Below are 72,089 nucleotides of genomic sequence, written 5' to 3' on the forward strand. Positions count from 1 at the left end.
GCTGTCAGTCCCAGTCCACAGAGGAAGATCATTCCCCAACTGACCCTGTTCGCTCTCTCACTGTTGGGTCTCTCAGGTGTGTCTGTGTTGGGTCTCTCAGGTTCGGGCCAATCCCTCGCTGCTGTAAAGAGACCAAACAACAGAACAGCTGAAGTTGTGACATATTTCTCAGATACTGTGAGAATGAAGTGAAGGATTGTGGTCGTCCTCAATACTTCTCTTCAGGTTCTTATTGATCAAAAAAAGCTGCTGAATTGAAACTGTTAAAGTTCTGCTGACTTCTCCTCAACCAACTTACCAGAGACGTTGAGCCGACATTCACCTGAGTCCACACCATAGTTTGTCCTCACGTAACACAGGTACCAGCCTGAGTCCTCAGTCCTGAGTCTGGACATATGAAGTCTGAGTCGTCCATCTCTGAGGACGTATTTGTCCAACTGGACTCGTCCTACAAACTGTTGATCCCGAGACTCTGGGACCACAACACCTCCACGTAGTTCAAACAGGACTGAGACTTTGTCATCAGCTACCATCTCACAGATGATAAAAAGGGAGTCAGGCGAAGTGTCAGCTGTGGTTGTGAACGTCCATTCCAGTGTGATGTTGTGGTTCTCCTCTGCCTGATAGGAGGTCTGTGTCACATTCACTACAAATGTTCCTGTTGAGGAGACAGAGAGGGAAAGTGAGGAGCAGACACACTGACAGCTTTAACATGGCAGCCTTTAAACTCCATCTACATGTTTCTGTGGACAGTTTCGTGACGTCTCAGAGCTGCAGAGGCTCATCAACATCAACTGTTTGCTCACATGTGGGCGACTTTAACTGACTGATTGAATCACAGTGTAATAAAGTGAAGCTGTAAACTAACCACAGACACAGTTGAGGCTGATGAGCAGCAGGATCCTGCAGATCATCTTCTCCCTGTGAGAGGAGACAGAGGTGAAGAGTCATGTGATCACAGTTCAGTCCTCACATGTACCACAACCAACATCTACAGTCTGTCTTTAGTCTTTACAATACTCCTTTGTCTTTATTATCCTGCTTATTACGCACATGGACTTCTTTACTGAAGGCAGTCTTGATACTATTCTAAGCTGCTGTATTGCACCTCTGACACAAGATGGGGCACATGATCAAACTGTGAAGATGAAGAGTTCAGTCCAAGAGCTTTGACGGTGTAAAAAACAAACAAAAAAAAACATCAGCAGCTCTGTGGCTCAACAAAGTAAATAAAGAAAACAGAAAATCATTTAACTTCACCATAAAAACACTTTTTTGTTTCTTCTGTTTTTCACAATGAAAACACTTGAAATGCCCCGAAAAAATGTGGACCACTCCAGAAGCAACAATGGCGCCATCTAGAGGTGAAGAACAGAAAATACAGCACAGTGTGCTGCACATGTGTGCGACGGTGCCCACACACATTTCCCATTTATATTTCACTTCTTCAGTGATTCAAACAGATGTATAAAACTTATACTATGTTGTAAACATATGACACTGATACATCATTCACATCACTGTCACACAGGACATCAGGAGCTCACAACTGACTGTTTGACTGAATACTGATGAATGAATGTGTAGATCTTACACAATATGTTCCACTTACCTCAGCATTTTATTTGATTTACCTCAGTATTTTAACTTATTTTATAACTGCTTAAGCATTTTATTGTATACAGTACTTTATTGCTTTCTGCATATGGTATATAGTACTTTATTGTTGGTCATTGTTTCTATGTTGGCATTTGTATTGTGATTGTACTTGTATTTACTTTTTTTTCCAATTAAAGTTTTTATTTAACATTTGCAAAAAGTAGAGACATTCAGACAGAACAGGCACTGAGTGATAGACATATAAAAAGGATTTTAAAAAACTTAAGATAGAAATAATAGTTGCAATTGAAATAAAATAAGTGTATGTAAGGCATTTCTTATTTGCGGGTAAGTGAAAAAGACTTCAGGTAATTGATTGCACTTGTAATTGAATGTATCTGCTGCTATGATGACATCACAGGAATTGATCGAAGCAGATAAAATAAGGTCGAGGTAAAACTCAACAATGGTTGGTTTCACCAGTTTAATCTAGACAAACACAGGACTTAATCAACTAAAGTTTCATGTAGAATGCCCTAAACACAACGTATAGAACTAGCTGGATGAGACATTGAAAGGTACTTACTTGGATGGCTTGTTCACCTACTGGTTACCTTATTCTTAAGAGTCTGCCTGGTCTGTAGAGTAAGATTCAACACATGAAAGCCAAACATCGTGTTTGCGAAGGAGCCGTCCAAACAAATAGTGTTTGCGAACTTCCTCTTTAAATTGGTCACCATCTGACTGTATCATGGTTTTCCACTAGCTAGTCAAACCACAGGCATTTAAGTTGTTGAACAAATATTTAACATTTATTCTCTTCTATATCCAGGTGTGTTTGAAACATGACAATGAAACCATAAAGTCAGCTGCAAATTATTCTCTGCTCTCCACAGAACACAGTGCATGATGGGAAACACTCAACTTTTCCCCTGATGGAAAGAGAAGCTGCTTATATTAGATACTGTAAAATATTGTAAAATTGCACATGTTTATGGTAAAAATGCGATATATCGGTAAAAGACTGACAACACAAAAAACTTCACACAGGCTTCGACAGCTATGAGGCCACAAACTGACTCTTTTTACTCTTACTCTTTTCAACTTACCAGAAACGTTGAGCCCACATTCACCAAAGTCCACACCAAAGTTTGTCCTCACATCACACAGGTGCTGGTCTGAGTCCTCAGTCCTGAGTCTGGACACATGAAGTCTGAGTCGTCCGTCTCTTGTTCTACAAACTGTTGATTTCAAGACACCGGGACCTCAACACCTTCAAGTGGACATAACAGGACTGAGATTTTGCGATCAGTTTTCATCTCACAGAAGATAAAAAGGGAGTCGGGTGAAGTGTCAGCTGTGGTTGTGAACGTCCATTCCAGTATGTTTTTCTTATATTTTTGTTGAAATTGTGATTTTATTGTTTGTTACTTATTTTCCTCTGTACTGCTGTGTTACCTGTGAATTTCTCCCAAGGTGGATCAATAAAGAAACATCTTGTATTACCTATATGAGATTGTATGGATATAATATGATATTAAATACATTTTAATAGGAAATGATATTTATATCAAAGAAATTCATTAGAAAACATTCTCAAATATACTTATTTGTCTGGTCTGGAAGTTTCGGAGGGAAAACCATCTGAAATGTCTTTTATTCCAGCTGAGGTGGTTTAATGTGTCGATTACGATGTCCTAGAGGCTTTTTGTTTGCAGTAAGATGCGGTTTTATCAATATGGTATCATTTAATAGGTCAATAAAAAGCATGTAGTTAGACTGAAACATAAAGAAAACTTCAAACCATCCTCTTACTGTCAGGGGAAAAGCCAAGTGTTTCCCATCATGCATTGTGTTCTGTGGAGAGAAGAGAAAAGTCTGCAGCTGTCTGTATGATTTAATTCTGATGCTTCAATCACATGTCGATATTAACGAGAGGACACTGGGAAGAGGAAAACTTAAAATGTCATTTGACAAATGCACACTAACACTAAATGCGCATCAGAAACTTAGACCACAACACACTGAAGTGTCTGCTCAGGATAAACAGGGAAGTCATATGAAGCACTATAATGTCCAGAGTGACAGTGAAGTATGAAAAGAAAAAGTGACAATTATCTTGTAATATTGAACTGGGAAGTCTTACATTGGAACATTAAGGTTAAATAAGGAAGTAAAGTGTTGGACACTGAGGACACTTTTAGGCAATGTAATTACAGAAGAGGTTAGTAGAAGTTGTGTAAGTCAACTCTGTGAGAGCTATCCTGCAAAAAACATAATTGCCCTTTGTGGAAGTCCTGCATGTGAGAAGATTTTAATAATAAACATTAAGTAGTCTGTCTTGATAATTATGTATTCAAGATTGTTTGTATTTATTATCAGTTGTTTTCTCATGACTTTATATGGATGTTTATATGTATTTCTAATGTATCAGTGTTACAACATTGACAACACGTCACCATGTCCCAGATTCACAGCTTCCATCTGTCTGCAGGAGCAGCACCAGTTCTGCAGTGTTTCCATGTGGCAGCTAGATGCTATTAGCAGCTGGCAGTCAGGTCAACTACCAGCACAATCTTGTGACAGAAGTACAATACAGCAGTCTGCTGTGATGTTTATTAGTTACATATGATCCACAAAGTTAATTCACTTCACATAATCACATTGTATTCAGCCTAGTTTTTTGTTTATCGGATTCCTACAGCTGAGGAAATCAAATATTCAGTTCAGAGTGTTAATTAGTCATGAACAAAATTAAATCAGATCAACTCAAAGTTTACGTTGTCATTTTTTTTTACTTCAGAGTTCATTATATTTCATTATTTGGCAGTTTGTCTGGAAGATATTTTGAAGTGAACTGGGTGCATCTTTATGATTTTGTCATCTCTTCCAGCAGTTTTTGGGCGTGTCATTATTTTAAGATATTATCAAAATCAACCACTCCTGTTGGCTGTCAAAAGAAGTGTGTTTGACCCTGGACACTCCTCACATGAACCATCTCTGTACAGAATCTGTGTGTTTGAGGCCTGAAGGACACAAAGAGGCGATGCTGCCTGCTGACCTGCTGGACTTTATTAGAGATCATGTACAACAAATACTGAGAAATGATTAACTTCATAAGAAATACAGTCAACTCCTGGATTACACACGTTCACAAAGTGCATTATTACACATGAGTAAAACATGCAGATGTCAAATCTTAAAATACCTCGACAAAAGGTTCAAATGTGAAATTTCACAGTTCTGTGTTTTTATACCCACACAATATATCTGTGATTTTACACAAATGATTGCCAAACCAAGTGAATCATGAGTTTTAAACAGTGTTGAATGTGTTCTTGCTGGTGAACTGCTTCTGTTGTTAATGTTCCAGTTATGTTGAGTCATAATGCAGTGGATCCTTTTCACATCAATCTGCACTTTGACCTGACAGCTGCAGTACAACATGATGAGACCTGATGTTCACTGACTCCAGTTTCAAGAGGCTGCCTGCTGTCAGACACATTCACATTGATCCTGTCTGAATTGTGTCATGAATCACACATATGATGTTTGTCAGTTCGCCATCAAACTAATGAATATCAGACTGTAAAGATAAGTCGTTATAAAGACGACACAGCCAACAGACTGGTTAGTGACGTCTTCTAATCACTTAAACATTGTAGATCTGTTCCTGTATATCAGCAGCTCACAGAACTCAGAACCAACTCTCCTTTCACAGAACTGCAGCTGTCAATATGAGCAGATTTGTTGCGATTTTCTTCTTTTTTTTTTTTTTTACTATTATTACATCGACGAACAACAGCTGCCAGAAATCTCTGAGCTGTGAATCAGATTAGCGAATGAAAAAGCTCTGAGAACCATTTCAGCTTTGCCCCAATCGTGTGATGTCACTTCCTTCTTCGGCCCTCCTGTTGTGTGTTCTGCATCTGCATGAAGACAGAAACCCAGTGTTAGTATCTGATATCAGGAGCATCAACTCATCAGAGTCAAAGCACCATATTTATAACATTTATACCTCAGCAACTCAGCAAACTGTGCTTGTACTGTAGCAAATGTATTGACTTATTTACCAGAACCTGCTGGACAGAAACAAACTTTGTTCTTCTGGATTGAATTATCCAACATTTTGCGCTTCATGTAACGTTCCTGCTTTTCACTTTGTGATTCCAAAAATGTCAAACTCTTTCATCAAACATTCCTTGATTGAGTTCAGTTCATGTTGATACGCTGTTCAATTCAGTGTTCAGAGATGTGAAAATAGATTCAAATATTAAGTTCATAGTAACCATATGGTACGGTGGTTCATGTGATATATTTAACATTCCAAATAGTGACAATGAAGCAGCAAACTGTAACTTCCAGGAGAAAGATAGTTGATTATGAAGTCTCGTCTACAGGTCATCAGATTCTGATGTTTTGTTTTTGACATCTGACCTGAGCTGCCAATCAAAGGTGTCATTATTAGATGACGATGAAACTCAACAGTCAACAGCTTCAAACACTGCACAGCTACCTGAGTGGAGGAGTCAACAACAGCTACATTTAGCAGCAGTTAGCAGTGTTTCTGGTTCCCCATATAGGTTTTTTCTAGTAAAAGTAGAGGGTGTTTGTATAAATAACTCTTCAGTTTAACTTCTTGTATGAACTGTTTCTCATGCATGACGTGCTTTCAATTTGAATGACAGGACTGAAAATGGAGACAGGTCATCGGTCTCAGTTACGTTCAGAATCACCACTGTGATGTTACCAGTTATTAATGTGTCCTGTAAAGCAGTTTGTAACTGTCTTCAGTTTATGTTTTCTCAAGAAGACTCTGGAAACCACTGGCGCCACCTGCTGACATTAACACATGACTGCAGCTGAGAAGGTTTTATTTTACTGTTACGTTGTATGTCCTCAGGAATAAGAGATGCAGGAATCCTTTCATCAAAGTGTTATTTATTATATAACACCTTTATTATATAGACCTTTGTCCTTCACACCAGCGTTAACAAAAAATACCAGTTTTTCATTCAAGCACACATACACAGACACAATGACAATCAATGACAATAAATAAAAAAACACAAATGAAAAAGCAGCACTTCATTTTAATTTAAATTGCACATTACAACAAGTAAGCTTTAAAGTGCTTTATAAAGCACTTTAAGCAGCCATAGCTGGGGCAAAGTGCTGTGCATAAATAGGAAATACAACATAAAACATAAAATACAATATAAAAAACAATAAAACAATAACAATAAAAACAATAAGACACTAAAACAAGAGCAGGATCTCATGCTGGGTTGAAAGCCGAAGAATAAAGATGGGTTTTAAGATTAGTTTCAAGAATGGACAGTGAGGGGGCTCGTCTGATGTGTAGTAGTCAAAATAATGGACAACAAAGGTGAAGAACAAGGTTTCCTTGATCAACTCCATTATTGTTTATCTCCTCTGACTCTTTTATTACAGACACTTACTGAACAAAAGGCAGGATGTGTTTCAACCGTTTCCACTGATCCTGCTGAGCTGTAACCTTTCTATAATCCTCCACAGGACTTTGTTTCTTAGACAGTGAATAAATAAAAGGCGACAAAGAAACCACACAACGACCACTGCTGCTGTCAGTCCCAGTTCACAGTAGAGGGTAATCCATATCCAACTGACCCTGTTCAGCTATCACTGTTGTTAAAAATCATTAAGTTGTGGATCAAACTCTTTCCTTGATCCTGCTTAGCTGTAAAATTGTCTCCACTGGACTCTGTTTCTTAGACAAGACATATGAATAAACACATGAACAAAGGCGAAGAAGACACCACACAATGCCACTGCTGCTGTCAGTCCCAGTCCACAGAGGAAGATCATTCCCCAACTGACCCTGTTCGCTCTCTCACTGTTGGGTCTCTCAGGTGTGTCTGTGTTGGGTCTCTCAGGTTCGGGCCAATCCCTCGCTGCTGTGAAGAGACCAAACACCAGAACAGCTGAAGTTGTGACATATTTCTCAGATACTGTGAGAATGAAGTAAAGGATTGTGGTCGTCCTCAATACTTCTTTTCAGGTTGATAGTGATAAAAAAAGTTGCTGAATTGAACCTGTTAATAAAGTTCTACTGACTTCTACTCAACCAACTTACCAGAGACGTTGAGCCAACATTCACCAAAGTCCACACCATAGTTTGTCCTCACATCACACAGGTACCAGCCTGAGTCCTCAGTCCTGAGTCTGGACACATGAAGTCTGAGTCGTCCATCTCTGAGGACGTCTTTGTCCCACTGGACTCGTCCTACAAACTGTTGATCCTGAGACTCAGTGACCACAGTGCCTCCATGTAGTTCAAACAGGACTGAGGCTTTGTGATCAGTTCTCAGATCACAGAAGATAAAAAGAGAGTCGGGGGAAGTGTCAGCTGTGGTTGTGAACGTCCATTCCAGTGTGATGTTGTGGTTCTCCTCTGCCTGATAGGAGGTCTGTGTCACATTCACTACAAATGTTCCTGTTGAGGAGACAGAGAGGGAAAGTGAGGAGCAGACACACTGACAGCTTTAACATGGCAGCCTTTAAACTCCATCTACATGTTTCTGTGGACAGTTTAGTGACGTCACAGAGCTGCAGAGGCTCATCAACATCAACTGTTTGCTCACATGTGGGCGACTTTAACTGATTGATTGAATCACAGTGTAATAAAGTGAAGCTGTAAACTAACCACAGACACAGTTGAGGCTGATGAGCAGCAGGATCCTGCAGATCATCTTCTCCCTGTGAGAGGAGACAGAGGTGAAGAGTCATGTGATCACAGTTCAGTCTTCACATGTACCACAACCAACATCTACAGTCTGTCTTTAGTCTTTACAATACTCCTTTGTCTTTATTATCCTGCTTATTACACTCAAGGACTTCCTGACTGGACGCAGTCTTGATGCCAACATCAAGTTGCTGTATTGTACTTCAGACACAAGATGGCGCCAGTGGTTAAACTGTGAAGATGAAGAGTTCAGTCTAACAGTTTTGATGGTAACTCAGTAAAACACATCAGCAGCTGTTTGGTTCAACAGATTAAAATGTAGTAATGGGAATTCTGGCTCTTTGAAGAGAACTGGTTCTTATGGCTCCCAATTGTCTCCTCAGATTTTTTTGTTGCTTAAATTAATTTATTACCAAAAAATGAATTACTAATGTACAAAACATACATTATATCAAATGTTTATTATTTGTATGGCTTATTATACTCAACATGGCCCGGAGTGCTACAAAAATACATTTTAAAGTATATAGTCTTTTGCACAAACTGTGTCATAGACCTCTGGGTCGTAGGTCCAGGTGGTTGTGGTGGTGTACTGTAGACACTGTAGACACTGTAGACAGCAACAGTTGCAGTGGACAAACTGGCACCTTCATTAGCAGCAGGTTCACTTGCTTGTCTTTTTACCTCCAGCTACACTGATGGATGTACAGTTCTAATGTGCCTGTGCAGGTTATTTATAGAGCCTGCTGCACATGAGATTTTAAGCTTGCATCCTGTACACTGCGTTTCCCGCGCTCATTTTCTCACCTTTCCAGCGTGTATGTGTAGTGTAGTGTATGTTCTGTCTCTCTCTCTCTTTCATTAATTCACATTTACATTAATTATGTATACCGTATATTCCGTGTGTGTGTGTGTGTGTGTGTGTGTGTGTGTGTGTGTGTGTGTGTGTGTGTGTGTGTGTGCCTTGCCTCCTTCTCCTAGGAGCATTTTCAGTTTTGAGTGGTCATTCAGCTCTTTGAAATCTGAGATTATAGAGTTGAATTTGTTGGAATAAATGTTCCTTGTTTTCTTTTTCTTTCTTTTTTTTTTTTTACATTGTATTACTCTCTCTCTCTCTCTCTCTCTCTCTCTCTCTCTCTCTCTCTCTCTCTCTCGCCCCCCCCCCCTCTCTAAACCCAGCCGCTCCTGCTTCGTGCCAACACACACACGCCACCTACACACTGTGTAGTTGACCAGTCACGTGCAGCTTGAACAGGGAAAAAAAAAACGGCTTGGGAGCCTCGTTCACTTTAAAATCCGTCTCAAAGAGCCGTTTCGTTCGCGACCGACTCATCACTATTAAATCGAACGAACAAAAAAAACATTTAACTTCATAATGAAAACAATAAAGTTCCCTTTGGTGTAAAGCTGCGGTGACATCATTTCAGTCTTGTCAACAGCGTCTACATGTAAACCAACACGAACTCATAGTTTAACTTGCTTCGCTATGAACTAATGTTGAGAGTCAAGTACAACATTTACAACTACGTTTCTGGCAGAATCTAACTCCCCAGCTGACAAATAGAACTTAATCTAACACTTACACATGTCAGGTTGAGAGTGTCTTGTTGATGATCATGATGAGAGGAAAGACTGCAGTATGAGGAGTGATTCAACACTCTCACGCCCAAACCACCAGGCGCTGGTGTCTTATGAACGTGGGCACGCCCCTTGCCTCAGGTTCCACAATAAACCTCATGATTTTAAAAAAAAAGGGGGGAGTCACCACAGGTTATTTGTTGGTCTGCATGTCAAAATTAGAAACAGATGGTATGAATGATCTTTATCCTCCAATCAGATGGGGCTGTACACTCGTGTATTGCTATTCAAGGGACGGTTAATACAGTTTTTCCTCACTATGATATTACTTTATATTCACTGTACACAAAACAACACAGTTTGACTTTCATACTTTAAATGCTGTAAAACATCTCAAATCAGGATTTCATGAGGTTCTTAGATGTGGCCGGTGACGTCAGACTTCCATGAGGCGGAAGATAAACTACATAAAAAACTGTAACTGTACGTTGAGCCTGTGCAGGAAACACAATCATACAATCCAATATGACCAGTTTTAAAGTAAAATCAAGCAGCATGATCTAGGCACGTGGTTCCCTGCCAGTCTTCTCATGTTATGTTATGTTGAAGCATCAGAGTTCAATCATAAAGACAGCTGCAGATGTTTCTATTCTCCTCACAGAACGCAGTGCACGATTGGAAACACTCGACTTTTCTTTGTGTTCAAATGTAACTAGATGATTTTATTTGACCATGTTCATTTTTACTGTTGTTTTTCCGTGAGCCTGAGTAGGAAACACCACAACACAGGACATCGGTAAAGTGTGTTTCAAACAAGTTGTTCCATGCCTGTGTACCCACCATATGTTTAGCACATAACTGATCTAATCACCCTGATCAACACTGATGCAGAAAGCTGCAGGGCACCCAATCCCCTACGCCTTTGTATTCCTTATCGGCTTAAAGCAATCTCAAACGGGAACCGCCTGAATGAAGACAGTGAGTCCTGCATGTATTTTCACACTCATCGACCGTGCGAATTCACCATAATAGATGTTTGTTCTCTCTCTTTATTCATTCGATGATAATCTTTGTCTTCTGATGAACATTGTCGCAATGCACTGCCTATAGCTGATGTTCTGTTTTTAACATGGACACACTGTAAACAAATCCATTAATATGAGAGAAGCTGTGAAACATGGTAATCATTGAATACGTAAATTAAAACCATCGCGGTACATCTAAACATAAAACTTCTTTCCATCAGTGGAAAAGTCAAGTATTTCCCTTCATGCACTGTGTTCTGTGGGGAGAAGAGAAACATTTGAAGCTGTCTTTATTATTTAATTCTGATGCTTCAAACACATATCCATATATATCGATGTGTTTTTATGTTTTTCTCGTATATACTTGAGAAAGGCGGAAGATAACAATATAAAAAAACTGTAACTGTACTCTGAACCTGAGCAGGAAACACAATCATACAATCTAATCAGACCATGGAGTTCGCTGCCAGTCTTCTCATATTTTCTAGATTCCATCTGCTGTCAATGTTTGTCAGTCCTTGAGAATGTGACACACCTGATGACTGAGTATGTGAGAAAAATGCCTCAGTCAGAATGTTCTGACCAATTGACTGTGTTCTGGTGTGAAGTTTCCTGCACAGGTTCAGAGTGAAATAACAGTGTATTTATATATAATATATATATATAAACTGTGTGACAGGCTGTCAGCAACACATCACTAACTATTTGGGCCCGTTTGATAATTCCCCAGATCTTATAGTGGTAAAATATGTCTGGTAATCATTTCACTGGTCAAATAAAATCATCCAGTTACATTTAAACATTAAGAAAACTTTGGATCAAACTTCTTTCCTTCAGGAGAAAAGTTGATTGTGTGTGCTGCAAAATGTATGTCTTTGCATTGCATTACGTATGTTTTCTTTCTTTTACCTTTCACATGCCTCTCTTTCCATCAGGCGAAAAGTCGAGTGTTTCCCATGATGCACTGTGTTCTGCGGAGAGAAGAGAAACATCTGCAGCTGTCTGTATGATTTAAATCTGAGGCTTCTAACCTAGATCAATACATACAGGAGGAAGCAAGAAAGTAAATAACACAACTGTTGTTTTTCACTGAGCCTGACAAGGAAACACCGGAACACAATCAAGCAGTCAGATCTATAAATTCAAGTCATGACTCCTGTCATTCAATAAGTTCGAATACTGTCTCTAGGGTCTCATGGGCGAGGATGAATGATAACATGAAAAGTCAAAGATCTTTACATAACTGGTGCATCCTTATAGATGGCAGTATGATGTCTTCATATGAAAAATGACTAGCTAAAACACTTTGTAGAAAAACTTTGTAGATTATAGCTACAACGTTTGATGGGAGACAGTGAGTATATCGTTAACTGTGTTTTTCTGGCAAGCTTTAAATCATCTTCAGACGAATCAGTCAGGGAGGGTTCATTGATCTTTTATAAGGTGACAACTACACATTTAAGTAGGACAACTCATTTGAACTGCCTGGAAAATTGTTCGCTCAGAATGTTTTGACGACTAGACTGTGTTCGGGTGTAACGTTTTATGCGCAGGTTCAGAGAGAAATCACAGCTGTTTGTGTTGTTTCCTTCCGCCTTCCCCTCATATATGTCGATATATGTTTGAAGCTCTCCACAGAACACAATGCGTGATTATAAACACTCAACTTCTGTCCTGATGGAAAGAAGTTAGATCTGAGGCGAGTGCTGCATCCTTGGTTTTTGTCTATATCTTTTTCAACCATCAGTGTTAACAGTGCAAGACAAAGCTGTTGGGTGACTGAGCGGAAAGCAGAAACCTGTATTACCACTCGGAAATATTTACTTAGAATATTCTGGCTGGCTGCTGGTTTACGATTCCTGTGCAGGCTCTGAGGGATTTAAGAGTTGTTTATGTTGTTTACTTCAAGTTTCTCTCATTTATATCGACATGTGTTTAAAACATCAGAATGAAATCATGAAGATAGTGCAAGTTTTTCTCTTCTCTCTACACAGAACACAGTGCATGATGGAAAGAAGTTTGATCCAAAGTTTCTTTTATGTTTAAATGTAACTAGATGATTTTATTTGACCATGTTCATTTTTACCACTACAACGTTATCAGAATTAACAAGGAGGCCCGATCGTGCTTTGGGGTCACACCGACTTCTTGTGACTGACTCTACAGCAGCTGCAGTGTGCGAGCTGTGAGACGTCAAACATCAGTGCTCAGTAAACTCGGTGGTGAATTTAAATTACAGGACTATGGTCCCCATAGCAGCATGTCAGACTTTTAGAACTGTTATCTCATCTCACTCTGATATCATGGACACTTACTAAACAACAAGAAAGGCAGGATGTGTTTAAAAGGTCTATCTTTGCTCGTTCTGCTGTGTTGGGTCTCTCAGGTTTGGGCCAATCCTTCGCTGCGGTAAAGAGACTAAACAACAGAACAGCTGAAGTTGTGTAATATTTCTCAGATACTGTGAGGATGAAGTGAAGGATTGTGGATTGTGGTCATCCTCAACACTTTTCTTCAGGTTCTTACTGATCCCGGTCGGTGCTCAAGCTGAGAGCCGTACGGTGTGAGCTCCCAGGTGGCTCCGGGTTGTGGAATGACTTAAACACACCGCCTTGTCTTGGCTCGACGTGCAGTGTTGTACAGTGTTTTTTTTTGTTTTGTTTTTTCCCCCCTTCATCTCTTTCCATTTAATGCTATACATGCTGTAGAAAACATTGTATATCAGATTTATATTAAATTAATAAATGTCTCCAAGAACTCAAAGATGCCATTTGAAAATATGTTACGATTTGTATTTTTTTTTATGTGATTTGTGTCACACTGAAGCAATAAAAGCACATTGATTCATCACTTGTCTGTCTTTTTATATTCTATTCATTGATAATATAGAAAAAATAGTTATAATTGAAATAAGATAAATTAAGTGTATATAAGGCATTTCTTATTTGGGGGTAAGTCAAAATGACTTTAGGTATGAGGTTTACTGTGAAGCAAATTGATTTGTCATTATATTCGAATTTTGTAATAATATCTTTGGGTCTGATTGTTACGTTCTGTTTAGTTTTATTGTAGATAAACTTTTCAATGTCCCTCCAAAATATAGATGACAATGGGCAAATACAAAACAAATACAAAATTGTCTCTGGCTCATCTCCACAAAGAAAACACATCACAGTGTGCTGCAGATGTATTGTAGGGTGACGTCAGTGTTTGATTCAGTATTTCACTTCTTCAATGATTCAAACTGATGTATAAAACTTATACTATGTTGTAAACATGTGACACTGATACATCATTCACATCACTGTCTCACAGGACATCAGGAGCTCACAACTGACTGTTTGACTGAATACTGATGGATGAATGTGTTTAACTGAGTAGATCTTACACATTATGTTCCACTTACCTCAGCATTTTATTTTATTTACCTCAGTATTTTAACTGACTTTATAACTGCTTCAGCATTTTATGGTATACAGTACTTTATTGCTTTTTGCATATGGTATATAATACGTATTTTATTTTATTTTGTTCTACGTTGACCCTGGTATTTTGATTGTACTTGCATTTGAATGTATCTGCTGCTATGATAACGTCACAGGAATTAATCGAGGTAGATATAATAAAATCGAGGTAAAAGTCAACGCTCAGCTTTGCTAGTTTCACCAGTTCAATCCAGACAGTCACTGTACCAACGCAATTGGAAGTGTAGTTTAACATAGTCACATACAATTTACAGTACTAGCTGGTTTAGACATTAAAAAGTACATACATTTAAAGATTCTTCCTAAGTTGATTGTCTTTTGTAGTGTTACTAAGCAATTATAAGGGGGTATGTCAATCGAAAAACACATGAAAGTTTGCGTGCACATGAAAACAACGTCATTTCTCAGACATGCGCCAACTTCCTCTTTTAATTGGTCACCATCTGACTGTGTCATGGTTTTCCACTAGCCAGTCAAACCACAGGCAGTTAAGTTGTTGAACAAATATTTAACATTTATTTCTTCTATATCCCAGTGTGTTTGAAACATCACAATGAAACCCTGAAGTCAGCTGCAAATTATTCTCTGCTCTCCACAGAACACAGTGCATGATGGGAAACACTCAACTTTTCCCCTGATGGAAAGAGAAGCTGCTTATATTAGATACTGCTAAATGTATTGGTAAAATTGCACATGTTTTTGGTAAGAATGTGATATATCGGTAAAAGATTTGACAACAGAAGAAACTTCACACAGGCTTCGACAGCAATGAGGCCACAAACTGACTCTTTTTATTCTTACTCTTTTCAACTTACCAGAAGTCCACGCCAAAGTTTGTCCTCACATCACACAGGTACTGGTCTGAGTCCTCAGTCCTGAGTCTGGACACATGAAGTCTGAGTCGTCCGTCTCTGTAGACGTCTTTGTCCCACTGGACTCGTCCTACAAACTGTTGATCCTAAGACACCGGGACCTCAACACCTTCAAGTGGACATAACAGGACTGAGATTTTGTGATCAGTCTTCATCTCACAGAAGATAAAAAGGGAGTCGGGTGAAGTGTCAGCTGTGGTTGTGAACGTCCATTCCAGTATGTTTTTCTTATATTTTTGTTGAAATTGTGATTTTATTCTTTGTTACTTATTTCCCTCTGTACTGCTGTGTTACCTGTGAATTTCCCCCAAGGCGGATCAGTAAAGAAACATCTTGTATTACCTATGTGAGATTGTATAAATATAATATAATGTAAATGTTAAATACATTTTAATAGGAAATGATATTTATATCAAAGAAATTCATCAGAAAAACCTTTTCAAATACACTAATTTGTCTGGTCTGGAAGTTTAGGAGGGAAAACCATCTAAATAGTCTTTTATTCCAGCTGAGGTGGTTTAATGTGTCGATTACGATGTCCTAGAGGCTTTTTGTTTGCAGTAAGAAGCGGTTTTATGTTTATGTAGTTACACTGAAACATAAAGAAAACTTCAAACCATCCTCTTACCGTCAGAGGAAAAGCCGAGTGTTTCCCATCATGCACTGTGTTTTGTGGATAGAAGGGAAAAGTCTGCAGCTGTCTGTATGATTTAATTCTGATGCTTCAATCACATTTCAGTATTAACGAGAGGACGCTGGGAAGGGGACAACTTAAGATGTTATTTGACAAATGCACACTAATACTAAATGTGCGTCAGAAACTTAGACCACGACACACTGAGGTGTCTGCTCAGGATAAATAAGGAAGTTACTTCTTTAAAGAATGCATTTGTCAGTTGTGCAAACTAAGAAAACCCAAAGAAGTGTCAATTGTAAGTTTATATCCTGGTATTTGTCAACAGATACTTTTACTAAAAGAGGAAGAGAGAAGTTTGCCACCCTTAACACCAGACACTTAAAAGCTCACAGTTGAAGTTAATAGAAGTCATGTGATTAAGTCAACTCTGTGAGGGACATCCTGCAAAAAATGTCATTCCCTTTGTGGAAGTCCTGCATGTGAGAAAACTTCAATAATAAACTCTTCAAAGTCTGTATTGATAATCAGGTATTCAAGCTTGTTTGTATTTATCATCAGTTGTTTTCTCATGACTTTATATGGATGTTTCTATGTATTCCTAATGTATCAGTATTACAACACTGACAACATGTCACCATGTCCCAGATTCACAGCTTCCATCTGTCTGCAGGAGCAGCACCAGTTCTGCAGTGTTTCCATGTGGCAGCTAGATGCTATTAGCAGCTGGTTGGACAGTTCAACTACCAGCATAATCTTGTGACAGAAATACAACACAGCAGCTGTATTAGCTGCTGTTGACTGTTTAATGACTTTGCCCCTGTTTATTGTTTATTATTAAGCACAGGAAAGTGTGAAATACATATGAAAACAAGAGTAGTATACATTCTGAAAACTAGCATTTAATTACTGAAAGAGATAGCATCTCTTGATTTGTAAATACAATGTCTATTTTATAATTGTGAATGTTATGTGTAACAAGAAAGGTGAATTGTCAACTTCTTCTTAAGATTGGTGAGCATCTACCTGGGCCATGGTTTTCTAGTTGGAATTGAACCTACAGTTGTTTGAGTTATTTAATATCCACCTTCCTCTCGTGTATATCAATGTGTTTGAAGCATCAGAACTGTATCATAGCTGCACATTTTTCTCTTCTCTCCACAGAACACAGTGCATGATGGGAAACACTCGACTTTTCCCCTGATGGAAAGAGAAGCTGCTTATGCTAGAAACTGTTAATTGTATTTGTAAAATTGTGCATGTTAACGGTAGGAATGTGAAAAATAGCTAAAAGGAAATAAATATTGTAGCTTCACACAGGCTTCGACAGCGATGAGGCCACAAACTGACTGTTTTTATGAGGAAAGAAACATCTTAATGAAAAAGCATCAATGATATACAATTGTCGCTGTCTAAGTTTCTCCTCATGCACCAACTCTTAAAACCACATGATATGTTAAGGGAGTCTGATATACTGTTGTTCCTGGTGACTTCATCACATGGTCCATGTTCATGACTGTCACCCACAAATTAAAAGAATCAGATACTGCAGGTGAATTAGGTCTCCTCTCCTCTGCTGTGATGTTTATTAGTTACATATGATCCACAAAGTTAATTCACTTCAGACAATCACATTGTATTCAGCCTAGTTTTTGGTTTATCGGACTCCTACAGCTGAGGAAATCCAATATTCAGTTCAGAGTGTTAATTAGTCATAAACAAAGTTAAATCAGATCAAGTCAAAGTTTACGTTGTCATTTTTCTTGACTTCAGAGTTCATTATATTTCATTATTTGGTGGTTTGTCTGGAAGCTATTTTGAAGTGAACTGGGTGCATCTTTATGATTTTGTCTTCTCTTCCAGCAGTTTTTGGGCAGGTCATTATTTTAAGATATTATTACAATCAAATACTCCTGTTTGCTGTCAAAAGTGTGTTTGACCCTGGACACTCCTCACATGAACCATCTCTGTACAGAATGTGTGTGTTTGAGGTCTGAAGGACACAAAGAGGCGATGCTGCCTGCTGACCTGCTGGACTTTATTAGAGATCATGTACAACAAATACTGAGAAATGATTATCTTCATAAGAAATGCTGTCAACTCCTGGATTACACACGTTCACCAAGTGCATTATTACACATGAGTAAAACATGCAGATGTCAAATCTTAAAATACCTCGACAAAAGGTTCAAATGTGAAATTTCAGAGTTCTGTGGTTTTATACCCACACAATATATCTGTGATTTTACACAAATGTTGCCAAACTAAATGAATCATGAGTTTTAAACAGTGTTGAATGTGTTCATGCTGGTGAACTGCTTCTGTTGTTAATGTTCCAGTTATGTTGAGTCATAATGCAGTGGATCCTTTTCACATCAATCTGCACTTTGACCTGACAGCTGCAGTACAACATGATGAGACCTGATGTTCACTGACTCCAGTTTCAAGAGGCTGCCTGCTGTCAGACACATTCACATTGATCCTGTCTGAATTGTGTCATGAATCACACATATGTTTGTCAGTTCGTCATCAAACCAATGAAATATCAGACCATAGATCTGTTCCTGTACATCAGCAGCTCACAGAACTCAGAAACAAATCTCTTTTAACATGATTGCAGTTGTCAGTATGAGCAGATTTGTTGTGATTTTCATCTTTTTTACTATTATTACCTTGATGAATGACAGCTGCCAAAAATCTTTCAGCTGCAATGAAGAGAACTATTAGATTAGCGAATAAAAAAGCTCCAATGGGAACGGCTCTGAGAACCATTTCAACTTTGCTCCAATCGTGTGATGTCACTTCCCTCTTCTGCCCTCCTGCTGTGTGTTCTGCATCTGCATGAAGACAGAAACCCAGTGTTAGTATCTGATATCAGCAGCGTCAACTTGTTAGAGTCAAACCACCACATCATAAACATTTATACCTCAGCAATTCAGAAAACGAAGAAAGGAGAGAATAAGTGACTTAACAGACAACAACTAGTAAATATTCTTCTCACAACCAGCTGCTAGTCACCTAACAGAAGTTACACCACATGGCCATGCAGTGGCACTGTAGCAAATGTACTGACATATTTACCAAAACCTGCTGAACAGAAACAAACTTTGTTCTTCAGAATTTTAGTTGAGTTTAGATTTAGTTTAGAATTATTTCCGTGTGTTCATAGTGAATTATCCAACATTGTGTGCTTCATGTAATGTTGCTGCTTGGTCAGGTTTTCACTTTGTATCTCCAAAATGTCAAACTCATTCATCAAACATTCCTAGTGTACAGAGATCTGAAAATATATTAAAATATTAAGTTCATAGTAACCAAACTGTACAGTGGATTATGTGATATATTTAAAATTCCAAATGGTGACACTGAAGAAACAAACTGTAACTTCCTGGAGAAAGTTTGTTGATTGTGACGTCTCATCTACAGGTCATCAGTTTCTGATATTTTATTTTGACGTCTGATCCGAGCTGCCAATCAAAGGTGTCATTGTTAGACGACCCGGAGATGAAACTCAACATCAACCAATCTTTCTCCAGGAAGTTACATTTTGTCACATCGATTTCAAAATCCATTGGCCCATCCCGGTCTATAGCTCCTGTTCTGGCGTTGTTAACACCAACACTCCCCCGGTGCTTCAGACACTGCACAGCTACCTGAGTGGATGAGCCAACAACAGCTACAGTTAGCAGCAGTTCGCAGTTTGGGTATGAATCTGACAGGTGGTCAAATTCAGCCATATTGCACCTTTAAATACATTTCAGACATTTTATTCATTATAAATACTTGCTGCCTGGTGATTTCCGTTCAGCCAGCTGGCTCCTCATTTAGGTTTTTTCTAGTAAAAGTAGAGGGTGTTTGTATAAATAACTCTTCAGTTTAACTTCTTGTATGAACTGTTTCTCATGCATGACGTGCTTTCAATTTGAATGACAGGACTGAAAATGGAGACAGGTCATCGGGCTCAGTTCCGTTCAGAATCACCACTGTGATGTTACCAGTTATTAATGTGTCCTGTAAAGCAGTTTGTAACTGCCTTCAGTTTATGTTTTCTCAAGAAGACTCAGAGAGACTTTGTGTCAAACTGCACAGACTGTGAGTAAATCAAACTGGAGCTCACAGCTGATGATGTATCTGATCTTCTCTGCAGCAGCAGCTGATCCACATGTTGTCACAGTTGCTGCTGTGACATTAACACATGACTGCAGCTGAAAATATGACAAATGTGTCTTTACAAATGTTTCTAATGTTTTCAGTGGTTCACTTTTCTTCAGTTCATTTCATGTTTTAAATTTAACTGAATGTTCTCTGTTCTATAGTTCACCTGATTCTTCTTTACATCCTACAGGAGGCCAGTACAGGATATACTCAACTCAGCTCAACTCAACTCAACTCAACTCAACTCAACTCAACTCAACTCAACTTGATTTATAACGCACTTTAAAGCAGCCATAGCTGGGACAAAGTGCAGTACATAAATAGGAAATACAACATAAAACATAAAAACATAAAAGACAATATAAAAAACAATAACAATAAAAACATTAAGACACTAAAACAAGAGCAGGGTCTCATGCTGGGTTGAAAGCTGAAGAATAAAGATGGGTTTTAAGATTAGTTTTAAAAATGGACAGTGAGGGGGCTCATCTGTAAAAAACAAATAAAAGAATCTTAAGATGAACTCTAAAGTGCACAGGCAGCCAGTGGAGGGAGGCCAGAATGGGAGTAATGTGCTCCCTCTTACCTGCTCCAGTTAAGAGGTGAGCAATACATATACAAGATATAGTGTCAATGTTAATGTCATATCTTATTAATCATATAGGCAACAACATAAAATGCAAAGAGTTACACGTGTTGTATGAGGTCGACATGTTTCTCAGTATTATGTCAGTAAAATGAACACAGAGCAGATTTCAGATCTGTCTTATAAGTGACTGAGTTTGATGAGACATCTTGTCAAAATAATGGACAAAAAAGGTGAAGAACAAGATTTCCTTCATCAACTCCATTAATGTTTATCTTCTCTGACTCTTTTATTACAGACACTTACTGAACAACAGGCAGGATGTGTTTCAGCCGTTTCCACCAATCCTGCTGAACTGTAACCTTTTTATAATCCTCCACTGGACTTTGTTTCTTAGACAGTGAATAAATAAAAGGTGACAAAGAAACCACACAACGACCACTGCTGCTGTCAGTCCCAGTTCACAGTAGAGGGTAATCCATATCCATTTCTTTGGGTTCGTGTTGATCCAAAAAAGCTGCTGAATTGAACCTGTTAATAAAGTTCTCAACCAACTTACCAGAGACGTTGAGCCGACATTCACCAGAGTCCACACCATAGTTTGTCCTCACATCACACAGGTACCAGCCTGAGTCCTCAGTCCTGAGTCTGGACATATGAAGTCTGAGTCGTCCGTCACTGAGGGCATCTTTGTCCAACTGGACTCGTCCTACAAACTGTTGATCCTGAGACTCTGGGACCACAACACCTCCATGTAGTAAAAACAGGACTAAGACTGTGTGATCAGTTCTCATCTCACAGAATATTACAAGGGAGTCGGGGGAAGTGTCAGCTGTGGGTGTGAACGTCCATTCCAGTGTGATGTTGTGGTTCTCCTCTGCCTGATAGGAGGTCTGTGTCACATTCACTACAAATGTTCCTGTTGAGGAGACAGAGAGGGAAAGTGAGGAGCAGACACACTGACAGCTTTAACATGGCAGCCTTTAAACTCCATCTACATGTTTCTGTGGACAGTTTAGTGACGTCTCAGAGCTGCAGAGGCTCATCAACATCAACTGTTTGCTCACATGTGGGCGACTTTAACTGATTCACTGAATCACAGTGTAATAAAGTGAAGCTGTAAACTAACCACAGACACAGTTGAGGCTGATGAGCAGCAGGATCCTGCAGATCATCTTCTCCCTGTGAGAGGAGACAGAGGTGAAGAGTCATGTGATCACAGTTCAGTCCTCACATGTACCACAACCAACATCTACAGTCTGTCTTTAGTCTTTACAATACTCCTTTGTCTTTATTATCCTGCTCATTACACACAAGGACTTCTTTACTGGACGCAGTCTTGATACTAATGCTAAGCTGCTGTATTGCACTTCTGACACAAGATGGCGCACGTGATCAAACTGTGAAGATGAAGAGTTCCGTCCAAGAGCTTTGACGGTGTAAAACATCAGCAGCTCTGTGACTCAACAAAGGAAATAAAGAAAACTGAAAATCATTTAACTTCACTATAAAAACACTTTTTTTTTGCTTCCTCAGTTTTTCACAATGAAAACACTTGAAATGCCCCGAAAATATGTGGACCACTCCAGAAGCAACAACGGCGACATCTAGTGGTGAAGAACTGAAACTACAGCACAGTGTGCTGCATATGTGTGCGATGGTGACCACATAAGTTTCCCATTTATATTTCACTTATTCAGTGATTCAAACTGATGTATAAAACTTATACAATGTTGTAAACATATGACACTGATACATCATTCACATCACTGTCACACAGGACATCAGGAACTGACTGTTTGACTGAATACTGATGAATGAATGTGTTTAACTGAGTAGATCTCACACATTATGTTCCACTTACCTCAGCATTTTATTTGATTTACCTCAGTAGTTTAAGTTACTTCATAAGTGCTTAAGCATTTTAGTGTATACAGTACTTTATTGCTTTTTACATATGGTATATAATAAGTTTTTTCTTTTTCTATATTGACCCTGGTATTTTGATTGTACTTGTATTTGAATGTATCTGCTGCTATGACAACGTCACAGGAGTTAATCGAGGTAAAAGTCAACGCTCAGCTTTGCTAGTTTCTCCAGTTTATCCAGACAGTCACAGTACCAACGCAATTGGAAGCATATTTTAGCTCAGTCAAATACAATTAACAGTAGTAGCTGGTTTAGAAATGAAAAGACACTTACATTCAGAGATACTTCTTTCAGCAACTGCTTCATGTCATGTTACTAAGCAATTACAAAGCGGCAGGTCTTCCGAAGTACTCTCCACAGTTTACAGAATTCTCCCGTTCAGCCTAGTTTTAGGGCGCCAGCTTCCTCTTTTCATTGGTCACCATCTGACTGTGTCATGGTTTTCCACTAACTAGTCAAACCACAGGCAGTGAAGTTGTTAAACAAATATTTAACATTTCTTCTCTTCTATATCCAGATTTGTGTTTGAAACATCACAATGAAACCATAAAGTCAGCTGCAAATTATTCTCTTCTCTCCACAGAACACAGTGCATGATGGGAAACACTCAACTTTTCCCCTGATGGAACGAGACGCTGCTTATATTAGATGCTGCTAAATGTATTTGTAAAATTGCACATGTTTATGGTAAAGAATGCCATATATCGGTAAAAGACTGACAACACAAAAAACTTCAGACAGGCTTCGACAGCGATGAGGCCACAAACTGACTCTTTTTACTCTTACTCTTTTCAACTTACCAGAAACGTTGAGCCAACATTCACCAAAGTTCACACCAAAGTTTGTCCACACATCTCACAGGTACTGGTCTGAGTCCTCAGTCCTGAGTCTGGACACATGAAGTCTGAGTCGTCCGTCTCTGTAGACGTCTTTGTCCCACTGGACTCGTCCTACAAACTGTTGATCCCAAAACACCGGGACCTCAACACCTTCATGTGGACATAACAGGACTGAGATTTTGTGATCAGTCTTCATCTCACAGAAGATAAAAAGGGAGTTGGGTGAAGTGTCAGCTGTGGTTGTGAATGTCCATTCCAGTATGTTTTTCTCACATTTTTGTTGAAATTGTGATTTTATTCTTTGTTACTTATTTCCCTCTGTACTGCTGTGTTACCTGTGAATTTCTCCCAAGGTGGATCAATAAAGAAACATCTTGTCTTTCCTATATGAGATTGTATAAATATAATATAATATAAATATCAACTACATTTAAATAGGAAATGATATTTATATCAAGAAATTCATTAGAAAAACATTCTCAAATACACTTATTTGTCTGGTCTGGAAGTTTCGGAGGTAAAACCATCTGAAATGTCTTTAATTCCAGCTGAGGTGGTTTAATGTGTCGATTACAATGTCCTAGAGGCTTTTTGTATGCAATAAGAAGCGGTTTTATCAATATGGTATCATTTAAGAGGTCAATTAAAACCATGTAGTTACATTTAAACATAAAGAAAACTTCAAACCATCTTCTTACTGTCAGAGGAAAAGCCGAGTGTTTCCCATCATGCACTGTGTTCTGTGGAGAGAAGGAAAAATATGCAGCGGTGTGTATGATTTAATTCTGATGCTTCAATCACATGTCGATATTAACGAGAGGAAGCTGGGAAGAGGACAACTTAAAATGTCATCTGACAAATGCACAATAATACTAAATGTGCATCAGAAACTTAGACCACAAGACATTGAGGTGTCTGCTCAGCATAAATAGGGAAGTCCCACATGCATGCTTCGCCTTGGCAAGTGATTGGAGTTGCAGCTGAAAAGAAGAAACAGCATTTCTTTGGTAATATGTAAATAATGAAGGCAGTTGTTAAAAGAGGAAGTGTGGTGTTCTTCCGTCCTAATAGCACTGATGGTAACTGCAGTTCTTTTTACTGTACGGAGTCTCTAGGATCTGTTCATTAAAATGATTTGTTCAAAAGATTTGTTCACCGAATCGTTCACTGCTCTCCAACTCCCTGAACTGATAAGCAGCCAAATGATCCGTCATTCAGTTAATAATTGAGCCCTGAGGTTCACGTTCACTTACTGAGGGACGGTGCGCTGCTCAGAGTGGTATACATGCACTAAAATTATTACACGGTGAAGGTGTCCTCTGCGCACAGTAAAATCACTTAACATGATGCTACTCGGATGTTAGCAACACAGCGCTAATTTTCGCAGTAAGGTTACTGAACGTGAGGTTCGTAAATCATGAACGAATCATAGTTCAAATGAGAATCACGTCCTCACAGTTCTCTGAGTGAGTCGCGGCAGTTCCACTCCCGGCTGGCATGATCGCGGCTGAGCTCAACTGAACTGAGAAAGGAACAAATCAGTCCATGAAGTGATCCCGTTCACTTCGTTCACTGAAAAGATGTGTTCGTTCGAACGACACGTTCACAACTGACACGTTCACAACTGACACGTTCACAACCGACACAACACTAGCGTACTCACAGTAGAGTTTTGTAGAAGTCATGTGAGTAAGTCGACTCTGTGAGAGCTATCCTGCAAAAAACATCATTGCCCTTTGTGGAAGTCCTGTATGTGAGAAGATTTTAATAATAAACGCTAAATAGTCTTTATTGATAATTGTGTATTCAAGCTTGTTTGTATTTATTATCAGTTGTCATGACTTTATATGGATGTTTCTATGTATTTCTAATGTATCAGTGTTACAACATTAACAACATGTCACCATGTCCCAGATTCACAGCTTCCATCTGTCTGCAGGAGCAGCACCAGTTCTGCAGTGTTTCCATGTGGCAGCTAGATGCTATTAGCAGCTGGCAGACAGGTCAACGACCAGCACAATCTTGAGACATAAGTACAATACAGCAGCTATATTAGTTGCTATTCACTGTTGAATAAGTTTGCACTTGTTAATTGTGAAGATGTGAAGTATATGAAAAATCAAAAAGACTAGAATAAATTCTGGAAACTAGTACTTCAAGATCTAATGTAACAGTTACTCTTGATTTATATACAAAATTCACAATTCACAAATATTCAGATATTGTGTGTTAAAATATGTTTATTTTGTCAACTTTACCTTAAGATTGGTAAGCATCTTACTGGACCATGGTTTTCTAGTTGGAAGTGAACCTACAGTTGTTTGAGTTATTCAATATCCACCTTCCTCTTGTGTATATCGATATGTGTTTGAAGCAGAATTGTATCATACAGACAGCTGCACATTTATCTCTTCTCTCCACAGAACACAGTGCATGATGGGAAACACTCGACTTTTCCCCTGATGGAAAGAGAAGCAGCTTATGCCAGAAACTGTTAACTGTATTTATAAAATTGTGTGTGTTAACAGCAGGAATGTGATATATAGCTAAAAGAAAATAAACATTCTAACTTCACACAGGCAAGGAAAGAAACATCTTAATGTTTTGTATTTAATGCTGATTTTTTAAATTTTTTTTATAAAAAGCATCAGTGACATACAATTTGTTGTCGCTGTTTAAGTTTCTCCTCCTGCACCAACTCTTAAAATCACATGATATGTTAAGGGAGTCTGATATACTGTTGTTCCTGGTGACTTCATCACATGGTCCATGTTCATGACTGTCACCCACAAATAAAAAGAATGAGATACGGCAGGTGAATTAGGTCTCCTCTCCTCTGCTGTGATGTTTATTAGTTACATATGATCCACAAAGTTAATTCACTTCACATAATCACATTGTATTCAGCCTAGTTTTTGGTTTATCGGACTCCTACAGCTGAGGAAATCCAATATTCAGTTCAGAGTGTTAATTAGTCATAAACAAAGTTAAATCAGATCAACTCAAAGTTTACGTTGTCATTTTTCTTGACTTCAGAGTTCATTATATTTCATTATTTGGCGGTTTGTCTGGAAGCTATTTTGAAGTCAACTGGGTGCATCTTTATGATTTTGTCTTCTCCTCTAGCAGTTTTTGGCAGGTCATTATTATGAGATATCATTGCGATCAAACACTCCTGTTGGCTGTCAAAAGAAGTGTGTTTGACCCTGGACACTCCTCACATGAACCATCTCTGTACAGAATCTGTGTGTTTGAGGTCTGAAGGACACAAAGAGGCGATGCTGCCTGCTGACCTGCTGGACTTTATTAGAGATCATGTACAACAAATACTGAGAAATGATTATCTTCATAAGAAATGCTGTCAACTCCAGGATTACACGCGTGCATTATTGTGCATTATTACACATGATTAAAACTTTTGGATGTCAAACATAAAAATGAGATGAAAAATACATTTACAAAAGTTTCAAATGTGAAAATTCAGATTTCTGTTGTTTTATACCCACAAAATATAACTCTGGATTTACACAAATGATTGCAAAACTAAGTTATTCATAAGTTTTAAACAGTGTTGAATGTGTTCTTGCTGGTGAACTGCTTCTGTTGTTAATGTTCCAGTTATGTTGAGTCATAATGCAGTGGATCCTTTTCACATCAATCTGCACTTTGACCTGACAGCTGCAGTACAACATGATGAGACCTGATGTTCACTGACTCCAGTTTCAAGAGGCTGCCTGCTGTCAGACACATTCACATGTACATGTATGATTACCAAGTTAAATATGAAATATATACAGACACCGACCACTACAGTGTACTTTGAATAATATGCAATAAAGTCCACGTCAGCAGATAAAAGTGCTGGTGGAGCGCAAGCTTGTTTCAGTGCCGTTTGAGAAATCAGGTTTCAGGTTGTGCTGATCTGCTTGATGTCATTTCTTATGTGATGTTACAGGACACACAGGAAGTCTGTTTATAATGTGAACATACTGTTAATAGATCCATTAATATGACAAAAGTTGTTTTTTATCGAATATGGTATCATTTAATAGGTCGATGAGAATCATGTTTGCATTTAAACATAAAGAAAACTTCAAACCATCTTCTGTCCTTCAAGGGGAGAAGTCGAGTGTTTCCCATCATGCATTGTGCTTTATGTAAAGAAGAGACAAATCTACAGTTGTCTGTTTGATTTAATTCTGAGGCTCGACTCACATATCGATACATAAGAGAGAAAGCTGGGAAGGAAGCATCTGAAAATGTCATTTGACAGATACATACTAATAGTTAATGCGCACAAGAAACCCAAACCATAACACAGTGAGGTGTCTGATCAGGCTAAATTCAAAAGTGGACTATAAGGCATTCTTACATCTTCATGTTCTCAAAGAGTTGTTCTCAATTAGATGAAATAGGAAAAAGAAAGAAATGCAAACCAGAAACCTCAAAAACAAGAAGTGATAGGCAGGAGCAGACATGACGTACACTCTTAAACTGAAGTTGTGTTAAAAAAAAAAAAATGCATGATTGCACAACAGTAGACTTGTCATGTGACTCCAATCCTGTAATTCTGAAGTCCACTTTGGCATGGTTGTATGAGAAAATAAACTGATACAGGCAATCTCATGACAAACACAATGTCCCCTTAAAATCTTGTGTGTGTGTGTGTGTGATAGAGAGAAGATTTTAAAATTGCAAACTATACAGAGTCAGTGTTCTTAAGTATGTATTCATTTGTGTTTATCATCTCTTTTTTCTAATGACATTATATGGACACACTGTTTCTATGTATTTCTAATGTATCAGTGTTACAACACTGACAACATGTCACCATGTCCCAGATTCACAGCTTCCATCTGTCTGCAGGAGCAGCACCAGTTCTGCAGTGTTTCCATGTGGCAGCTGGAGGCTATTAGCAGCTGGTTGGACAGCTCAACTACCAGAGCCATGTTGTGACAGAAGTACAATACAGCAGCTATATTAGTTACTGTTAACTGTATTTGTTAGACTCTACATCAGCGGTCCTCAATGGGTGGCCCCCGACCCGTCGGCCTCCTGTTTGTGGCCCCTGAACTGTTATTCCTTCACTATGTATTTTGGTTGGTTCAGCTTGTGTACACCAGTACTTGTCTCCATGCAAACGATACACAGACAGCTGGATCACTCACTGCTGCGAGTGCAACCTTTAACTTTCACTTTCAAGTTCCTGTATTCTCATTTTGCCTGTTGTAAACAATTAAAAATGGGAGTGTTGCAATCAAACGGCTTGAAGAAAGTGGACAGTGAATATCTGCAACTTACTGAAGTTTAACTCTACTAAATTCATTAAAAACTGCCTCAATATAGGCACAAATTCAAAGAAAGAGTAAGATGACACAAAGATGCACTTATTGTTAACACATTTGAATGGCATACATAATGTGTTGTCACATTAATGTATCCTGTAACAGACGGGGAGTTTCTCCCAGCAAACACCCTCTCACTGACGGTGCCAAAATTTTTATCATCCTTGTTAAAACTCAACACCATTAATCACAGAACAAAAGACGTGAATTAACCCGCAACTGCTTATTTTAGTTTGTATTTTTCTTGTTGTTTTGAATGAAAAGGACATTTTGTTTTGAACATTACAGTGTTATTGCATGTGGACTGACCAACCTCAATACATGAGTCACTGAAAAAAATCTTTGTGGCCCTTTGGGAGTCTGGTATACTGCCCTCACTGGTGACTTCCATCACATCGTCCATGTTCATGACTGTCACCCACAAATTGAAGGAATCAGGTACTGCAGGTGGATTGGGTGTCATCTCCTCTTCTGTGATATTTATTGGCTACATATGAACCAAGAACTTCATTAATATAAAATAATCACATTATATTCAGCCTAGTTTTTGGTTTATTGGACTCCTACAACTGAACTGTCTGTGGTCTGTTTATGAGGAAATCCAGTATTCAGTTCAGAGTGTTGATTAGTCATAAACAAAGTTAAATTACATCAACTCAAAGTTTACGGTGTCATTTTTCTTGACTTCAGAGTTCATTATGTTTTTTTATTTGGCAGTTTGTCTGGAAGATATTTTGACCTGCTGGACTTTATTAGAGATCAAGTACAACAAATACTGAGAAATGACTATCTTCATAAGAAATGCAGTCAACTCCTGGATTACACACGTTCGCCAAGTGCATTATTACACATAATTAAGACTTTTGGATGTCAAACGTTAAAATGAGTAGAAAAATACATGAACAAAAGGTTCAAATGTGAAAATTCAGAGCTCTGTGGTTTTATACCTACAAAATATAACTGAATTTACATAAATGATTGCAAAACTAAATTGATCTTGTCCTGGTGATTTCCTTTCAGCCAGCTGGCTCCTCATTTAGGTTTTTCTAGTAAAAGTAGAGGGTGTTTGTGTAAATAACTCTTCAGTTTAACTTCTTGTATGAACTGTTTCTCATGCATGACGTGCTTTCAGTTTGAATGACAGGACTGAAAATGGAGACAGGTCATCGGGCTCAGTTACGTTCAGAATCACCACTGTGATGTTACCAGTTATTAATGTGTCTTGTAAAGCAGTTTGTAACTGCCTTCAGTTTATGTTTTCTCAAGAAGACTCAGAGAGACTTTGTGTCAAACTGGAAACACAAAGTAATGTGTTGGAAAATCGACGGCAGGCCTACAACCCATAGGTCATGTTTTACAAGACTATTTAATAAAAAACAAAATGTTGTCAGCTATCATCAAGGTAAAGAAAACAAGACCAACACACTCTTTATGTTTCAGTTATCCTCCTTCCTGCACAGACTGTGAGTAAATCAAACTGGAGCTCACAGCTGATGATGTATCTGATCTTCTCTGCAGCAGCAGCTGATCCACATGTTGTTACAGGTTGGAAACCACTGGCGTCACCTGCTGACATTTGATTTTATTGGCTGGATGCTATTGGTTCTATTCTATTGGTCTATTCTGTTGCTTTGATCTCAAACACACACACATGCACACACACACACACACACACACAACTGATTCCTTGTCTAACAGCACACAGTGGAGAACCAACAAAGCTCTTATAGATGTTTCAGTAACCAAATAAAAAATGGCTGAGCAAAGAATTGTTCGGTCTCAAATCCACTTTATTTTTATATTTTTATTGTATTTATTTATGTTTTTGCTGTCCCTGCTCGCAGCTTGTCTGGTGCTAACAGAACGAAGTATGTACAGTATGAGTACAGTATGAAATATAAAGTACCTGTCAAACACATCTCTTACGCTCTGATCAATAATAAATATGACACCTGTTTCATCGGCTCCTGTGGTTTTTGAGTTTTTGTGAGCCTTGGCTTCCTCGTCAAGCTCCTGCTGGAGAGTTCCAGCTCGTGCTTGTCCTTCTCCACCTCGAGATCAGTTTGAAACTTCTGCTTCTCCACCTGGAGCTCAGCTCTAAGAAGCTCATTTTCCACCTCGAGGTCAGTTTGAAACTTCTGCCCGGTGTTAGCTCTCAGCTGAGTAGCTATCTTTGGATTGCTAACAGTTTCATCACCGCTGCTTTTTAACCGCTTCTCTATCTCTGTGATTATTTCTTTTACCCCGTTGGGAGGGATTTCATACACATGTATCGGCCTTTTCTGCCTCGACTTTGTGTCTTCGTCCTCTTGATGAAGACCTTGCCAAGACATTTCTCTGTGGTGCTCCTTAGAGTCCATTTTATTCGCCTGATATAATCTGACTCAGAAAAATGCTGTTGTCTCTGAAAAGAATCGTCCGTATCAGACGTCTTTCTCTTTGCGCTCCTCGTTGTGTTAGTGCTCTCACGTTTTCACAGCTGTGTCAGTGGTAGACTAAGAGCTGGACTGAAGAGATGTTGTCCTGTTGACCTACTGTTAAATCAGAATGGAATGTTGCTTTGATGGAACGGAGGTTCTGTTTGGCTTTGATTCTATTGGCTGGATGCTATTGGTTTTATTCTATTGGTCTGATTCTGTTGCTTTGATCTCAAACACACACACATGCACACACACACAACTGATTCCTTGTCTAACAGCACACAGTGGAGAACCAGCAAAGCTCTTTTAGATGTTTCAGTAACCAAATAAAAAATGGCTGAGCAAAGAATTGTTCGGTCTCAAATCCACTTTATTTTTATATTTTTATTGTATTTATTTATGTTTTTGCTGTCCCTGCTCGCAGCTTGTCTGGTGCTAACAGAACAAGTATGAAATATAAAGTACCTGTCAAACACATCTCTTACGCTCTGATCAATGATAAATATGACACCTGTTTCATCGGCTCCTGTGGTTTTTACATACAAGAAATAAAAAATAAATAAGAATGCCAATCCATCTGAACATCTGTTACGATGTGACGGAACATGTCGGATCCCTGGAGGCGACACTGTGGAGTGAACTTGGCTCTGACCTGTCGGGTCATGGACACGGAACCTCTGAGGGTATCCAGAGGTGTCTGGGTCCTTTGAGTCCTCTGGGATGCGAGGTGGGACCCTCATGGATCAGACTTGTTCCAGCACGTTCGATGGATGCTCAGTCGAATTGGGTGCGCAACAATTTGGAGGCCAGGTCGACACCCTAAGCTCTCTGTCACATTCTGATGGTTGAGCAGCGTTTGGGTCAGATATACAAGTCAAGTTACATCCACATAAATACCAGGACAGCAGTGCAGTTTGAGAGGAACGACCGCAGCAGAAACCAGACCGCTCTGACTGGATAGTTGGATTATTTTGAAAGCGGAAGTCTGAGACTGAGATGAAACTAATACGGTGGATATGAAGTGCAGTTGTGCGACTGTCCAGCAGTTTTCAACCTGAGATCGACTTTGGGATTTTTCACCAACAGGGTCTATAAAATTTGCTGAAACGTTGTGGAAATGAGCGTACACTGGGATGATGAGCGAGGCAGCTGGTCTCTGCTGTTATCTGTTGTTGTGTTTGTCGCGTACACGTGCTAACAGGTTTACACAGGTGACATCACGCAGGAATTGGATTGAAAAGGATTGTGTTAATTTTAGGATAAATATGGCCCTTTTTTCTGCTCTTTCATTTCTCGTCTGGCAGCGTATTCATTTTCTTTCCCGTGCTTATCTGTGATGATGCCATGATCTGTGCTTCGCCTGAGGTACAGTATCAAAGATTTAGCTGAGAGAAGTCTGCCGTGTGATACGTCCTGTGTTGCACGGAGCAGCAGTTTGTTTCTCAACCCAATCAGTGAACAGCTGAGTTTGAAAAGTGTTTCCAGAGATGACGAGCGAGTCGGTGTCGGCGTCTGTGGACTCAAAGTTGTCTACGTGACTTGGCAGATTTCATGTGTCTGCCAAGTCCTGGGATATTAACAGACTTAGAGAGGAGTCAAAGCAACATCTCTCATATAAATAGAGATTTATTTACAGTATGTACACATTATAAACAGAACATTAGGAGAGGCAGTGTACTGTAACGTTCAGAAGGCACAGAGTGAAAACTCTCCATACAGTGATTTACAGCCTCATCCAGGATGTCTGTGGGCACCCAACAGTCCCCGATTTAAAGTTGTTTAACCAGCCTGAGCCCCATTTGTTTATTTCCCTTCCCTGCGACGGGACATTAGCCAGGACCTTAAAACAGAGTTTGATTAGCACGGATCCATCCTGGAACTCTCCCCTCTCCTCCCTGGTTCCCTGATTGTATCAAAGTCTGCTGCTCTCTTCAGATCTGTCCATCGTATACAATTGTTTCATTAAGTTTTGTTGATCAAACTATTTCCTCAGATCCTCCATCGGAGCCTGAGGAGAAATGTTGTTCATCAGACAGATAGTGAATAAATAAAATGTAACGAACAACCAACACAACTACCACTGCTGCTGTCAGTCCCAGTACACAGTAGAGGCCGATCCTTCCACCACCTGCTGTGTTGTGTCTCTCAGGTGTGTCTGTGTTGGGTCTCTCAGGTGTGTCTGTGTTGGGTCTCTCAGGTTTGGGCCAATTCCTCGCTGCTGTAAAGAGACCAAACAACAGAACAGCTGAAGTTGTGACACATTTCTCAGAAATTGTGAGAATGAAGTGAACGATTGTGGTCATCCTAATACTTTTCTTCAGGTACTTATTGATTAAAAAAAAAAAGCTGCTGAATTTAACCTGTTAATAAAGTTCTACTGACTTCTACTCAACCAACTTACCAGAGACATTGAGGCAACATTCACCAAAGTCCACACCACAGTTTGTCCTCACATCACACAGGTACCAGCCTGAGTCCTCAGTCCTGAGTCTGGACATATGAAGCCTGAGTCGTCCATCTCTGAGGACGTCTTTGTCCCAATGAACTCGTCCTACAAACTGTTGATCTCGAGACTCTGGGACCACAACACCTCCACGTAGTTCAAACAGGACTGAGACTTTGTGATCAATTTTCATCTCACAAAAGATAAAAAGGGAGTCAGAGGAAGTGTCAGCTGTGGTTGTGAACGTCCATTCCAGTGTGATGTTGTGGTTCTCCTCTGCCTGATAGGAGGTCTGTGTCACATTCACTACAAATGTTCCTGTTGAGGAGACAGAGAGGGAAAGTGAGGAGCAGACACACTGACAGCTTTAACATGGCAGCCTTTAAACTCCATCTACATGTTTCTGTGGACAGTTTAGTGACGTCTCAGAGCTGCAGAGACTCATCAACATCAACTGTTTGCTCACATGTGGGCGACTTTAACTGATTGATTGAATCACAGTGTAATAAAGTGAAGCTGTAAACTAACCACAGACACAGTTGAGGCTGATGAGCAGCAGGATCCTGCAGATCATCTTCTCCCTGTGAGAGGAGACAGAGGTGAAGAGTCATGTGATCACAGTTCAGTCCTCACATGTACCACAACCAACATCTACAGTCTGTCTTTAGTCTTTACAATACTCCTTTGTCTTTATTATCCTGTTCATTACACACAAGGACTTCTTTACTGGACTCAGTCTTGATACACAAGATGGCGCATGTGATCAAACTGTGGAGATGAAGAGTTCAGTCCAAGAGCTTTGACGGTGTAAAAAAAACATCAGCAGCTCTGTGGCTCAACAAAGTAAATACGTGGACAACTCCAAAAGCAACAATGGCGCCATCTAGTGGTGAAGAACAGAAACTACAGCACAGTGTGCTACATACAGTATGTCTGCGATGGTGACCACATACATTTCCCATTTATATTTCACTTCTTCAGTGATCCAAGATGTATAAAACTTATATTATGTTGTAAACATATGACACTGATACATCATTCACGTCACTGTCACACAGAACATCAGGAGCTCACAACTGACTGTTACACATTATGTTCCACTTACTTCAGCATTTTATTTGATTTACCTCAGTATTTTAACTTATTTTATAAGTGCTTAAGCATTTTATTGTATACAGTACTTTATTGCTTTTTTGCATATGGTATATAATACGTATATAATACTTAATTGTTGGTCATTGTTTCTTTTGGCCCTTGTGTTTTGATTGTACTTGTATTTGAATGTATCTGCTGCTATGATGACGTCACACGAATTAATCGAGGTAGATATAATAAGGTCGAGGCAACGCTCTGCCTGGTAAGTTTCACAAGTCTAATCTAGACAAACAACTGACTACTTCAACTAGAAGTAATGTCACACGTATATTGTCGTAAATACATTGGACGGACCAGCTGGTTACATGTTAAGGTACTTACCTTCAGGAGCTCTGCACCAGCTGACTTCTTCGTTACTCATAGATTTGCAATTCTTAGGTTAAAGCTTCTTGGAAGGGAAATTGTATAATACTTGTTTTTCAAAAGAAAAAGGATGGCCTTGCTGGTTATGCAATCACCAGCTTCCTATTTTATTTTTTCAACATCTGATTGTGTCATGGTTGACCTCTAGCAACTCAGACCACATGCATTTAAGTTATTTAACAAATATTTAACATTTATTCTCCTCTATATCCAGATGTGTTTGAAACATCACAATGAAACCATAAAGTCAGCTGCAAATTATTCTCTGCTCTCCACAGAACACAGTGCATGATAGGAAACACTCAACTTTTCCCCTGATGGAAAGAGAAGCTGCTTATATTAGTTGCTGTTCGCTGTAATTTGTAAAATTGCACGTTTATGGTGAAAATGTGATATATCAGTAAAAGACTGACAACACAAACACTTCACACAGGCTTCGACAGCAATGAGGCCACAAACTGACTCTTTTTACTCTTACTCTTTTCAACTTACCAGAGACGTTGAGCCGACATTCACTAAAGTCCACACCATAGTTTGTCCTCACATCACACAGGTACCAGCCTGAGTCCTCAGTCCTGAGTCTGGACACATGAAGTCTGAGTCGTCCGTCTCTGTAGACGTCTTTGTCCCACTGGACTCGTCCTACAAACTGTTGATCCCAAGACACCGGGACCTCAACACCTTCATGTGGACATAACAGGACTGAGATTTTGTGACCAGTTTTCATCTCACAGTGGATAAAAAGGGAGTCGGGTGAAGTGTCAGCTGTGGTTGTGAACGTCCATTCCAGTATGGAAGCGAGGAAGCTGGGAAGGGGACAACTTAAAATGTCATTTGACAAATGTGCAACAGAAACTTCGACCACAACACACTGAAGTGTCTGCTCAGGATAAACAGGGAAGTCCTATGTGGAAACAGAAGCTCAATAGTGACAGTTTAGGATGAAAAGAAGAAGAAACAGTTGTCTTGTAATATTTTAATGGGAAGTCTGCTGTTGGAAAGCTAAGGTTAAACAAGAAGGTAAAGTGTTGTTCAGCCAACTGAGGACACTTTTAAGCAATGTAATCACAGAAGAGGTTAGTAGAAATCATGTAAGTAAAAAACATCATTGCCCTTTGTGGAAGTCCTGCATATGAGAAGATTTTAATAATAAACACTAAGTAGTCTGTCTTGATAAGTTTGCATTCAAGATTGTGTGTATTTATTATCAGTTGTTTTCTCATGACTTTATATGGATGTTTCTATGTATTTCTAATGTATCAGTGTTACAACACTGACAACATGTCACCATGTCCCAGATTCACAGCTTCCATCTGTCTGCAGGAGCAGCACCAGTTCTGCAGTGTTTCCATGTGGCAGCTAGATGCTATTAGCAGCTGGCAGACAAGTCAACTACCAGCACAATCTTGTGACAGAAGTACAATACAGCAGTCTGCTGTGATGTTTATTAGTTACATATGATCCACAAAGTTAATTCACTTCAGATAATCACATTGTATTCAGCCTAGTTTTTGTTTTTTTCGGACTCCTACAGCTGAACTGTCTGTGGTCTGTTTATGAGGAAATCCAATATTCAGTTCAGAGTGTTAATAGGTATAAACAAAGTTTGATTAGATCAACTCAAAGTTTACATTGTAATTTTTCTTGACTTCAGAGTTCATCATATTTCATTATTTGGCGGTTTGTCTGGAAGATATTTTGAAGTGAACTGGGTGCATCTTTATGATTTTGTCTTCTCCTCCAGCAGGTTTGGGCAGGTCATTATTTTAAGATATTATTACGATCAAACACTCCTGTTGGCTGTCAAAAGAAGTGTGTTTGACCCTGGACACTCCTCACATGAACCATCTCTGTACAGAATCGGTGTGTTTGAGGTCTGAAGGACACAAAGAGGCGATGCTGCCTGCTGACCTGCTGGACTTTATTAGAGATCAAATACAACAAATACTGAGAAATGATTAACTTCATAAAAAATGCAGTCAACTCCTGGATTACACATATTCACAAAGTGCATTATTACACATGATTGACCCACAAAATAGAACTGTGATTTTACACAAATGATTGTAAAGTGAATCATGAGTTTTAAACAGTGTTCAATGTGTTCATGCTGGTGAACTGCTTCTGTTATTAATGTTCCAGTTATGTTGAGTCATAATGCAGTGGATCCTTTTCACATCAATCTGCACTTTGACCTGACAGCTGCAGTACAACATGATGAGACCTGATGTTCACTGACTCCAGTTTCAAGAGGCTGCCTGCTGTCAGACACATTCACATACTTAGTGATCCTGTTTGAATTTTGTCATGAATCACACATATGATGAATCTTCCCAAACGCTTCAGACGTTCAACGGATGGGGCGGTGTGTTCTGCACTGTGAAAATGGCTCATTACATTGAAAAGTTCATCATTTGCGACTAAAATAATGGTTGCAGGTGATGTATTAGTGACCCCTGAGCCCTGCATTTCTAATCTATTGAACATGTGAATGTGAATGTGAAGATAGTGAAAATGTTAGCTGAGTATTTGTGGACTAAACACAAAAATACAAACTAAACCACACAGCATGTTTTTAGTTACTTAGTCAGCGAGCTGTCTCCACTTTGTGTCACCTGAAGTATTTAATTCTGAGCTGGACGGAAGAACTGCTTCTCTTTACAGCACCAAGTGTCTGAAATGAGGAGGAGTTGTTGTTATGTGCTGTTGCATGAGCTCAACTCGTGATCATGAGGCTACAGTGTTTTTTGGTTTGGTGAAAGTGAAAGTGAAGTTGGATCAGCTGTATTGGCTGTATTCAGTGAGGTCATGACAAAATGCAATGTGTTTGTTTTCCATGAGTGAATAAATAAGTTGTTCTCAGAGGAAAATAACATCCCAGAACACTGTTTGAAGAATCACAGAATACTTTATGTACATTGAATTCATCACACACAGCTCCACATACCCACTGCACAGCTCTGTTTTATTACTGAGACAGTTCTGGTGTTTCACCCTGTCTCAAGGAGAACAACTCTGTCTGTCTTTAATCTGCTTTCCATCAATACATCTCTCACTTCATGAGTGGTTTGTTCAGAGTTTAAATTTCACCACTATCAGTGTGACCCTGATTATTCCAGGTCCTGGAAAACTTTGACCAGCAGAGGGCGCCCCGAGCGCAGAGCGGAGGAGCAGGACCAGGAGACCATCACCAGGCTCCCTTGAAAGTTTTCGTGATTTTAAGAGTCGGTACATGAGGAGAAAGTAAAACATTACAAGTTGTCAAACGGCCACCACAATTCTACATCACTGATACTTTCTTGTAAATTCGGCGTTAAATGCAAAACTTTGTTTAAATGCAAAAGATGTCTCTTTCTTTGTAAAAAAAAAAAAAAAAAAAGAAGAAGAAAAGAATAAAATGTCATTTTTGCCACCTCATCGTCGTCATAGCCTTTCTGCTGCCTGTCTGCTGCCTGTCTGAAGAGTTTCTTCCATCCCAGCGGCTTTTACCTCAGCAATTACACTACATGCACCAAAGAATAAAACATATTGACTGGAAACATGTCACATTTCACAGATACAGTAAACTTACCACGATACACTGCTTCTCGTGGTCCAGGGAAAATGTCACCAGACTTCATTAGAAAAACGCTCAATTTTGAGCCTTGTAGCGGTGAGAGAAACTCCATACATTTTGTGAAACGCTGTCTATGACATATTCTCATCTTTTTCTGCCTTCGTCTTTAATTCGGCTAGTGGTAAAAAAAAAAAAAAAAAAAGAAAAAAGAAAAAAAAAGAATAGCTCAAATAAATCATGTAGTTTCATTTAAACGAAAAGAAAATTTGAGATCAAACATCTTTCAATCTGTCGAGAAGTCGAGTGTTTCCCATCATGCACTGTTCTCCGTGGAGAGAAGAGAAAAATCTGCAGTTGTCTTAATGCTGCGATTTTGATGCTTCAAACACATATTGAGAAATGCGAGAGGACGCTGGAAAGGAACAAACACAACCAAATGTGATTTCACTCTGAACATGCGCAGAAAACGCAGAAAACGTGGACCACAACGCACTCAGTAGTCATGCCCGAATGAAACAGGAGATGAGGAGCAGGGCGTGGTAAAATTGCGTCCCTGGGACAGTCGACAGTTACAGAGATCTGTCAGCTGTTTGCCACTGTTGGTTTATACAATGAGAAGCATCTGAGTCGCCACTGACCGATCGGACGGAAGAGCCAGGTAATTTTTAATTTTCACAATATTCAAGGAGCATCAGAAAGTAACTGACCTTTCTCTGTAAAAGCAGTCTGGTTTAGTAAAAAATAAAATATACATCTGCGTGACGAAATATTTAAGCAGGAATTCCGTTTCTGCTTGTGTGACTCTTGTGTGCGTAAAGACTATTTATTGAAATTGAAACAGAATCAGATATTTGCCTCGGCTTTCATCTGCATGAACTCTAACGTGAGTTTGGGTTTATTTGCAGTTGTTTTCTCATGACTTTTTATGCAGACAGTGTTTATATGTTTGTCAAATGTATCAGTGTTACATGTTCACATCATGATATTAGTTTTATACGTCAGCTTCATTCTATGACCCATAGATGCATGAGTGCGGAGCCCTAGACATGACATGGTCAAAAAAAAAAAAAAAAAAAAAAAAAAAAGGCGTGCGCACGAAATACTAACTAAGGATATTAATATTTGTTTCATTCCTGGGCAGCTGGGTAAGCAAATCGAGCGCCCCCGTGATGTCTATGGCGAGTGTCTTTTCTTATTCCGTTCTCGTCAGTGTCTTATTATCCCGCATTTAACTGCAGTCAAGCCACCCTCCACTCCAAAATCCCCGGTCAACCTAGCTGTCACTTAATTTGCAGTGCCTGTATATAGGCGATATTACGGTAATGCCGTGCCAGAACAGAATTCAAAATAAAAGCAGACACTTATGAAGGCAGTCTGCAATTTCACACAAATACAATCAATCAGCCAGTCTGTTAATTGATTGATGAATTATCTAAATGATTAGATGATTACTTAATTGAGCATTTAAGGAATTAATTCATTGATTATTTATCTATTATTTAATTCATATAACCATCCTTATTCTGACCACACTGAAGCCTTAGGAGATGGGGGCCAGGACATTTCATCTGTTTGTACAATTAGTCCAACATAAAAAACGAACACAATAGCTGGAGTTTCTGATGAGGAATTTCAAAATAAAAGCCCACTTTATAGTCAAATATTTTCAATATTTCCACATTAAGAGGAAACTACCAGTTTCCACAGACTCATTTCACTTCAGACTGATAGAACTCATTGTCAGAGTTGCACTCAGATAATTCCAGCAAGTTCTGATGTGGATTTTCAAAATTAAAGCCCTCTAAAAAGTGACCTTTGATGATATTTTCCTTTGATTCAGATTTACTTTAAAGAAAATTGCCTGTTTCCACAGACTCATTTCTGTTCAGACTGATAGTACTCAACGTCAGAGTTGCACCCAGAAAATTCCATGAGGATCTGATGTGGATTTTCAAAATTAAAGCACTTTGAAAATTGAGATTGTTGATAATACTTCCTTTTGATTTCAGATTTACTACTTGTTTCCACAGACACATTTCACTTCAGACTGATAGAACCCAACCTCAGAGTTGCACTCGGATAATTTCAGGAAGTTCTGATGTGGATTTTCAAAATTAAAGCCCTGTCAAATGTGTCATTTTTGCTAATAATTCCCTTTATTTCAGATTCACTTTAAAAGAAAACTACCTGTTTCCACAAACTCATTTGTGTTCAGATTGGTAGTACTTCAAGTCAGAGTGTCACTCATGTAGTTCCAGGAGGATCTGATGTGGATTTTCAAAATTAAAGCCCTCTAAAATGTGACATTTCTGCTAATATTTCACTTTGATTTCAGACTTACTTTAAAAGAAAACTACCTGTTTCCACAGACTCATTTCTGTTCAGAGTGATAGTACTCAACGTCAGAGTTGCAACCAGATAATTCCAGGAGGATCTGATGTGGATTTTCAAAATTTTGAAAATCCCAATAAAATACATTTACATTCGTGGTGAAAACATGATAACTTGTTGAAAAGTTCAAGGGGGATGAATACTTTTAGAAGGAACTGTATATAGACAATATCATTTAAATTCAAATGAACAAATCCACCTATATAATAGGCAAACTAAAGAACAACGAAGCAAACTCTCTAAAGGGAGAGGGACTAGCACTGGTAAAAGACTGTAAAACTATAAGCACACAAGGCAGAAGATAAAAATCTGGCCAACATGGGCCAGGTGAGGGAGCACATGTGGCAGACAGACAAGGAAGAAACACTTTGCGACTGAAACTACAGGACATGGTAGTCTTCCGGGGTGACTGGGTTGGTGAAATTGGCCCTGCTGAAAGAGGTGTTCATGTCAATCTGAATTTGGAGGGAAAATAATGCTTAAATAATTTGAGAACAACTCTGAGGTTGAATACCATCAGTCTGAAGTGAAATTAGTCTGTGGACACCGGCAGATTCCCTCCAATATCAATCTGTATTTGAGGGAAATATTATAAATATTTTGCGTTTCACAGGGCTTAAATTTTGAAAATCCACATCAGATCCTCCTGGAATTATCTGAGTGCAATTCTGACGTTGAGTACTATCACTCTGAAGTGAAGTGAGTCTGTGGAAACAGGTACTGTTCTTTTAAATTAAATATGAAATCAAAGGAAAATATCAGCAAAAAAGTCACATTTTGGAGGGCTTTAATTGTGAAAATCCACATCAGAACTTCCTGGAACTACATGAGTGACACTCTGAGTTGGAAGAGTATGTGTTATTATCACATATCAACTTTTTTGTTTTTAATTATTGTTTTATTGATACAGATACTGGAGGGCCAGTTAGGGATTTTTTTACACAAAATTAAATGTTGTAGTATTGATAAGAGTATCGGTATCAGTATCAGTATCGATAAAATCCTAACGATATCCACCCCTAGTAATGAGCAGGATATTGAAGACAGAGGAGTATTGTAAAGACTAAAGACAGACTGTAGATGTTGGTTGTGGTACATGTGAGGACTGAACTGTGATCACATGACTCTTCACCTCTGTCTCCTCTCACAGGGAGAAGATGATCTGCAGGATCCTGCTGCTCATCAGGCTCAACTGTGTCTGTGGTTAGTTTACAGCTTCACTTTATTACACTGTGATTCAATCGATCAGTTAAAGTCGCCCACATGTGAGCAAACAGTTGATGTTGATGAGCCTCTGCAGCTCTGAGACGTCACTAAACTGTCCACAGAAACATGTAGATGGAGTTTAAAGGCTGCCATGTTAAAGCTGTCAGTGTGTCTGCTCCTCACTTTCCCTCTCTGTCTCCTCAACAGGAACATTTGTAGTGAATGTGACACAGACCTCCTATCAGGCAGAGGAGAACCACAACATCACACTGGAATGGACGTTCACAACCACAGTTGACACTTCCCCCGACTCTCTTTTTGTCTTCTGTGATCTGAGAACTGATCACAAAGCCTCAGTCCTGTTTGTTCTATCTGGAGGTGTTGAGGTCCCAGAGTCTCGGGATCAACAGTTTGTAGGACGAGTCCAGTTGGACAAAGACGTCCTCAGTGATGGACGACTCAGACTTCATGTGTCCAGACTCAGGACTGAGGACTCAGGCCGGTATCGCTGTAAAGTGAGGAGGAATAACGTTTTGAACTCCAGTGACTGTTGGCTCAACGTCTCAGGTAAGTTGATTGACTAGAAGTCAGTAGACTTTATAAACAGGTTCAATTCAACAGGTTTTCAGCTGTTCTGTTGTTTGGTCTCTTTACAGCAGCGAGGGATTGTCCCGAACCTGAGAGATCCAACACAGACACAACTGAGAGATCCAACACAGCAGGTGGTGGAAGGATCGGCCTCTACTGTGTACTGGGACTGACAGCAGCAGTGGTAGTTGTGTTGGTTGTTCGTTACATTTTATTTAACAACATTTCTGCTCAGGCTCTGGTGGAGGATCTGAGGAAATAGTTTGATCAACAATTAAATCGGGGACTATTGGGTGCCCACAGACATCCTGGATCAGGCTGTTGCACTGGACAGGTTGATGGAGTGTGATGGAGGGTTGTGTTGTTTGTTTTTTAACTTTTATTTATTCACCGTCTGCCTGATGAGTCCAGGAGAGGATTTAGAAAAGTTCCAGCTCAGCCGGAGCAGAGGAAACCGTTTGATCCACAACTTAATGAGACCGTTTTTAACAACAATAAACAACAATGGAGTTGATGTTCTTCACCTTTGTTGTCCATTATTTCGACAGGATGTCTCATCAAACTCTGTCACTTATTAGACAGATCTGAAATCTGCTCTGTGTTCACTTTACTGAAATAATGCTGAGAAAATGCTGAGAAACATGTCGACCTCATACACCACGTGGAACGACTCTGTGCACTTTTGGTTGTTACCTTTTTCATTTATAGCTCTATATGATGAATTAGCCCTTAATAAGAAATAACATTAACATTGACAGTATATCCTGTATATCCTGTGCTGGCCTCCTGCAGGATGTAAAGAAGAATCAGGTGAACTTTAGAACAGAAAACATTTAGCGGTTCAGAACAGAAATGACACAAATTAAAACATTAAATGAACTGAAAACATTAGAAAAGAAAGAAAACAGAAAGAGATATTTTTCTTTAATATTTTTAAAGAATATTTTCATACATGATCCCTCTATATGCAGTTTGTGTTATAAGTGTTTTGCTAGGTTCACTTCCATTCCGTTCTGTTTATATTGTATTGATTATAGTCACTATTTGTTTATTGTCTTCAATGTATGCACCTCCTTCATCAAGACAAATTCCTTGCTGGTCTAAAATCCTTCTTGGTAATAAATCTGTTTCTGATTCTGATTCTGATGACAGTAAAATAAAACCTTCTCAGCTGCAGTCATGTGTTAATGTCAGCAGGTGGCGCCAGTAGTTTCCAACCTGTGACAACATGTGGATCATAGCTGCTGCTGCAGAGAAGATCAGATACATCATCACCTGTGAGCTTCAGTTTGATTTACTCACAGTCTGTGCAGGAAGAGGAGGATAACTGAAACTAAAGGGTGTGATAGCTACGATTAAAGAGGCTTATAAAACATGACTTGTGTTGTTTGTTAGCATTTAGTCGATTTTCCAACACATCGCTGTGTTCTTCCAGTTTGACAACTGGACAAAGTCTTCTTGAGAAAACATAAACTGAAGGCAGTTACAAACTCCTTTACAGGCCACAGTTATGACTACATTTGGCAGACACTTTTGTCCAAAGCAATTTTGCACTCATACATTGATTAATACACTGATAGCTCTGGGTATCGGTACTCAATAACTTTAAGGTATCGACCAAATAACCCCGTACCAAGTGGTATCAAAATTTCTCCAGTCAAACTATACCTGCATTTGATCCTTTTTGTACCCAGATATTATAAAAAATGACTATTTGTTCAGTTTGTACAGCCAGTCACTGCAAGTGTTCTCCAATTTAATGCTTACACCAGGGAGGGTTTTCTCCACCAGAGGACACATCACAACTGTTAATTACTTCTCTAAGATACATGCTGACTACACTAAATGACACTAAGTGACACTCCATGATAATCCGGATCTGCTGTTCATTGCCCAAGAAAACGGAACGGGCTGGGAGTTGGCTAGAAAAGGAAGCGGGGAAGAGCAGAACCGACAGCGACAGGACCCAGAGACCAGAATCCCGAGGAGGATGCAACTCACAGTGGAGGAAAGTTTCTTCTGGACTGATCCAAGGAGAAGGCGGCAAAGGGAAGTGCTACCATAAAAATACATGGCCATAAAAAAAGATGTATGCGCACAAAAGAACTAACAGGGAAATTCCAATGTATCAGTGATTTAGTTAAGAGGCAACTTACATTAAAAGTTTTACACCAGGGGAGTAAAGTTTATGATAAAAGCTTTATTTCTGTTGCAAATATCTTTTTTGTGGTGGAAAACAGGCAAAATGGATGTGAATCAAGTTACTGATGTTGATTTGTGTGAAAAGGAAGCAGCTAACAGAGATGCTCAATATGAGAGGGGAGAGACTTTCGTCAGAAAACGATCAGTGAAGCTTACAGCAAAGGCTTTGCTTTCTATGACCAGTGATTTAGAAAAGCTCAGCGAATCTATACCAAGAAAATGTTGGCAAGCGTCTCAATTAAAAGTCGAAGCAGTGCAAAATCAAGTCGATCTAACAAATCCTCTTTGGAAATAGCACATGAAACCAAGAGAGCACAAGTAGAAAGGACCGAAAATGCTATTAATGTTAATTCTACACTACACATTATTCAAAAGCAATTTGAAATATCTGAGCTGCTAAAACAACAACAAAGGGCAAGCCTCCTTCAGCCAAGAGATGTACCTGATTTTGAAGGTGACCCTTTAAAATTCAAGTCACTCATTCAAACACTATGGGGAGGTGAAAAGTGGAACTTAAGAGGACTGCATGTATTTTCTGGAAAGATACGCAGGGTGGCGTCTACGAGACACTGTACAAGTTTACATATGAGTCCCGAGAGAGGCTTTGAAAGGCTAAAACCCTCCTACAACAGTATTTTGTCAATGCAACAAAGATCACAGCAGCTTACATGGAAGAACTTGACCTGCAGTTGAGAGTGAAAATGCTTCCTTGTTTCAGGGTTACGTTTTATTCCTATGTGGGAGCATCAATGCAATGTGTGATTTGCAGGACACAAGAAAAGTTGACAAGTCTGCTAATCTTAAAGCAGTCATTTCCTTTTAAACAGAGGGAGCGATTCAGAAGTTTAGCGTGTGATATTCGTGGAAAACGAAAGCGCAAACCAAATTTCAGTGGCATCATGCACTTTGTGGAACACCAAGTCTAGCTCTCGTCTGATCCAATTTGGGGATATTCAAGGCACTGAAAAGGGATGTGCACCAAAAATGAAATGAGGAAACTTTACTACAACTGTGCTATTAACTACAACCCAAGGAACAAAACCAAACTGAGAGACACAAGGAGCAACATCAGTTGTTTATTCTGTTCACAAAGTCACTCTTTGGATGGATGTCAACAATTTGCTAAAAATAAACATTGTGAAAAAATCAGTTTCGTAAAGGATAAAGGGGTTTGCTTTGGGTGACTTAACACTGGACATCTGAGCAAACACTGTAAATAATGCAAACAGATGGACGATGGAGTAACATCAACTTCTGGAGGACCCTAAAGACCTGGAACCTCTGACGCCAAACCATCTACCAGATTTTCCCCCAGGATTGTTTGATCGTAAGGATCAGTATGCAAGAAAAAGATCGACACAGGCACAACACATTTCAAAATTATTTTGGAAAAGATGGTCCAAAAAGTATCTTACTGCATTACAGGAAAGACAAAAGAGGAACAGAACAGAATGTTGAATCTTGCAACAGGAAACATCGTTTTGATCGCACATGCCACTGCCCCCAGAAATCCCTGGATGATTGGGAAAGTGATCAAAACACTCACTGACAAATCAGGCATCGCCAGATCTGTTCAAATTCAAACAGAGACATTTGTTATTGACGTATTAACACGTCCTGTCAAAATAACGGAAAACATAAAGGTGAAGGTTTCCTCCGATCCTATTGAGATGGAAGTTTTCTAAATCCTCCACTGGACTCACCAGACAGACAGTGAATAAAGAAGAAGCTATCAAACAAACAACACAACCCTCCATCGCACTCTGCCCACCTGTCCAGTGCAACAGTCTGATCCAGGATGTCTGTGGGCACCCAATAGTCCCTGATTTAACGTTGTTTAACCAGCCTGAGCCCCATTTGTTTATTTCCCTTCCCTGCGACGGGACATTAGCCAGGACCAACCTTAAAAGAGAGCTTGATTAGCACAGATCCATCCTGGAACTCTCCCCTCTCCTCCTTGGTTCCCTGATCAGATCTGTCCATCATATAAAATTGTTTCATTGAGTTTTGTTTATCAAGCTATTTCCTCAGAACCTCCACTAAAGACTGAACAGAAATGTTGTTCATCAGAGTGACAGTGAATAAATAAAATGCAACGAACAACCAACACAACTACCACTGCTGCTGTCAGTCCCAGTCCACAGTAGAGGCCGATCCTTCCACCACCTGCTGTGTTGGATCTCTCATGTGTGTCTGTGTTGGGTTTCTCAGGTTCGGGACAATCCTTCACTGCTGTGAAGAGACCAAACAACAGAACAGCTGAAAAGGTGCTGAATTGAACCTGTTAATAAAGTTATACTGACTTCTAGTCAATCAACTTACCAGAGACGTTGAGCCAACAGTCACTGGAGTTCAAAACGTTATTCCTCCACACTTTACAGCGATACCAGCCTGAGTCCTCAGTCCTGAGTCTGGACACATGAAGTCTGAGTCGTCCATCTCTGAGGACGTCTTTGTCCCACTGGGCTCGTCCTACAAACTGTTGATCCTGATACTCTGGGACCTCAACACCTCCAGATAGAGAAAACAGGACTGAGACTTTGTGATCAGTTCTCAGATCACAGAAGATAAAAAGGGAGTCGGGGGAAGTGTCAGCTGTGGTTGTGAACGTCCATTCCAGTGTGATGTTGTGGTTCTCCTCTGCCTGATAGGAGGTCTGTGTCACATTCACTACAAATGTTCCTGTTGAGGAGACAGAGAGGGAAAGTGAGGAGCAGACACACTGACAGCTTTAACATGGCAGCCTTTAAACTCCATCTACATGTTTCTGTGGACAGTTTAGTGACGTCTCAGAGCTGCAGAGGCTCATCAACATCAACTGTTTGCTCACATGTGGGCGACTTTAACTGATTGATTGAATCACAGTGTAATAAAGTGAAGCTGTAAACTAACCACAGACACAGTTGAGGCTGATGAGCAGCAGGATCCTGCAGATCATCTTCTCCCTGTGAGAGGAGACAGAGGTGAAGAGTCATGTGATCACAGTTCAGTCCTCACATGTACCACAACCAACATCTACAGTCTGTCTTCAGTCTTTACAATACTCCTTTGTCTTTATTATTACGCCAAGCTGCTGCATTGTACTTCTGACACAAGATGGCGCCAGTGTTTAAATTGTGAAGACGGAGAGTTCAGTCCAACAGCTTTGACAGTGACTCAGTAAAACACATCAGCAGCTGTTTGGTTAAACAAATTAAATGGAGAAAACTTCGCAACAAAAACACTTGTTTGGTTTCTTCTGTTTTTCACAATAAAAACACTTGAAATGCCACGAAAATATGTGTTTAACTGTGTAGATCTGGCACGTTATGTTCCACTTACCTCAGCATTTTATTTGATTTACCTCAGTATTTTTATCCTATTTTATAACTGCTTAAGCATTTTATTGTATACAGTACTTTTGGCTTTTATGTTTTTGCATTTTGTATATAGCACTTTATTGTTTGTTATTGCTTCTATTTTGGCCCTTATATTGTGATTGTACTTGTATTTGAATATATGTACTGCTACGATGACCTTACGGGAAATCATCGATGTAGATATCATGAGGAAGAGGTAAATATTAAATATTAATTTACTCCCGACCAAAGTGTCGTGATTACAACAAAAGGATTCTCAGAACATTACTTTTCGTACTTACATATCAGGTCGTCAGAATTGAAGAGAACAGATGATGTCTTTGGTCGTCATCGTCCCAGTAACACAAGGCAAAGACTGACTCAACGGTTACTCACTTTAACTGATGATATTACTTCTAAGATCCCTTGTTTCCTGCGGTACACTATGCATTTACACTATTCACAACTGTAGGGTGTCAACCTCCTATTTCCTATGGTGACCATGTCACTGTGTCGTGGTTTCCCACTCGGGAGTCAAACCACAGTCATTTAAGTTGGTCTCTTGTATATCCAGATATGTGTTTGAAGCATCACAATTAAACCACAAAGACAGCTGCAATGTTTTTCTCTTCTCTGCACAGAACACAGTGCATGATGAGAAACACTCGACTTTTCCTCTGATGGAAAGAGGAGCAGTTTATATTAGTTACTCTTAGTTACTGTATTTGTATAATTGTGATCATGGCTAAAAGAAAGAAAACACAAAACCTTCACACAGGCTTCGACAGCGATGAGGCCACAAACTGACTCTTTTTACAAGGAAAGAAACATCTTAATGTTTTGGATTTAATGTCTGTGCTGTGAGGATGAGAAAGTAACTTTGGCTCAACTTGTGACTTTCATCACTGGCCAACATTCAAACACAGACTGCTGACATCTACTCGGGAAGTGTCGTTTTCATTTATTTTTTTAATATTTGCATTCTGATTAACATTGTTACAATGCGCTGCCTTTACCTGATGTTCTGTTTATAATGTGAACATACTGATAATAGATCCGTTGATATGACGGAAGCTGTTTTTTATTTCAATATGGCATCATTTAATAGGTCAAATAAAATCATGTAGTTACACTTAGACATAAAGAAAACTTCAAACAATCTTCTTTGCATCAGGGGAAAAGCCGAGTGTTTAGTATTGGTCTTTTACTCTTGTGATAATGTGTTATTTTGTTTAAGGTTCCCTCCATTCTGCTTCTGTCTCTACACTCAGACTTTAGTGCATGTTTGGCACAAACCTCTCAGGTGGGGCTTCTGAAAATGTCATTTGACTAATACATACTAATACTTAATGTGCACAGGAAACCTAAACCAGAACACACTGAGGTGTCTGATCTGATCAGCATGAACAGCAGCAAGTGTTTCAAGACAGGAAGAAAGAAATTCAGACACGGGAAGTGATAACCACTGTTAGTAAAGGCTCCTGAAGGAGGAGCATAGTTATGAATGTGAAACAATAGCAATTTAAACTTTTAAGTGTACAGACAAATTTAAAATAGAATTTCAACAGATAACTTGTCAGTTGACTCTAATCCTGTAATTCACAAATCCATCTGGCAAGGTTGTATGAAAGATTAAACTGATAGAGGAAATCTCACGACTAACATGATGTCCCCTGGTGAAAATCTTGTGTGTTTGAGAAGATTTTAAAAATGCAACCTACTATATAGTGTCAGTGTTCATAAGTATGTATTCAAGTTTGTTTCTGTTTATCATCTGTGTTTTTGCAATGACATTATATGGACACACTGTTTCTATGTATTTCTAATGTATCAGTGTTACAACACTGACAACATGTCACCGTGTCCCAGATTCACAGCTTCCATCTGTCTGCAGGAGCAGCACCAGTTCTGCAGTGTTTTCATGTGGCAGCTGGATGCTATTAGCAGCTGGTTGGACAGTTCAACTACCAGAGCCATGTTGTGACAGAAGCACATTACAGCAGCTATATTAGTTACTGTTAAGTGTATTTGTTAGACTCTACATCAGCGGTCCTCAATGGGTGGCCCCCGACCCGCTAGCCTCCTGTTTGTGGCCCCCGAACTGTTATTCCTTCACTGTGTATTTTGGTTGGTTCAGGACTTGTCTCCATGCAAACGATACACAGACAGCTGGGTCACTCACTGCTGTGAGCGCAACCTTTAACTTTCATTTTCAAGTTCCCGTGTTCTCATTTTGCCTGTTGTAAACAATTAGAAATAGGAGTGTTGCAATCAACCAGCTAGAAGAAAGTGGACAGCGAAAATCTGCAACTTATTGAAGTTTAACTTTACTAAATTCATTAAAAATTGCCTCAATATAGGCACAAATTAAATGACAGAGTAAGATGACATAAAGATGCACTTATTGTTAACACATTTGAATGGCATACATCATGTGTTTTTGCATTAATGTATCCTGTAACAGACGGGGCGTTTCTCCCAGCAAACAGCCTCTCACTGATGGTGCCAACATTTTCATCATCCTTGATAAAACTCAACACAGCTTGCATCTTATTTCTTAAACTTCATCAACCGTTGGAAAAAGTCAGATATTCTCTTCCAGAAAGATTTTTTTGTTTTGACTGGGAGATTCTTCCAAGAGTCTACCTGTTGAAGATCCGGTGGTATTAAGAGGAGCTCCCACTCATCACACAGGTCCTCGTCCTCAAAGTCGAGAGACAAGTCAAAATCTTCAAGGGCCGGTGCATTGGAGGTGGACGCCTGCTGGTCACACAGCTCCTCCTCAAGGACTTGAGTCTCGTCTGAAAGTTCAGGGTACGGTGCAGTAGAGATGGACTCCTGCTCACATGGCTTCTGCTTGGGGACTTTAGATTCTCTCAAGACCTCGAGCTCTGCGGAGAGCTCAACGTTGAGAGAGATCTGAATATTAAGGTGTTTTTCAAGCTCCTCCAGCTGTCTCTTACAATATTCCTCCTTTTTGGTCATCTTGTGACGGAGTGTTTCCCATCATGCACTGTGCTCTATGGAGAGAAGAGAAACATCTTCAGCTGTCTGTATGATTTCATTCTGATGCTTCAATCACATGTTGATATGTACGAGAGGAGGCTGGGAAAGAAACAACTTAAGTCTTATGTCATGATTTGACAAATACATACTAATACTAAATGTGCACAGGAATCTTAGACCAGAACTCACTAAGATGTACCATCAGAATTAATGAGGAAATTGCAATTCACAAATCTTAATGCTTTTTTGTAGTTTTTGTAAGTTCCTCATTTTGTGAATGTTCTGAATCTTAGAAACCACATTCTAACAACTCAGAGCAACTGTAACATGACAACTGGGTCACTAAAGTAAAGGCAATTGTGTCAGGTTTGCAAGGCCTGGTGTTGTGAGAAAGAGTTCTGCGTTGTAGTGATGGGAAGGGCACTTCTTTTTACTGTACTGAATCTCTAGAATCTGTTCAGTAAAATGATTCATTCAAAAGATTTGTTCACTGAATCGTTCACTGCTCTCCAACTCCCCGAACTGATAAGCAGCCAAACGATCCGTCATTCAGTGAATAATTCAGCCCTGAGGTTCACGTTCACTTACTGAGGGACGGTGCGCTGCTCTGAGTGGTATACATGCCCAAAAATTATTACACGGTGAAAGTGTCCTCTGTGCACAGTAAAATCACTTAACATGATGCTACACGGATGTTAGCATCACAGCGCTAATTTTCACAATACGTTTACTGGACGTGAATCATGAGAATCATGAGTAAGAGACAGCGCCACTTTCAGCACAGTACATGAACGAGAATCACGTCCTCAGTATCAGTTCTCTGCCTGCAGTAGGTTCGCGAATCATGAACGAATCACAGGACGAACGTGATTCACGTCCTGGCGTCCCTCGTTCACGAACGACTTGCTGAGGACGTGAATCACGTTCGCGCTGTCACTGAATCAGCGTGAATGTGAATCACATTTGCGACGGCAGCTGCTGAGAATCATGTTCGTGAATTTGAGTGACTTTTACTGTGCAGTAAAATCACTTAAGATGATGCTACATGGATGTTAGCATCACGGCGCTAATTTTAGCAGCACAGTTACTGAATGTGAATCATCTCCTCTGCCCTGGGTGAGTGACAGAGCGCCATTTTCAGTACAGTGCGTGAACGGGAATCACGTCCTCAGCATCACTTCTCTGCCTGCAGTAGGTTCGCGAATCATGAATGAATCACAGGACGAACGTGATTCACGTCCTGGCGTCCCTCGTTCACGAACGACCTGCTGAGTACGTGAATCACGTTCGCGACGGCAGCTGCTGAGAATCATGTTCGTGAATTCAAGTGACTTTTACTGTGCAGTAAAATCACTTTAGATGATGCTACACGGATGTTAGCAACACGGCGCTAATTTTAGCAGTACGGTTACTGAATGTGAATCATCTCCTCTGCCCTGGGTGAGTGACACAGCGCCATTTTCAGCACAGTGCGTGAACGAGAATCACGTCCTCAGTGTCAGTTCTCTGCCTGCAGTAGGTTCGCGAATCATGAACGAATCACAGCGTGAACGAGAATCACGTCCTCACAGTTCTCTGAGTGAGTCGCAGCAGTTCCACTCCCGGCCGGCATGCTCGCGGCTGAGCTCAACTGAACTGAGAAAGGAACGAATCATTTCATGAAGTGTTCCTGTTCACTTCGTTTACTGAAAAGATTCGTTCGTTCGAACGACACGTTCACGACCAACACAATACTACTCAGCTCGGGGCAGAAAGGAGAGCAGACAGGGGAGTTGAGTTGAAATAATGACGAGAGCCATTGCTCAGCAAGTTAGCTGTTAGCCTGCTGCGTTTATGCAAGTGCTGTTAGAATATTGTGTATAATTGTGTGGCATGACTCCTCTTTGCAGTTAGCTGGCGGTGGCAGCGGTGAGTCAGTGAACGCGTTAAGGGAGACAATGACTCGTAACTTCAGTAAAAAGAATCTTGAGTTTTGAACGATTCATTCACAACTCGCACATCACTAATTTGTGCCAGAAGAAACAAACAAAACTTCCTAAACGTCAAACAAAAATAGGAATTTGAGAGAACGTAAAACTAATCTCAAAAATAAATCTTGTAATCAAATAATTTGTCAAATAGTGTAAAGTATTGGTCTTTTACTCTTGTGATAATGTGTTATTTTGTTTACGGTTCCCTCCACTCTGCTTCTCTCTCCCCACTCAGACTTTAGCGCATGTTTGGCACAAACCTCTCAGGTGGGCGGGCTTTTTCAGCATCAGGGGAAAAGTCGAGTCACATCATGCATTGTGCTTTGTGTAAAGAAGAGACACATCTGCAGATGTCTGTATGATTTGATTCTGAGGCTCCAATCACATATCGATATATACAAGAGAAAGCTGGGAAGGAAGCTTCTGAAAACGTCATTTGACTAATACATACTAATACTTAATGTGCACAGGAAACCTAAACCAGAACACACTGAGGTGTCTGATCTGACCAGAATTCTCACTTCCTGTTAACTGAAGGATGGTGTGCTGCCAAGAGGCAAATGAAATGAAAGAGCTCAGGGACATGCAAAAAGAAGGAAGTTGTAAGTATGGTTAGTTGAGTATGGTCATCTAAAAGAGGAACAGAATTTAAAATGCAAAGCATCATAAATAACAAATTAAGTGATGTCGTGTACAAAGAAAAGATAAAGATGAATAAAAGCTCAACCGATAACTTGTTAGTTGTCTCTATTTCCGTAATTTATAAATCCCTCTGGCATGGTTGCATGAAAAAATAAACTGATAGAGGAAAACTCACGACTAACATGATGTCCCCTGGAGAAAATGCAACCTACTATATACAGTCAGTGTTCATAAGTATGTATTCAAGTTTGCTTGTGTTTATCATCTGTGTTTTTGTAATGACATTATATGGACACATTGTTTCTATGTATTTCTAATGTATCAGTGTTACAACACTGACAACATGTCACCATGTCCCAGATTCACAGCTTCCATCTGTCTGCAGGAGCAGCACCAGTTCTGCAGTGTTTCCATGAGGCAGCTGGATGCTATTAGCAGCTGGTTGGACAGTTCAGCTACCAGAGCCATGTTGTGACAGAAGTACAATACAGCAGCGATATTAGTTACTGTTAACTGTATTTGTTAGACTCTACATCAGCGGTCCTCAATGGGAGGCCCCTGGCCCCGGGCTGCATCCAACCCGTAGGCCTCCTGTTTGTGGCCCCCGAACTGTTATTCCTTCACTATGTATTTTGGTTGGTTCAGCTCGTGTACACCGGGACTTGTCTCCATGCAAACGATACACAGACAGCTGGATCACTCACTGCTGCGAGTGCAACCTTTAACTTTCAAGTTCCCATATTCTCATTTTTTTCAAATGGGAGTGTTGCAATCAAACGGCTTGAAGAAAGTGGACAGTGAATATCTGCAACTTACTGAAGTTTAACTCTACTAAATTCATTAAAAATTGCCTCAATATAGGCACAAATTCAAAGACAGAGTAAGATGACACAAAGATGCACTTATTGTTAACACATTTAAATGGCATACATCATGGCATTCATCCTGTAACAGACGGGGAGTTTCTCCCAGCAAACACCCTCTCACTGACGGTGCCAAAATTTTTATCATCCTTGTTAAAACTCAACACCATTAATCACAGAACAAAGGACGTGAATTAACCCACAACTGCTTATTTTAGTTTGTATTTTTTAGTTTGTATTATTGCATGTGGACTGACCAACCTCAATACATGAGTCACTGAAAAAAATCTTTGTGGCCCTTTAAGATTTGTATTCGAGTACCCCTGTTCTACATGCTTACTGTGAAAATGTGATGTATGGGTAAAAAGTGACATAAATACTTTGGGAGTCTGGTATACTGCCCTCACTGGTGACTTCATCACATCGTCCATGTTCATGACTGTCACCCACAAATTGAAGGAATCAGGTACTGCAAGTGGATTGGGTGTCATCTCCTCTGCTGTGATATTTATTGGCTACATATGAACCAAGAACTTCATTAATATAAAATAATCACATTATATTCAGCCTAGTTTTTTGTTTATTGGACTCCTACAGCTGAACTGTCTGTGGTCTGTTTATGAGGAAATCCAGTATTCAGTTCAGAGTGTTAATTAGTCATAAACAAAGTTAAATTAGATAAACTTAAAGTTTATGTTGTCATTTTTCTTGACTTCAGAGTTCATTATATTTCATTATTTGGCAGTTTGTCTGCAAGATATTTTGACGTGAACTGGGTGCATTTTTATGATTATGTCCTGGTGATTTCCTCTGAGCCAGCTGGCTCCTCATTTAGGTTTTTCTAGTAAAAGTAGAGGGTGTTTGTAAAAATAACTCTTCAGTTTAACTTCTCGTATGAACTGTTTCTCATGCATGACGTGCTTTCAGTTTGAATGACAGGACTGAAAATGGAGACAGGTCATCGGGCTCAGTTACGTTCAGAATCACCACTGTGATGTTACCAGTTATTAATGTGTCCTGTAAAGCAGTTTGTAACTGCCTTCAGTTTATGTTTTCTCAAGAAGACTCAGAAAGACTTTGTGTCAAACTGGAAACAGAAAGTAAAGTGTTGGAAAATTGACGGCAGGCCTACAACCCATATGTCATGTTTTATAAGACTATTTAATAAAAAACAAAATGTTGTCAGCTATCATTAAGGTAAAGAAAACAAGACCAACACACTCTTTATGTTTCAGTTATCCTCCTCTTCCTGCACAGACTGTGAGTAAATCTAACTGGAGCTCACAGCTGATGATGTATCTGATCTTCTCTGCAGCAGCAGCTGATCCACATGTTGTCACAGGTTGGAAACCACTGGCGCCACCTGCTGACATTAACACATGACTGCAGCTGAAAATATGACAAATATGTCTTTACAAATGTTTCTAATGTTTTCAGTGGTTCACTGTTCTTAAGTTCATTTCATGTTTTAACTTTAACTGAATGTTCTCTGTTCTATAGTTCACCTGATTCTTCTTTACATCCTACAGGAGGCCAGTACAGGATATACTCAACTCAACTCAACTCAACTCAGCTCAGCTCAACTCAACTCAACTCAACTTTATTCATAAAGTACTTTAAGCAGCCATAGCTGCGACAAATTGCAGTACATAAACAGGAAATACAACATAAAACATAAAAACAATATAAAAAACCAATAACAATAAAAACAATAAGACACTAAAACAAGAGCAGAGTCTCATGCTGGGTTGAAAGCTGAAGAATAAAGATGGGTTTTAAGATTAGTTTGAAAAATGGACAGTGAGGGGGCTCATTTGATGTGTAGCAGGAGGACGTTCCATAGTTTGAGACTGGCAACAGAAAAAGCTCTTTCTCATCTGAGCTTCTCTCGGTACCTCCAGGAGCAGCTGGTCAGCTGACCGGAGGCACCGGGCAGGACTGTAGGGATGGAGCAGCTCAGAGAGGTAAGGCAGGGCGAGACCATTTAAAGAATCTTAAGATGAACTCTACAGTGCACAGGCAGCCAGTGGAGGGAGGCCAGAATGGGAGTAATGTGCTCCATCTTATGTGCTCCAGTTAAGAGGTGAGCAATACATATACAGGATATACTGTCAATGTTAATGTCATGTCTTATTAATCATAGAGGCAACAACATAAAATATACAGAGTTACACATGTTGTACGAGGTCGACATGTTTCTCAGCATTATTTCAGTAAAGTGAACCCACAGCAGATTTCAGATCTGTCTTATAAGTGACAGAGTTTAATGAGACGTCTTGTCAATATAATTGACAACAAAAGTGAAAAACAATGTTTCCTTAATCAACTCCATTATTGTTTATCTCCTCTGACTCTTTCATCATGGACACTTACTGAACAACATGAATGCAGGATGTGTTTCAACCGTTTCCACCGATCCTGCTGAACTGTAACCTTTCTAAAATCCTCCACTGGACTTTGTTTCTTAGACAGTGTCTGACACTGTTCAGCTATCATTGTTGTTAAAAATCATTAAGTTGTGGATCCAACTCTTTCCTTGATCCTGCTGAGGTGTAACTTTCCTCCAGTAGACGTTTCTTTGACAAGACAGTGAATAAATAAAGGCAATGAAGAAATCACACAACAACCACTGCTGCTGTCAGTCCCAGTCCAAAGTAGAGGAAGATCATTCCCCAACTGACCCTGTTCGCTCTCTCACTGTTGGGTCTCTCAGGTTCGGGCCAATCCCTCGCTGCTGTAAAGAGACCAAACAACAGAACAGCTGAAGTTGCGACATATTTCTCAGATACTGTGAGAATGACATGAAGGATTGTGGACTGTGGTCATCTTCAGTACTTTTCTTCAGGTTCCTGTTGATCCAAAAAAGCTGCTGAATTGAACCTGTTAATAAAGTTCTCAACCAACTTACCAGAGACGTTGAGCCGACATTCACCAAAGTCCACACCATAGTTTGTCCTCACATCACACAGGTACCAGCCTGAGTCCTCAGTCCTGAGTCTCGACACATGAAGTCTGAGTCGTCCGTCTCTGAGGACGTCTTTGTCCCACTGGACTCGTCCAACAAACTGTTGATCCTGAAACTTAGTGACCACAACACCTCCACGTAGTTCAAACAGGACTGAGACTTTGTCATCAGCTACCATCTCACAGAAGATAAAAAGGGAGTCTGTGGAAGTGTCAGCTGTGGTTGTGAACGTCCATTCCAGTGTGATGTTGTGGTTCTCCTCTGCCTGATAGGAGGTCTGTGTCACATTCACTACAAATGTTCCTGTTGAGGAGACAGAGAGGGAAAGTGAGGAGCAGACACACTGACAGCTTTAACATGGCAGCCTTTAAACTCCATCTACATGTTTGTTGTTAGACTTTCTTTGAAATTGAATATGAGTCAAACCTTTGGGTAAAAGCAATTACAACTAAAGAGGCACTTTTAAGATTTACAGTAGTTACATTTTTGGGCAAGCTAATTTTCAATGGAGCGGGGCAATTTAGTGACGTCTCAGAGCTGCAGAGGCTCATCAACATCAACTGTTTGCTCACATGTGGGCGACTTTAACTGATTGATTGAATCACAGTGTAATAAAGTGAAGCTGTAAACTAACCACAGACACAGTTGAGGCTGATGAGCAGCAGGATCCTGCAGATCATCTTCTCCCTGTGAGAGGAGACAGAGGTGAAGAGTCATGTGATCACAGTTCAGTCCTCACATGTACCACAACCAACATCTACTGTCTGTCTTTAGTCTTTACAATACTCCTTTGTCTTTATTATCCTGCTTATTACACTCAAGGACTTCCTGACTGGACACGGTGTTGATGCAAACGCTAAGCTGCTTTATTGCACTTCTGACACAAGATGGCGCCAGTGTTTAAACTGTGAAGACAGAGAGTTCAGTCCAACAGCTTTGACAATGACTCAGTAAAAACACATCAGCAGCTTTTTGGTTCAACGAATTAAACGGAGAAAACTGAAAATCATTACATTTAACAATAAAAACACTTTTTTGTTTCTTCAGATTTTTCCAATAAAAACACTTGAAGTGCCCCGAAAATATGTGGACAACTCCGGAAGCAACAGTGGCGCCATCTAGTGGTGAAGAACATAAAATACCCCACAGTGTGCTGCATATATACTGTAGCATGACGTCGGTGTTTGATTTAGTATTTCACTTCTTTAATGATTCAAACTGAAGTATAAAACTTATATTATGTTGTAAACATGTGACACTGAGACATCATTCACATCACTGTCTCACAGGACATCAGGAGCTCACAACTCACTGTTTGACTGAATACTGATGAATGAATGTGTTTAACTGTGTAGATCTGGCACGTTATGTTCCACTTACCTCAGCATTTTATTTTATTTACCTCAGTATTTTATCCTATTTTATAACTGCTTAAGCATTTTATTGTATACAGTACTTCTGTGTTTTTGCATATTGTATATAGTAGGGGTGTGACGATACACTCAGCTCACGAGACGAGACGAGACGCGAGATTGGGTTCACGAGATCGAGACGAGACGAGATTTTAGGAAAACCACAATGACAAAATATATGACTGGACCAACAGACTTTTATTTTACTGAGTTGCACAAGCATTTTGAAATGTTTTATTATAACTTGCATGCACCAAGTATTAAAGGTAACAACATGCTGCAACTACACAGTCATGTTCTTTTAACTGTTAATAAACTTATTCTTTCACAAATTGAAACTAGAACTAAAATTTATAAAAGTTAAAACAATAATAAAAAAATAATAAAATTGAATATTTCCTCCTTTTCTTTTCAAAGTGCAAACAATATTATGTGCAAAACCAAATCATTAACTGTCAATACAGAGTGCAAACAAAGCCTGACCAAGTGTAACAACATGCTGCAACTACACAGCCATGTTCTTTTTTAAGAATATTAGCATGTCCACATTGTCTGGCAGCAGTTGGGATCTTTGCGCATTGACTATGTCTCCTGCTGTTGAAAAGATGCGCTCACTTGGAACGGAGGTAGCAGGGACAGAAAGGCACGCTTTGGCAAGGTGAGACAGCAAAGGATATTGGGAGCAGTGTTGTTGCCACCACTTAAGAGGGCAGCCACTGAGAGGGATAGAGGCCTCTTTTCTGTAGTTTTCAACTTCCCTCTCAGCCTGTTTTGAACTGTTGGACATCTCTGGCTCAGTAGAGAAAGAGTTTCCTAACAGGTCCTCAAGTGCTGTCTTTTTGGGAGTAGGTTCTGTCACTTCGGGCTCATCATCTCTCACAGCCTCCTCTCTACCATGTGTGGGACAGTGAGCTCCACCTGCTGCCCCTTCTTCCCTCTCCTCAGCTGTGGTCTTTAAACAGAAGAAACACTGGTGTTAATTTTGATAAGCAGCTAAGAGACACACACACACAGATGTCACATACAGACTCCTCTCCTCACACAACACTGTGGTGGCTGTCTTCAAAGGATGCAGCAGCTTCACAAGGTCTTCAGCATCTCTGACATCGCAGCTGTCAAGTGTATCAATACTTCGGGCGTTTTGTCTTACCTCATATCTGCTGCGATAAAAACACCTATGTCTCTTGTTATTGTTGTGGCTCTGGCGCTTGACTGTGGAAGTTGAGGTCCGAATGCATTTGTCAGCGTCGTCTGGCCTGTTAGTGTTTTCTTCACAGGTGCAGAAGCTGATTTGAGTACCGAGCTGTGGTGGTGCTGCATATGACTCCGCATCGTGCTCGTATTACCCGCGGTGTACGGCATTATTTTCATACAATGTTTGCATATTGTCTGTGTTTTATCAGTCACTCTACTGCCATTTATCATTTCCGCCGGGTACCCAAAATGCTGCCAAACAGACGATTTAAAAGTGGCGGGGGCATCTTCAATGGTCATACCGGTATTTTCCGACGTCATTCTGGCTGCTTGCTGTTTCCCCTCCTTCTCCTCCTCTTCTTCTTTTCCTTCTCCTTCTTTAGGTTCTGGCAGGCTAGACGTAGCAAATGCGCATTACTTCCCCCACAGGTCACAAGTAGAAGCACAGCCAGTCAAAATTCTCTGGTAGAAGCAGAGCCAGCTTCTCTGGTAGAGGTACAGGGGTAGAGGTTTGCATAGCTCACAAATCTCGCGAGACAGATTTTTAACGCGACGAGAAATATCGTCGAGTTTAATCTCGCGAGATCTCGTGGCACGAGATCTCGTCACACCCCTAATGTTAAATACATATGAATAGAGTATGATACTAATATCAAAGATAATACACTCATTTGTCTGGTCTGACAGTCTAGGAGGGAAAAGCGTCTAACAAGTCTTTTATTCCAGCTGAGATGGTTTAATGTGTCCCATTACCACGTCCTGGAGGCTTTTTGTTAGCAGTAAGCTGCAGAGAGAGAGAGAAACAGAGAGGATGATATTTATATTAAAAAGATTCATTAGCAAAAAAGACTCCGGCAGGATGTCATGAAGCTTCAGGTTGAACTGATCTGCTTGCTCTCATGTGCTGTATGATGTTACAGGACACACAGGAAGTGACGTTTTCATTTATATTAGTTTTTATATTTGCCCTCTGATGAACATGACAGAAGCTGTTTTTTATTTCAATATGGTATCATTTACTAGGTCAAATAAAGTCATGTAGTTACATTTAGACATATAGAAAAGTCGAGTGTTTCCCATCATGCACTGTGCTCTGTGGAGAGAAGAGAAACGTCTGCAGCTGTCTGTATGATTTCATTGTGATGCTTCAATCACATGTTGATATATATGAGAGGAAGCTGGGAAAGAAATGACTTAAGATGTCATGATTTGACAAATACATACTAATACTAAATGTGCACAGGAAACTTAGACCAGAACTCACTAAGATGTACCATCAGATTAAATTACAAAGTCCCTTGATTGTAGGCTTATAGTCAAACTTGGAAAGTCTGTAACTTGTGTTTACTTTGTCATTCTTTATTTATATAACATAACATTCTGAGAGGGACACGTGGCTGTAGGAAATGTGTGGTTGGTGATCAATGGATTATTAAGCTGTGGATATTATGTGAATTGAGAGGGTGGTCAGCAAGTGAGAATAGATCTACATTGAAAGGATTTTTTTATAATGAAAACTGAATACTTAGTGTTAATATTTAACAATCAAGGTTCATTGTGTTTATCATCAGTTGTCTACTTATGGAATTAGCTTTGTGCAAGTGATGGGATACTTGATTGCTTTTGCTGACTCGAGTATGTGTGAGTCACCCATTAAAGTGAATTGGGTTTTTGAGTCACTTGAGTCAGTCACCCAGAGTGTGAAACACACTGTATACTTTTCTAAATGTCAGTTAATAATGTGATGGGGCGGAACTGCAGGAGAGGGACAGCAACACGGTTGTAGTTTATTTATTTTGTTTTTACATACACACAAACACACACACATACATACATACATACATACATACATGAGAGAGAGAGAGAGAGAGAGAGAGAGAGAGAGAGAGAGAGAGAGAGAGAGAGAGAGAGAGAGCTGTGAACTGGAGCTACTGGGTCAGTCAATCACTCTTTTTCTGTATCAGCCTGTGATACAGTTCAGCTCGGGGCAGAAAGGAGAGCAGACAGGGGAGTTGAGCTGAAATAATGACAAGATGCAAATGCAGCAATTAGCGTGATGCGTTTACACAAGTGCAGTTAGAATAACAGTTGTGTAGCATGTCTCCTCTTTACAGTTAGCTGGCGGTGGCAGCGGTGAGTCAGTGGACGAGTTAATGGAGACAATGACTCGTAACTCCCGAATCAGTAAAAAGAATCTGGAGTTTTGAAGGATTCGTTCACGACTCGCACATCACTGATTTGTGCCAGAAGAAACAAACAAAACTCCTTAAACGTCAAACAAAAATAGGCATTTGAGAGAACATAAAACTAATTTTAAAAAATAAAACTTGCAATGAAATAATTTATCAAATAGTGTAAAGTATTGGTCTTTTACTCTTGTGATAATGTGTTATTTTGTTTACGGTTCCCTCCACTCTGCTTCTCTCTCTCCACTCAGACTTTAGCGCATGTTTGGCACAAACCTCTCAGGTGGGCGGGCTTTTTCAGCATCAGGGGAAAAGTCGAGTCCCATCATGCATTGTGCTTTGTTTAAAGAGGAGACAAATCTGCAGATGTCTGTATGATTTGATTCTGAGGCTCCAATCACATATTGACATATACGAGAGAAAGCTGGGAAGGAAGCTTCTGAAAATGTCATTTGACTAATACATACTAATACTTAATGTGCACAGGAAACCTAAACCAGAACACACTGAGGTGTCTGATCTGATCAGCACGAACAGCAGCAGCTGTTTCAAGTGTCAGGAAGTCAGAAAAGCTGAAAAAGGGAAGTGGTAACCAGTGTTAGATTAGTAGAGGCTACTGAAGGAGGACCATAATTATGAATGTGAAACAATAACAATTTAAACTACTGAGTTTACAGACAGAATTAAAACAGAATTTCAACAGATAACTTGTCAGTTGACTCTAGTCCTGTAATTCACAAATCCCTCTCGCAAGGTTGTATGAAAAAATAAACTGATAGAGGAAATCTCACGACTAACATGATGTCCCCTGGTGAAAATCTCGTGTGTGTGACAAGATTTTAAAAATGCAACCTACTATATACAGTCAGTGTTCATAAGTATGTATTCAAGTTTGTTTGTGTTTATCATCTGTGTTTTCGTAATGACATTACATGGACACACTGTTTCTATGTATTTCTAATGTATCAGTGTTACAACACTGACAACATGTCACCGTGTCCCAGATTCACAGCTTCCATCTGTCTGCAGGAGCAGCACCAGTTCTGCAGTGTTTCCATGTGGCAGCTGGATGGACAGTTCAACTACCAGAGCCATGTTGTGACAGAAGTACAATACAGCAGCGATATTAGTTACTGTTAAGTGTATTTGTTTGACTCTACATCAGCGGTCCGCGATGGGCGGCCCCCGACCCGGCGGCCTCCTGTTTGCGGCCCCCGAACTGTTATTCCTTCACTATGTACTTTGGTTGGTTCAGCTCGTGTACACCAGGACTTGTCTCCATGCAAATGATACACAGACAGCTGGATCACTCACTGCTGCGAGCGCAACCTTTAACTTTCGCTTTCAGAGAAGTTCCTGTATTCTCATTTTGCCTGTTGTAAACAATTAAAAATAGGAGTGTTGCAATCAAACAGCTAGAAGAAAGTGGACAGCAAAAATGTGCAACTTATTGAAGTTTAACTTTACTAAATTCATTAAAAATTGCCTCAATATGGGCACAAATTCATTGACAGAGTAAGATGACACAAAGATGCAGTTATTGTTAACACATTTGAATGGCATACATCATGCATTTTCACATTAATGTATCCTGTAACAGATGAGGAGTTTCTCCCAGCAAACACCCTCTCACTGACAGTGCCAAAATTGTTATCATCCATGTTAAAACTCAACACCATTAATCACAGAACAAAAGACGTGAATTAACCCACAACTGCTTATTTTAGTTCATATTTTTCCTGTTGTTTTGAATGAAAAGGACATTTGGTTTTGAACATTACAGTATGTGGACTGACCAACCTCAATACATGGACCTTTGAGTCACTGAAAAAAATCTTTGTGGCCCTTTAAGATTTGTATTCGAGTAGCCCTGCTCTACATGCTTACTGTGAAAATGAGATATATGGGTAAAATATAAAAAAATAAAACAAAAAAAACCAAAAACATAAATACTTTGGGAGTCTGGTATACTGCCCTCACTGGTGACTTCATCACATCGTCCACGTTCATGACTGTCACCCACAAATTGAAGGAATCAGGTACTGCAGGTGGATTGGGTGACATCTCCTCTGCTGTGATATTTATTGGCTACATGTGAACCAAGAACTTCATTAATATAAAATAATCACATTATATTCAGCCTAGTTTTTGGTTTATTGGACTCCTACAGCTGAACTGTCTGTGGTCTGTTTATGAGGAAATCCAGTATTCAGTTCAGAGTGTTGATTAGTCATAAACAAAGTTAAATTAGATCAACTCAAAGTTTACGGTGTCATTTTTCTTGACTTCAGAGTTCATTATGTTTTTTTATTTGGCAGTTTGTCTGGAAGATATTTTGACCTGCTGGACTTTATTAGAGATCAAGTACAACAAATACTGAGAAATGACTATCTTCATAAGAAATGCAGTCAACTCCTGGATTACACACGTTCGCCAAGTGCATTATTACACATAATTAAGACTTTTGGATGTCAAACGTTAAAATGAGTAGAAAAATACATGAACAAAAGGTTCAAATGTGAAAATTCAGAGCTCTGTGGTTTTATACCTACAAAATATAACTGAATTTACATAAATGATTGCAAAACTAAATTGATCTTGTCCTGGTGATTTCCTTTCAGCCAGCTGGCTCCTCATTTAGGTTTTTCTAGTAAAAGTAGAGGGTGTTTGTGTAAATAACTCTTCAGTTTAACTTCTTGTATGAACTGTTTCTCATGCATGACGTGCTTTCAGTTTGAATGACAGGACTGAAAATGGAGACAGGTCATCGGGCTCAGTTACGTTCAGAATCACCACTGTGATGTTACCAGTTATTAATGTGTCCTGTAAAGCAGTTTGTAACTGTCTTCAGTTTATGTTTTCTCAAGAAGACTCTGGAAACCACTGGCGCCACCTGCTGACATTAACACATGACTGCAGCTGAGAAGGTTTTTTTTTACTGTTTCGTTAGATGTCTTAAGGAAAAAAGAGAAGCAGGAATCCTTTCATCAAAGTGTTATTTATTATATAACATCTTTATTATATAGACCTTTGTCCTTCACACCAGCATTAACAAAAAATACCAGTTTTTCATTCAAGCACACATACACAGACACAATGACAATCAATAACAATAAATGAAAAAACACAAATGAAAAAGCAGCACTTCATTTTAGTTTAAACTGCACATTACAACAAGTAAAGGTTAAAGCTCTGCAGGAAAAAGTTACATCTATTAAAAAATTGTGGACAGATGGTCAAATATGAAGGATTTAAAAAAACAGAAAAAGTAAAATAACAAAACACAGATAACTCAAAGTGCATATAGAGGGATCATATACAACAATATTAAAGACAAACGTGTCTTTACAGATGCTTCTAATGTTTTCAGTGGTTCACTGTTCTTCAGTTAATTTAATGTTTTAAATTTAACTGAATGTTCTCTTTTCTATAGTTCACCTGATTCTTCTTTACATCCTGCAGGAGGCCAGTACAGGATATACTCAACTCAACTCAACTCAACTCAGCTCAACTCAGCTCAACTCAACTCAACTCAACTCAACTCAACTCAACTCAGCTCAACTCAACTCAACTCAACTCAACTCAACTCAACTCAACTCAAGTCAACTCAACTTCATTTATAAAGCACTTTAAGCAGCCATAGCTGGGACGAAGTGCAGTACATAAATAGGAAATAGAACATAAAACATAACAACACAAAAGACAATATCAAAAACAATAAAACAATAACAATAAAAACAATAAGACACTATAACAAGAGCAGAGTCTCATGCTGGGTTGAAAGCCGAAGGATAAAGATGGGTTTTAAGATTAGTTTTAAAAATGGACAGTGAGGGGGCTCGTCTGATGTGTAGCAGGAGGACGTTCCATAGTTTGAGACTGGCAACAGAAAAAGCTCTTTCTCATCTGAGCTTCTCTCGGTACCTCCAGGAGCAGCTGGTCAGCTGACCGGAGGCACCGGGCAGGACCGTAGGGATGGAGCAGCTCAGAGAGGTAAGGCAGGGCGAGACCATTTAAAGAATCTTAAGATGAACTCTACAGTGCACAGACAGCCAGTGGAGGGAGGCCAGAATGGGAGTAATGTGCTCCGTCTTATGTGCTCCAGTTAAGAGGCGAGCAATACATATACAGGATATACTGTCAATGTTAATGTCATATCTTATTAATCATAGAGGCAACAACATAAAATGCACAGAGTTACACGTGTTTCTCAGCATTATTTCAGTAAAGTGAACACACAGCAGATTTCAGATCTGTCTAATGAGTGACAGAGTTTGATGAGACGTCTTGTCAAAATTATGGACAACAAAGGTGAAGAACAAGGTTTCCTTGATCAACTCCATTACTGTTTATCTCCTCTGACTCTTTTATCACGGACACTTACTGAACAACAGGCAGGAAGTGTTTCAACTGTTTCCACTGATCCTGCTGAGCTGTGAGCCTTTCTATAATCCTCCACTGGACTTTGTTTCTTAGACAGGGAATAAATAAAAGGTAACAAAGAAATAGAGGTGAGATCGGGCCTAAAAAATCCAGCCCGACCCGACCCAGGCCCGCGGGTATTAAAGTCCGACCCAGCCCGACCAATTAACTTGATTTGCAGGCCCGAGCCCGAAGCAAACCCGAAATTTCATATTTTATTTGTGAGGACTCGGGAGGAGGAGGGGTGATTTATGATAACAAATTAAAGCCTGTCTTTTGTAACGAAATCTAAGTTAAACAAGACTGTATAAACATTTACATCTTTTATATTTCTGTGTCTGCAGAGGTTACATTAAACGACAATTTTCCATCATTGACGGATTTTTTTAAGAGTTGACGGGAAAAATTTAAGGCTGTCCATCATTTTGACGGGTTGAAAATTCGGCCATAAACCACAGCAGCAGTACGTCCTTAAGAATCTAGCGCGGCACTTTAAGAGAGAGAGGCAGAGAGACAAAGAAGAACAATGACGGGTGGATAATAGACAGAGACAGTAGTTAAATAGCAATTACCTTACAGCGCCTTCTCTGTTTTATCCAAGTTAATATTTTCATAACAAGTATTCCTTAGTTTCGTATCTACACATCGTTTTAGTATACATTTTTATAAACATATATTTATTAAAAAAAAAAGTCTGCGAGAGAGAAGCCCGACCCGACCCAAATGTAATGATTGACATTTTAGGCCCGACCCGGTCGGGTCGGGCTCGGACTCGGGCTTGGGCTTAAGATCTTACCTCTACAAAGAAACCACACAAGTAGCGGGTAATCCATATCCAACTGACCCTGTTCAGCTATCATTGTTGTTAAAAATCATTAAGTTGTGGATCAAACTCTTTCCTTGATCCTGCTTAGCTGTAGAATTTACTCCACTGGACTCTGATTCTTAGACAAGACAGTGAATAAATGAAGGCGATGAAGAAAACACACAACAAACACTGCTGCTGTCAGTCCCAGTCCACAGTACAGGAAGATCATTCCCCAACTGACCCTGTTCGCTCTCTCACTGTTGGGTCTCTCAGGTTCGGGCCAATTCCTCGCTGCTGTAAAGAGACCAAACAACAGAACAGCTGAGTTTGTGACATATTTCTCAGATACTGTGAGAATGAAGAGAAGGATTGTGGACTGTGGTCATCCTCAGTACTTTTCTTCAGGTTCTTGTTGATCCAAAAGAGCTGCTGAATTGAACCTGTTAATAAAGTTCTACTGACTTCTACACAGCCAACTTACCAGAGACATTGAGCCGACATTCACCAAAGTCCACACCATAGTTTGTCCTCACATCACACAGGTACCAGCCTGAGTCCTCAGTCCTGAGTCTGGATACATGAAGTCTGAGTCGTCCATCACTGAGGACGTCTTTGTCCCACTGGACTCGTCCTACAAACTGTTGATCCCGAGACTCTGGGACCACAACACCTCCACGTAGTTCAAACAGGACTGAGACTTTGTCATCAGCTACCATCTCACAGAAGATAAAAAGGGAGTCTGTGGAAGTGTCAGCTGTGGTTGTGAACGTCCATTCCAGTGTGATGATGTGGTTCTCCTCTGCCTGATAGGAGGTCTGTGTCACATTCACTACAAATGTTCCTGTTGAGGAGACAGAGAGGGAAAGTGAGGAGCAGACACACTGACAGCTTTAACATGGCAGCCTTTAAACTCCATCTACATGTTTGTTGTTAGACTTTCTTTGAAATTGAATATGAGTCAAACCTTTGGGTAAAAGCAATTACAACTAAAGAGGCACTTTTAAGATTTACAGTAGTTTCATTTTTGGGCAAGCTAATTTTCAATGGAGAGCGGGGGCAATTTAGTGACGTCTCAGAGCTGCAGAGGCTCATCAACATCAACTGTTTGCTCACATGTGGGCGACTTTAACTGATTGATTGAATCACAGTGTAATAAAGTGAAGCTGTAAACTAACCACAGACACAGTTGAGGCTGATGAGCAGCAGGATCCTGCAGATCATCTTCTCCCTGTGAGAGGAGACAGAGGTGAAGAGTCATGTGATCACAGTTCAGTCCTCACATGTACCACAACCAACATCTACTGTCTGTCTTTAGTCTTTACAATACTCCTTTGTCTTTATTATCCTGCTTATTACACTCAAGGACTTCCTGACTGGACACGGTGTTGATGCAAACGCTAAGCTGCTTTATTGCACTTCTGACACAAGATGGCGCCAGTGTTTAAACTGTGAAGACAGAGAGTTCAGTCCAACAGCTTTGACAATGACTCAGTAAAAACACATCAGCAGCTTTTTGGTTCAACGAATTAAACGGAGAAAACTGAAAATCATTACATTTAACAATAAAAACACTTTTTTGTTTCTTTAGATTTTTCCAATAAAAACACTTGAAGTGCCCCGAAAATATGTGGACAACTCCGGAAGCAACAATGGCGCCATCTAGTTTTTAAGAACATAAAATACCCCACAGTGAGCGGCATACCCAGTAGCATGACATCGGTGTTTGATTTAGTATTTCACTTCTTTAATGATTCAAACTGATGTATAAAACTTATATCAAGTTGTAAACATGTGACACTGAGACATCATTCACATCACTGTCTCACAGGACATCAGGAGCTCACAACTCACTGTTTGACTTAATACTGATGAATGAATGTGTTTAACTGTGTAGATCTGACACCTTATATTTCAATGACCTCAGCATTTTATTTTATTTACCTCAGTATTTTATCCTATTTTATAACTGCTTAAGCATTTTATTGTATACAGTACTTCTGTGTTTTTGCATATTGTATATAGACATTATTGTTTGTTATTGTTTCTATATTGGCCCTTATATTTTGATTGTACTTGTATTTGAATATATCTACTGCTATGATGACCTTACGGGAACTCATCGATGCAGATATCAGAAGGTAGAGGTAAATATCAACACTCACTCTGGTTAGTTTCATCGGTATAATCTAATCAGACACAACACGAATGGAAATGAACTCTAGTAAAATGTCATGATTACAACAACTGGGTTCTCAGGACAGACATATCGTATAGTACTTACATATCAGGTCTGCTGAGCTGAAGACAACTGCTGCTCCACGTGCATGTAAGTTTCAAAGATAGTTTGTCTTTTGCGTAGAAAATCTCACACATATCATCATGTTCCCCTGGTTAGTTTCATCGGTATACTCTAATGAAAGACAACACGAGGATAAATTGTGTCCCGTTTAAAATGTCATGATCACAAACTGTTGCTCTGTAGATACAACGTTGGTGTTTCATACACAGTTTGTGAAACCGCTTACTGAAATGAACCTTCCCCTTTGACGATCTGTTGCTTAAGCAGTCATTTCTGTTTCCCGCTAGTGTTTTTCTTTGATAATTTCCTGCGGAATTTTTTCTAAACCACGTGCAAATGTCAAATTCGGCTTTACATTGGTGACACGTCACTGGGTCATGGTTTCCCACTTATGAGTCCAACTACAGTCATTTAAGTTGTTTACTAAACACAGGTCTCTTGTATATCCACATATGTGTTTGAAGCATCACAATTAAACCACAAAGACAGCTGCAATTTTTTTCTCTTCTCTGCACAGAACACAGTGCATGATGGGAAACACTCGACTTTTCCCCTGATGGAAAGAAGAGCAGTTTATATTAGTTACTCTTAACTGTATTTGTAAAATTGTATATGTTCACAGTAGAAAATGTCATTCATGGCTAAAAGAAAGCAAACACAAAAACTTCACACAGGCTTCGACAGCGATGAGGCCACAAACTGACTCTTTTTACATGGAAAGAAACATCTTAATGTTTTATATTTAATTTACAAAAAGCATCTATGACGTACATTTTGCTGTAGTTGTTTCCCAAAGTTTCTCCTCATGCACCAACTCTTAAAATCATGTGATTTGCTAAGGGAGTCTGGCATACTGCTGTTTATGGTGACAATAGTTACTGTGTAAAGTATACTTATTTGTATTCTAATAGATTTTGTTATATTTTTATTGAAACTGTTATTTCGTTCCTTGTTACCTATTTCCCTGTGATTTACATGTGATTTTCTCACAAGGTGGATCAATAAAGAAACATCTTGTCTTATCTTACATATATGAGCTTGTGAGTCTTCAGTCATTTGTGGACGAAGAAATGAGAACAAGTCTTCATCATGTTGTGTTAAAATATGTGAACTCCAAACACACTGTGTGTGTTGTGAGGATGAGGAAGTAACTTTTGCTCAACTTGTGACTTTCATCACTGGCCAACACTCAAACACAGACTGCTGACATTGACTCGTTTACAGTGACTGTAGTAAAGTTTAAGAAGAACCAGAACAATAAGAATGGTAAATACATAAAAAAGAGTATGGTATTAATATCAAAGATAATACACTCATTTGTCTGGTCTAACGGTCTAGGAGGGAAAAATGTCTAACAAGTCTTTTACTGCAGCTGAGATGGTTTAATGTGTCCCATTACCACGTCGTGCCACGTGATGTTTTCATTTATAGTTTTCACATTTGCCTTCTGATGAACATTGTTACAATGCGCTGCCTTTACCTGATGTTCTGTTTATAATGTGAACATACTGATAATAGATCTGTTGATATGACAGAAGCTGTTTTTTATTTCAATATGGTATCATTTAATAGGTCAAATAAAATCATGTAGTTACATTTAAACACAAAGAAAACTTCAAACCATCTTCTTTCCATCAGGGGAAAAGCCGAGTGTTTCCCATCATGCACTGCGGTCCGTGGAGAGAAGAGAAACGTCTGCAGCTGTCTGTATGATTTAATTCTGATGCTTCAATCACATTTGATTTGACAAATACATACTAATACTAAATATGCACAGGAAACTTAGACCAGAACTCACTAAGATGTACTATCAGAACAAATGAGGAAGCCCCAATACTTAAACCAATATGTCAAAATGGAAAGTCCTTAATCTTCCATCCTTTACTTTG

The 72,089-nt window shown here is 39.5% G+C and overlaps 1 protein-coding gene and 2 long non-coding RNA genes across 4 annotated transcripts; 1 reads left to right on the forward strand and 2 right to left on the reverse strand.

Moving 5' to 3' along the window:
• Positions 1 to 6,672: 6,672 nt before the first annotated feature.
• Positions 6,673 to 22,959, reverse strand: LOC119027621. 2 transcript variants are annotated; one of them, XM_037112998.1, is made up of 4 exons: positions 22,861 to 22,959; positions 21,788 to 21,840; positions 21,218 to 21,577; positions 6,673 to 7,535 (listed from the first exon to the last, which is right to left on the reverse strand). In XM_037112998.1, coding segments are annotated over exons 1-4 (636 nt in total). In that variant the 5' UTR covers positions 22,863 to 22,959; the 3' UTR covers positions 6,673 to 7,314. The 2 variants fall into 2 exon arrangements, with proteins under 2 accessions (XP_036968893.1, XP_036968892.1); XM_037112997.1 differs by lacking the exon at positions 6,673 to 7,535 and adding an exon at positions 17,935 to 18,754.
• A 7,596-nt stretch (positions 22,960 to 30,555) lies between these two features.
• On the reverse strand, positions 30,556 to 33,820 carry LOC119027631. Its single transcript, XR_005077442.1, has 2 exons — positions 33,593 to 33,820; positions 30,556 to 33,409 (listed from the first exon to the last, which is right to left on the reverse strand). It is a non-coding gene; the product is annotated as an uncharacterized LOC119027631 (long non-coding RNA).
• Positions 33,821 to 42,523: 8,703 nt separating this feature from the next.
• LOC119027639 lies at positions 42,524 to 43,407 on the forward strand. The gene is made up of 2 exons (XR_005077451.1): positions 42,524 to 42,872; positions 42,962 to 43,407. It is a non-coding gene; the product is annotated as an uncharacterized LOC119027639 (long non-coding RNA).
• Positions 43,408 to 72,089: the final 28,682 nt, after the last annotated feature.

Source organism: Acanthopagrus latus, chromosome 10 (genome assembly GCF_904848185.1).
Source record: "Acanthopagrus latus isolate v.2019 chromosome 10, fAcaLat1.1, whole genome shotgun sequence".
Classification (NCBI taxonomy): Eukaryota; Metazoa; Chordata; class Actinopteri; order Spariformes; family Sparidae; genus Acanthopagrus; species Acanthopagrus latus.

Excerpts from the sequence above, each read along its gene's own strand:
- LOC119027621 (XM_037112997.1), bottom strand. Across the intron at positions 21,578-21,787 it reads CAGCCTCAACTGTGTCTGTG|GAACATTTGTAGTGAATGTG; the intron begins GTTAGTTTACAG and ends TCTCCTCAACAG. Across the intron at positions 18,755-21,217 it reads ATGTCGGCTCAACGTCTCTG|ATGCAGAACACACAGCAGGA; the intron begins GTAAGTTGGTTG and ends GTCTTCATGCAG.